This window comes from Heterodontus francisci, chromosome 28 (assembly GCF_036365525.1).
Source record: "Heterodontus francisci isolate sHetFra1 chromosome 28, sHetFra1.hap1, whole genome shotgun sequence".
Taxonomy (NCBI): domain Eukaryota; kingdom Metazoa; phylum Chordata; class Chondrichthyes; order Heterodontiformes; family Heterodontidae; genus Heterodontus; species Heterodontus francisci.
Genome location: NC_090398.1, coordinates 13385494 through 13457582, shown reverse-complemented (window position 1 = coordinate 13457582; position 72089 = coordinate 13385494). Strand labels below are relative to the sequence as shown.

The 72089-nt window shown below is 47.9% G+C and overlaps 2 protein-coding genes across 2 annotated transcripts; one reads left to right on the top strand and one right to left on the bottom strand.

The window, feature by feature from the left end:
* The first annotated feature begins 31081 nt into the window (after positions 1–31081).
* On the top strand, positions 31082–44319 carry LOC137385217 (probable G-protein coupled receptor 139). The gene is made up of 4 exons (XM_068060207.1): positions 31082–31148; positions 36526–37370; positions 40762–40768; positions 43991–44319. The coding sequence occupies exons 1-4, from the start codon at positions 31082–31084 to the stop codon at positions 44317–44319; spliced, it is 1248 nt and encodes a 415-aa protein (XP_067916308.1).
* Positions 44320–53038: 8719 nt separating this feature from the next.
* Positions 53039–54771, bottom strand: LOC137345285 (probable G-protein coupled receptor 139). The gene is made up of 2 exons (XM_068008764.1): positions 54724–54771; positions 53039–54571 (listed from the first exon to the last, which is right to left on the bottom strand). The coding sequence occupies exon 2, from the start codon at positions 54492–54494 to the stop codon at positions 53661–53663; it is 834 nt and encodes a 277-aa protein (XP_067864865.1). The 5' UTR covers positions 54495–54571; positions 54724–54771; the 3' UTR covers positions 53039–53660.
* Positions 54772–72089: the final 17318 nt, after the last annotated feature.

Sequence of the window (72089 nt, the reverse complement as noted above, 5' to 3'; positions counted from 1 at the left end):
TTTTTTTATTATTATTATTTGTTCCTGGGATGTGGGGGTTGATGGCCAGGGCAGCATTTATTTCCCATCCGTAATTGGCCTTGAGAATGTGGTGGTGAACAGCCTTCTTGAACAGCTCGAGTTCTTGGTGTGTAATTATATCTCACAGTACTGTGAGGAAGGGAGTTCCCAGAATCTGACCCAGCGACAGTGAAGGAATGGTGATACAGTTCCAAGTCAGGATGGTCTGTGGCTTGGAGGGGAACTTGCAGGTCGTGGTGTTGCCATGTATCTGTTGCCCTTGTCCTTCTAGATGGTAGACATTGCGGGTTTGGAAGGTGCTTTCTTAGGAGCCTTGGTGAGTTGCTGCAGTGCATTTTGAAGACCGTACACACTGCTGCCACTGTACGTCAGTGATGGAGGGAGTGAATGTTAGTGGACAGGGTGCCAATCAAGCGGGTTTCATTGTCCTGGATGGTGTCGAGCTTCTTGAGTGTTGTTGGAGCTGCACCCATCCAGGCAAGTGGAGAATATTCCATCACACTCCTGACTTGTGCCTTGTAGATGCTGGACAGGCAATTGGGAGACAGGAGGTGAGTTACTCACTGCAGAATTCCTAGCCTCTGACCTACTCTTGTGGCCACAGCATTTATGTGGCTGGTCCAGTTCAGTTTCTGGTCAATGGTGACCCCCAGTATGTTGATAATGGGGAATTCAGTGATGATAATGCCATTGAAAGTCAAGGGGAGATGCTTAGATTCTCTCTTGTTTGAGATCGTCACTCGTGCGGCGCGAATGTTACTTGCCACTTATCAGCCCAAGCCTGGATATTGTCCGGGTCTTGCTGTGTATGGACATGGGCTGCTTCAGTATCTGAGGAGTAATGAATGGTGCTGAACATTGTGAAAACATCCTCACTTCTGATCTTATGATGGAGTGAAGGTCATTAAACCAATTTTTAAAATCAAATTGGACACTGACCCTCCTATTCCATGAGCCTCAATTTGATTAATCAGCAGTTTATGTTGAACCTCATCAGATGCTTTCTTAAAATGCATATAAGCAAAATCCACCTCATGCCCTTCATCGACTTTCTCTGTTACTTCATCAAATAATTCACATAGATTAGACGAGCGTGATCTTCCCCGAATGTCCTGAGAAATCACTTTTCAGTGTGACGAGCTTGTGGAGAATATGTTCATATTCTTCATAATGTGGAGAAAGTTGTAGAGGTTAAACAACAAGAATCCAGGAGCCAGGACAGAGAGAGAGCCCACCACATTTTCCTGAGCACTGCAGAGTATGGATTCACCAGAAAGAACCTTTACAACACAGCACAGCCCGCCATGCAACTCAAAGATTAAGCAAGAAAGAGAAATGTGGCAAGTTCCTGCACGAATGCTACAAGGACAGATAACTTGGGAAGAAGAAAGTCCAAAATAATTGTCAGGTACACAGACAAAATCAAACTGAACCACTAATTGTCACCCAATTCCCAACTAGACCGTGGAAATGGTTGGCAATGGATTTATTCTTTGTTGGAAGATCGTATCTAATTATAGTTGATGACCTCTCAAGGTGGATCGAGGTTTAGTGGATGTACACAACAACAACTGAAACAGTCATCAGAATTTTACAAGAAGTTTTTGCAACACATGTTATACCTGATCAGATAGTACCTGATAATGGACCAATAATTTGCAAACGATTGCTTCACACACAGTACGGAACAATGTGGATTTGTTCACTGAACAAGTTCTCCTAAATTTCCACAATTAAACAGAGAAGCTGAGCGAGCAGTCAGAACCATTAAAGCTATGGAGAAGAAAAAACAAGATTTCCAATTAGCACTTCTGATATACAGAACTACTACATTATTATGTGGATTAGTGCCGTCAGAATTCAAAATGGGAAGAAAACATAGAACGCAACTTCCAATTCAACCCGATAAATTACTGCCAGGATTATGAAGAAAGGATTATCAGAAAGTAAAGGCAAAGAAAATCAAAACAAACTGACCCATAATTTGAGCAGAAGATACCGTACAAGAAATCTAACGAAGTTGTCAGAAGGTCAAAAGGTATGGGTGTGAGACCAAAATAGAGAAGGAGTAATTCTCCAGAAAGATGAGAATCAACAACGATCTTATCCAGCATGAACTCAAGAAGGTTCTATCCGGAGAAACAGAAGGAATTTTATTCCTTTCCATCAAAGATGTCAATCGGTAAAACAATTAGATGACTCAGATGACAGTTATTATGAAATAAATATTAAAGTATAAACACTGCAGCCTAAGAACCTCTCCAGCTAGATTTTATACAGTGGAAGCATATAGAACCAAACACATAACAGTGGTTACTGTAAGCCTCAACTTCGGTAGCTCTGGACTCTGATAACGATAGTGATCTTGTTAACTCCAGTAACTCTGAAAACTTTCTGTCTTTCTCGTGTGCTTTTTGGTGTAGTTGACTGGAGAGGCTGCCTTCGAATATTTGTGTTTTTACTTCCCATTCGTGATGTTCAGCATCACTGACGTCACATTTGGTTGCTAGTTGCCTCCATCACGTGCATTATTGGTCAATTTTCTCGTTTGCTTCTTGCTTATTGCTTCGGAAGACAACGGTTTCATATATGGTATTTGTCTAGGGTGTCAAGTCGATGGTTATTGTGTTGTTTGCTGTGTTGTAGTCAATCTGCTCAGGCGTAAGCGTCTGTAAGATATCTTCTTATTATGGGCCTCTATAGTGTAGAAGTAAGGCCCTTTTCCTATGTTATCTGTGATCATAAAATGTGCTGCTGTACCTTCGAAGCATCGTAACCATATTGTGGAGGCCGCTGGGCTGAAAATGTGGGACAAACCCAAGCTTGGGCCTTTCACACCCCTCCGGGCGTGATCCCCTGTCGTTCTGAAGGCGAAGTTTCTGGCACCAGGATGCCCATCACATTAAAGATGGGAATCCTGCTCCAGGAGCTGCCAGCCAATCAAAGGGCTGGAAGCTCAACAGTATTAGCATCACCACCAGGAGCGGTGGCCACTACCAGTACTGCAGAGGTCTCAGACCCAGGACCAACGCTGGAACTCTGGACCTCAGGTAAGTGAGGCAGGGCTTCCTGGGGCAGTCCAGAAGGTGCTGGGAGAGGACCGTGTGGGGGTGGGCCTGAAGGCCAGGGGAAGGGGGTGTCTATGGAGGTGGAAAATTTGCGTGTGGGGGTCCCTGTGCGCCACAGAGTGCCCGCAGAGGAGCAACCCACCTGCCAGGCCGCTGGGACGAGGCTTCATTTTACAAGGCATCCTCCCTGCGTGGTGGAGGCAGCACCACCACTGGTTAGATCTCAATTGCAGCGGGAAGAGGCCCTTATGTTACCTAGAATAAACCAATTTAGGGCCTCAGTTGGCCTCTGGGTGTTGTTGGCCTTTCCCACCCTCAGTAAAATCACTTTCCGATGGGGAAACGATGGGCACTTCTTGCACCTACCCCCCACCCCCTCCACCACCCCGCTACCTATCGTGATCCTATGGGCCCCCTCACCTCTGATACGATCTCAGTGGCAACACTTAACATCCAGCCCAATACCTCAAAGTCCTCAACAGTGACTCTGGACCCCATGAAGTCTCATGGCATCAGGTCAAACATGGGCAAGGTAACATCCTACTGATTACCACCTACCGCCCTCCCTCAGCTAATGAGTTAGTACTCCTCCATGTAGAACACCACTTGGAGGAAGCACTGAGGGTGGCAAGGGCACAAAACGTACTCTGGGTGGGGACTTCAATGTACATCACCAAGAGTGGCTCAGTAGCACCACAACTGACCGAGTTGGCCGAGTACTAAAGGACATAGCTGTTAGACTGGGTCTGCGGCAGGTGGTGCGGGAACCAACACGAGGGAAAAACATACTTGACCTCATCCTCATCAATCTGCCTGCCGCAGATGCTTCTGTCCATGACTGCATTGGTAGGAGTGACCACCGCACAGTCCTTGTGGAGACGAAGTCCCGCCTTCACATTGAGGATACCGTCCATCATGTTGTGTGGCACTATCACTGTGCTAAATGGGATCGATTACGAACAGATCTAGCAATGCAGAACTGGGCATCCATGAGGCGCTGTGGGCCATCAGCAGCAGCAGAATTGTACTCAACCACAATCTGTAACCTCATGGCCCGGCATATCCCCCACTCTACCATGACCATCAAGCCAGGAGACCAACCCTGGTTCAATAAAGAGGGCAGGAGGGCATGCAAGGAGCAGCACCAGGCATACCTCAACATGAGGTGTCAACCTGGTGAAGCTGCAACCCAGGACTACTTGCATGCCAAACTGCGTAAGCAGCATGCGATAGACAGAGCTAAGCGATCCCATAACCAGCGGATCAGATCTAAGCTCTGCTGTCCTGCCACATCCAATCGTGAATTGTGGTTGATAATTAAACAACTAACAGGAGGAGGTGGCTCCACAAATATCCCAATCTTCAATGATGTGGGAGCCCAGCACATCAGTGTGAAAGATAAGGCTGAAGCATTTGCAACAATCTTCAGCCAGAAGTGCCGAGTTGATGATCCATCTCGACCTCCTCCTGAAGTCCCCAGCATCACAGATGCCAGACTTCAGCCAATTCGATTCACTCCGTGTGATATCAAGAAATGACTGACGGCACTGGATACTGCAAAGGCTATGGGTGCTGACAATATTCCAGCAATAGTACTGAAGACATGTGCTCCAGAACTTGCCGCACCCCGAGCCAAGATGTTCCAGTACAGCTACAACACTGGCATCTACCCAGCAATGTGGAAAATTGCCCAGGTATGTCTTGACCACAAAAAGCAGGACAGGTCCAACCCGGCAAGTTACCGTCCCATCAGTCTACCCTCAATCATCAGTAAATTGAAGGAAGGTGTCATCAACAGTGCCATCAAGCAGCACTTGCTGAGCGATAACCTGCTCAGTGATGCTCAGTTTGGGTTCTGCCAGGACCACTCAGCTCCTGACCTCATTACAGCCTTGGTTCAAACATGGACAAAAGAGTTGAACTCAAGAGGTGAGGTGAGAGTGACAGCCCTTGACATCATGGCAGCATTTGACCGAGGTATGGCATCAAGGAGCCCTAGTAAAACTGGAGTCAATGGGAATCAGGGGGAAAACAGTCCGTTGGTTGGAGTCATACCTAGCACAAAGGAAGATGGCTGTGGTTGTTGGAGGTCAATCATCTTAGCTCCAGGACATCACTGCAGGGGCTCCTCAGGGTAGTGTCCTGGGGCCAACCATCTTCAGCTGCTTCATCAATGTCCTTCCTTCAATCATAAGGTCAGAAGTGGGGATGTTCGCTGATGATTGCACAATGTTCAGCACCATTCGTGACTCCTCAGATACTGAAGCAGTTCATGCAGAAATGCAGCAAAACCTGGACAATATCCACGCTTGGGCTGATAAGTGGCAAGTAACATTTGCGCCTAACAAGTGCCAAGCGATGAACATCTCCAACAAGAGAGAATCTAACCATCTCCCCTTGACATTCAATGGCATTACCATCGCTGAATCCCCCACTATCAACATCCTAGGGGCTACCATTGACCAGAAACTGAACTGGAGTAGCCATATAAATACCGTGGCTACAAGAACAGGTCAGAGGATCCGAATCCTGCAGCGAGTAACTCACCTCCCGACTCCCCAAAGCCTGTCAACCATCGACAAGGCACAAGTCAGGAGTGTGATGGAATACTCTCCACTTGCCTGGATGGGTGCAGCTCCAACAACACTCAAGAAGCTCAACACCATCCAGAACAAAGCAGCCCGCTTGATTGGCACACCGTCCACAAACTTTCACTCCCTCCACCACCGACGCACATTGGCAGCAGTGTGTACCATTTACAAGATGCACTGCAGCAACACACCAAGGCTCCTTAGACAGCACCTTCCAAACCCTCAACCTCTACCAGCTCGAAGGGCAGGAGCATCAGCTGCATAGGAACACCACCAACTGCAAGTTCCCGTCCAAGTCACACAACGTCCTGACTTGGAACTATATCACCGATCCTTCACTGTTGCTGGGTCAAAATCCTGGAACTCCCTTCCTAACAACACTGTGGGTATACCTACCCCACATGGACTGCAGCGGTTCAAGAAGGCAGCTCACCACCACCTTCTCAAGGGCAATTAGGGATGGGCAATAAATGCTGGCATAACCAGTGACGCCAATATCCCATGAATGAATTTTTTTTAAAAACAGCGCCGAGAGTGACAGACTGTTTCACAGGCGCTTGGAAATTTGTTGTCGGGGCTGTTACACCGTTGGCTCTCTTCTTGCGCTTCTGTCTTTTCTCCTGCCAACTGCTCAGTCTCCTCGATTCGCCACTCTTTATCCCCACCTTTATGGCTGTTCACCAGCTCTGGCGATCACTCGCAACTGACTCCCACGACTTGTGGTCAATGTCACAGTACTCCATGTTGCGTTTGCCGATGTCTTTAAAGCGGAGACATGGACGGCTGGTGGGTCTGATACCAGTGATGAGCTCGCTGTACAATGTGTCCTTGGGGATCCTGCCATCTTCCATGTGGCTCACATGGCCAAGCCATCTCAAGCGCCGCTGGCTTCGTCGGGTGTATATGTTGGGGATGTTGGCCGCCTTGAGGACTTCTGTGTTGGAGATACTTTGGAGATACGTTGGACTCACCGTCCTGTAATTACCTGGTTTATCCCTGCTTCCCTTCTTGAATAATGGTACCACATTCTCTGTCCTCCAATCCTCTGGTACCTCTCCTGTGGCCAGAGGAAATTTGGAAATTTGTATCAGAGCCCCTGCTATCTCCTTCCTTGCCTCACATAACAGCCTGGGATACATCTCATCTGCACCTGGGGATTTATCCACTTTTAAGCCTGCTGAAACAGATAATACTTCCTCCATTTCAATGGTAATATATCACAATCCCCCTCCCTGATCTCTACACCTGCATCATCCTTCTGCATAGTGAACACAAATGAAATCATTTAAAACCTCACATATGTCCTCTGGCTCCACACACAGATTGCCACGTTGGTCCCTCATGGGCCCTACTCTTTTACTGGTTATCCTCTTACCCTTAAGATACTTATAAAACACCTTAGGATTTTCCTTTATATTGCCCGCCAGTGTTTTTTCCTGTCCCTTCTTCGCTCTCCTAATTACTTTTTAAGTACCCCCCCTATACTTTCTACACTCCTCTAATGTCTCCACAGTTTTGAGCACTCTGAATCTGCCATAAGCTTCCTTTTCTCCCCCGATCCAATCCTCTATATCCATTGATATCCTGGGTTCCGTGGACTTGTTGGTCCTGCCCTTCACCTTAACGGGTACATGTTGGCTCTGAACTCTCACTATTTCCTCTTTGAATGACTCCCACTGGTCTGATGTAGACTTTCCTACAAGTAGCTTCTCCCAGTCCACTTTGGCCAGATCCTGTTTTATCATATTGAAATCGGCCTTCCCCCAATTCAGTACCTTTAATTCCGGTCCACCTCTGTTCTTTTTAATACCTTAAATCTGATAGAGTTATGGTCACTATCCCCGAAATGCACCCCCTCCTCTTCGTTCTACGTGCTGTAGGGTATGGCACTTCAATTGCGTATCCACTCGTTTTCTTTTTCATGTGATAAGTGTTTCTGCCTCTCCAACCTTTTCAGGCAGTGAGTTCCAGACCTCCACCACTCTCTCTGAAAACATTTCTCCTTTATTACACTCTAAACCTTTCACCAATTACTTTAAGTCTATGCCCCCTCATCATTCACCTCATTCAAAAAGGAAATAGGTCCTTCCGATCCACTCTCGAGTGCCCTCATAATTCTAGGCTCCTCAATTAAAACTCCCCTCATCCTCCTCTGTTCCAAACAGAACACTCCCAGTCTATCCAATCTTTCCTCACGGTTAAAATTCTCCAGTCCCGGAAATATCCTCTGTCTGGCTGCTCTGTAACCTGTCAAGTGTGATAGCATTTTTCTGGTAATGTAGTGACCAGAACTGTACACAGTTCTCTTGCTGTGGTCTCGAGAGTTCAGCACAGAGTGATCAGAAGTGGAGTACATCACAAACAGAGTGTAAAAGTTGGGAATTTGCGGCACGGAAATTTGGAGCAGAGGCAAAAGCTGCTTTATTTGCCTTCTGCATTTCAGTGGTTCGTGCTGCAGGTAACTACTTAACTTAATCTACTAATAATTTAAATGAGATTAAATAATTAGTCAAAAATCTTTTTCTATAATTTTCTGATTTTCTTGAGATTGTGTGTTGGCCGTGAGGCAGTAATTGTGAGATAAAACAAACAAGAAACACTTGCATTCCTATAGCGCCTTTCAAAATATAGTCACTGTTGTAATCTAGGAAATGCAGCAGCCAATTAGTGCACAGCAAGCTCCCACAATCAACAATGTGGTAATGACTGATAGTGCTTGAGGAGTTTACAGAGATAGGGCGGGCTGCAGGGGCTGGAGGAGGCTACAGAGATAGGGAGGTTTGTAGGGGCTGGAGGAGGTTACAGAGATAGGGAGGGTTGTAGGGGCTGGAGGAGGTTACTGAGATAGGGAGGTTTGTAGGGGCTGGAGGAGGTTACAGAGATAGGGAGGGTTGTAGGGGCTGGAGGAGGTTACTGAGATAGGGAGGGTTGTAGGGGCGGGAGGAGGTTACAGAGATAGGGAGGTTTGTACGGGCTGGAGGAGGTTAAATAGATAGAGAGGGTTGTAGGGGCTGGAGGAGGTTACTGAGATAGGGCGGGCTGCAGGGGCTGGAGGAGGCTACAGAGATAGAGAGGGTTGTAGGGGCTGGAGGAGGTTACTGAGATAGGGAGGTTTGTAGGGGCTGGAGGAGGTTACAGAGATAGGGAGGGTTGTAGGGGCTGGAGGAAATTACAGAGATAGGGAGGTTTGTACGGGTGGGAGGAGGTTACAGAGATAGGGAGGGTTGTATGGGCTGGAGGAGGTTTTAGAAACCGGGATGGATAAGGCCATGGAAGTATTTGAAGAGAAGGAACAATGTTTAACATTGAGGTGCTATATTAACCCTAGATTTTTTTCCCATTACTGAACCATCAAATGAAGGTCAGCAATAACTGTTGCAACAAACTCTGTTTAACACTTTTGTTCATCTCATTCTCTTGAGAGACATTTTGCATTACCCAATAGGAGAAGTGGTAAGATTGCTATCCAATCACCACTGTTCTCTAGAGATGATGGGAAGAGTTAATGCTCCCTGTTCAATGCTGGAACATTCACTCCTGAAGGTGAGTTTCTCCATTTCCTCCATTGTTGGCTTTGTAACTGTTAGGAGCGGGTGCAGGCCATTCGGCCCCTCGACCCTGCTTCGTCATTCATTAAGATCATGGTTGATCGTTAGAACAGGATTGCCCAACCTTTTCGCATGAGGGGCCACATTACAATTTTTGTCTTACATGTGGGGCTGGTGAGACAATTTCTGAAAGATAAAGGCATTAAAATGTTGTAATACTATTCATCACAACAACAGCAGGTGTGCATTTTGGTTGAGAAGCTTGAAATAAGAAGAATAATTTATTAACTTACTTTCTCATCATTATGTTGGACACTGATTTAGTCAGTTACCTGTCATATTTTTGCTTGAACAAGTAATCAATATTTCCCTTCACACCTGTAGCGATGCAACATATTCCAGATAGATGTCCATCTGTCAGGAGTGATCTTAATCAGACTCTCGATCCCTCTCTCTCTATCCCTCTCTCTCTCTCTATCTGACTCTTTCTCTTTCCAAGTGTTTCCCCTTCCCTGTGACCCCGTGTTCTAGACTCTCCAGCCACGGGGAAACAGTGTCTACCCTGTCGACCCCTCTCACAATTTTATATGTTTCAATGAGGTCACCTCTCATTCCTCTAAACTCCAGACAGTATCGGCCCATTCTACTCAATAAGAATTTAAGGAAGGCTCCACGTTAGTTGTGTGGTGACTTTATTCACATGGGTTTAGTAAATTAAATCCATGAACAATAGAACAGAAGAATAATCAGAAACGGTACCAGCCGCTCCTCTGGGTAGAATCTAAACTGCCTGCTTCTTCCTCGACTTCGATTCTCTACCAGGAGTTCTATCCTTCACCCAGTTTCTATCCTGTCTCTGTTCCCGCCATTTCGTCTGTTCACCATGGGGGATTCCGTGATCAGTGACCCCTCGATCACATCTTTCCTGTAATGTTTAGCTGACACTGCATGTTAAACTCACTTGGATTAATCTGGAAGCTGACCTTTAGGACGTTTGAAGATCACGATCTGTCCCCACTTCCCTTCATCAATAGAGCCCACACTCTGATCGATGATCCACAGTTCAAAATCATCAAAGGTTTTGATGGAGTAAATAAGGAGAAACTGTTTCCAGTGACAGGAGGGTCGGTAACCAGAGGGACACAGATTTAAGACAATCGACAGAGGAACCAGAGGGGGAGATGAGGAGAAATGTTTTTACACAGTGAGTTGTTGTGATCTGGAATGTGCTGCCTGAAAGGACGGTGGAAGCAGATTCAATAGGAACTTTCAAAAGGGGAATTGGAGAAATACCAGGAGGGAGTATTTGCAGGGCTGTGGGGTAATAGCAGGGGAAGTGGGACTAATTGGATAGCTCCAACAAAGAGCCAGCAGAGGCACAATGGGCCTAATGGCCTCTTTCTGTGCTGTATCATACAACGAGCCTTTGAAACGCTTCTCTTATTAAAACATCACAAATCAGTTTAAAGTTGTAGTTTCTCCCTCAGGTAACTCACCCCATCTCAGCTCCAAACATTCTTTATAAAGTGAAGTTGTACCATTCAACTGGCTTGTTTCGAGGCTGCGGTCGGCCAACTCCCCCTCCACTGTATCCCCACTTCTGCCACAGTATTCCCCACCTCCACCTCTGTGTCCCCCACCACCACCTCTGTGTCCCCACCTCCACCTCTGCCTCCCCACCTCCTCCACTCTCTCCTCACCTCCTCCACTGTTTCCTCACCTCTAACTCTGTGTCTCACATACCCACACAACCAAATATCCAGGATCACGTAGACTCAATGTTCCATTCCACTCGAAAGGCTCTTTTTCGTCCAGGGGATGTGGGCGTCGCTGGCCAGGCCAGCATTTATTGCCCATCCCTAAATGCCATTGAGAAAGTGGTGGTGAGCTGCCTTCTTGAGCCACTGCAGTCCATGTGGGGTAGGTACACCCACAGTGCTGTTAGGAAGGGAGTTCCAGGATTTTGACCCAGCGACAGAGAAGGAGCAGAGATATAGTTCCAAGTCAGGATGGTGTGTGGCTTTGAGGGGAACTTGCAGGGTGTGGTGTTCCCATGCATCTGCTGTCCTTGTCCTTCAAGGTGGTAGAGGTTGCGTGTTTGGAAGATGCTGTCGAAGGAGCCATGGTGCCTAGCTACAAGGCATCTTGTAGATGTTAGACATGGATACGGGGGGAGCATGCTTAAAAATCTCCATTTAATGACATTTTCCCCGGTCTATTTTGAAGTGACATTTAAACTATTTCTAAAATATTATTGGACTGCGAACTTGTCCTCTTGTGGAGGCTGAGCATTTATTTTGCGTGTCGGTGGTAGAGGGAGTGAATGTTAGTGGATGGGATGACAATCAAGCGGGTTGCTTTGTCCTGCATACTGTCGAACCTCTTGAGTGTTATTGGAGCTGCACTCATCCAGGCAAGTAGAAGGTATTATATCACACTCCTGACTTGTGCCTTGTAGATGATGGAAGGGCTTTGGGAAGTCAGGAGTCCGTTATTCACTGCAGAATTCTAGCCTCTGACCTGCTCTTGTAGCCACAGCATTTATATGACTACTCCAACGCAGTTTCTTGTCAATGGTAACCCCCAGGATGTTGATCGTGGGGTATTCATCGATTGTAATGTCATTGAATGTGAAGGGGAGATGGTTAGATTCTCTCCTGGTCATTGCCTGGTACTTGTGTGGCGCGAATGTTACTTGCCGCTCATTAGCCCAAGCCTGGATATTGTCCAAGTCTTGTTGCATTTCTGAACGGACTGATTCACTATCTGAGGAGTTTCAAATGGTGCTGAACATTATACATTCATCAGCGAACATTCACACTTCTGACCTTATGATTGAAGGAAGGTCATTGATGAAGCAGCTGAAGATGGTTGAGCCGAGGACACTACCCTGAGGAACTCCTGCAGTGATGTCCTGGAGCTCAGATGATTGACCTCCAACAAGCACAACCATCTTCCTTTGCGCTAGCTGTGACTCCAACCAGCGGAGAGTTTTTCCCTTGATTCCCATTGACTCCAGTTTTTCTAAGGCTCCTTGTTTTCATACTCAGTCAAATGCTACCTTGGCATCAAGGGCAGTCACTCTCACCTCATCTCTGAAGTTCTGCTCTTTTGTCCATGTATGAACCAAGGTCAGGAGCTGAGTGGCCCTGATGGAACCCAAACTGAGCCTTACACCAGCTGATGATCCCATTACAAATAGGAGCCGGAATAGATCATCCGACCCCTTGAGCCTGCTCTGCCTTTCAGTATGATCATGGCTGATCCTCAGCCTCAACTCTGCTTGCAATGTCGACTTTTGCCACAGTTCTAAATTGTGTGCAGGAACAAAGGGACATTTGAAGGTGGCAGGACGTATTGAGAGAGTGGTTGGTCGAACATAAGGAACCTTGGGCTTCATAAATAGAGGCATTGAGTACAAAACCAGGAAAGCTATGTGAAACCGTTATAAAGCTATGATTAGGTCCCAACTGGAGCATTGTGTCCAGTTCTGGTCACCACTCTTTGGGAAGGATGTGAGGGTCTTTGAGAGGCTGCAGAGGAGATTTACCAGAAAGCTTCCAGGGATGTGGGGAGTTTAGTTACAAAGTTAAGTTGGAGAAACTGGGAATGTTCTCCTTTAAGCAAATGAGATAGAATGGAGATTTAATAGAAGTGTACAAGATTTTGAAGGCTTAGATATATTAGACAAGAGTTACGACCGAAGTGGGTGGAGCGCACTGTTAATTCAGTCCCACTTCTCCATAGGTCACAACATAGCAAACAATTTTCCCACTTACCATAACAGCGAATTAGATACTCTATGGATCCCCAGAATAAAGCACACCAACCAGTTGTCTTTAATAAACAACAAAATTATCCATTTATTATCAACCAAATATTAACCAATAATGAAGGAAATATATACGCGAATTGAGATTTAAAAGCCCATATTTTTATCCTAGCCCTCATGAACACACATTCAAAAACCAGTTCACTGGGAGAAAAGAGGTTTTTGTTTACTGCTGTTACCAAAGAAAAGATGGAATTAAAAAAAATACATACTTAATATGGAAGTTCTTTGTTTTGGCGAGCTGTCCCAAAGCCGAATAGGGCTGCCACGAGGAATCTTCCAAGGCGATGCTGTTGAAACAGACTGCTTCAGTAAGCATTCAACGAAATTCAACGACAGAAGGCTTCACATAGGTCTTCCATCAGATGTGCAGCAACAGAGGTTTCAGTCCTCACACATTCGATGCAAAGTCCTTTTTTAAAGTTGAAAGGTTTCTGCAACCATTCAGGATGTCTTTCCAGTCCAGGAGGCAACAATACAACTTCATACACACATTTGCTTTTCAACAGCAGAGATTCTTCAAAGAGAGGTAACAGGGGTCTGTTTTTCTTTCTGATCCCCTGGAAAGTCCGTATCAAATTCCATCTTCCTCCTTTATTCCAAACCCACTGGCTTTTAACAATTCAAAATGAAACTAAACTTTATTTTCCAAGCAAGTCCCATGAAAATAATAAACTCTGTCTTGTCACAACATAGAACAGCTCTTTGGGCAGACCCCCTGTGGTTTTTACTTGATATCATATGTTTTCCAGTACTTATTAACTGGTTAACCCCTTTCTTCATCTTCCTTTAAAAAAACACCATAAGTTTAGCAAACTCCAGATCATTCAATGTCCATGAAATCCTTTTATAGTTTTTTCTAAACATAGATTCCCAAGTTTTAAGACAAAAATAGAAACTCTGATAATGGTAACACAAGGAAATGCTGTTGCAAATAACAAATGGTAAAAGGACTAGGCGACACAGATTGAAGATTGTGGGCAAGAGATGGGGAATGTGCAGAAGAACTTTTTTACACAGTGCGTGATAATGACCTGGAACTCGCTGCCCACGATGGTGGTGGAAGCAGAGATGATCAATGAATTTAAAAGGCATTTGAAGGAAATAGACCTACAGGACTATGGTGATCAAGTGGTCGAGTGGGACTGACTGGATTACTGCACGGAGAGCCGACATGGTTTAGATAGCTGACAGGTCCTTGTCAGGCTTCTTGCAGTCAAAAGATGGGATGGCAATTCGGATGGGACAACAGGCTGAAGTCCACAAACAAAACACAGCCACTCTGCGGCCTGAAGAGAGGCCTTGAATCAGAAAAAAATCCTATGAGTGATTTTGAAGCTATGATACCCAGGATGGAAAAGCTATCTCCTGATAAAAAGGGACAAAGAGGTGAGAGGGTGCAAGGCATGGTGGAACAGTGCCAACATTATGGAGCCAGAAAGACCCACTGATGTGATCAGTGCCCTGCTAATAAAGCAGAATACATGAATTGCACAAAAACAGGCCACTTCGGAAATATGTTGAAGAGCAAGACCTGGCCTCTCAAATTTACAAAACAAACAGCCTTCACACACAGAGCAGTGAATGAGGTGGAACAACATCCAGTGGAAGATAAACTGTAGTATAAGGTTTTAAAGGGTTGACGTGGAGAGAGTGAGAGCAATCCCTCCCACTGTAACAGTGATGATGCAACTATGACATGGTAATGGGCTTTGGGGAAGCAGAGGTAGCTGCACAAAGGATGATAGTTAGGAGGCTTGTGGAGAGTGTGTATTGTAAATGTAACTAATAGAGTCATTAGTTGACCTTATCCAGAGTCAGAGACTTTCTCTAGAATTCCCTGTCAATGCTACAAACTAAAACACACAATATGGTGGAACCAGCAAGTTTTGAAGATGATCCTATCCCATGAAGTAACCCCAGGAGAACAGCAGATCTAGTCAGGGGACTGTGACAAACTAAAGAGCTACTCTGTAGCCAATAACAATGCGGTCAGTCAGTGAAACAGCCCTGCAGCCTCTCAGAGCCCGCAGGAAAGAGTGGTGAGTCTGCAACAGGACATCCAGGTCCAGTGATTGGGTCCCAGTCTCAGAGCTGGGCAATGTTCTAGGATTGGGTGAGAGAATTTTGAGGGGGGCCATTACTGGTTAATGGCGCACTGGATCGAAACTTCAAAGAGAGAAGTCGATCTCAGGCACAAAAGCAACTCAGGAGTCAGGTGTATTCCGCAGCATTGCCAAGCCAGACTGCCAAGAGAAAGCGCGGGAAAGGACAGAAAGCACGGGAAATCCCCCAAAAGACCACAAACACTTCCATTAAAGCCTGAAATATTTCAAAAGAAAGGGCAACACACTATTAAGCCTAACAAAGCCAAAGAAAGCAGAATGGATTAGAAATTCAGAACGCCGGAGAGCTTCCACGATCAGGAAAGAACCAGTCAGGGTACAAAACTGGTCCTTATGTAGGAAAAGATTCCTATGATTTCTGATTGCTTCCCAACTCCATACTAAGTCAGAAGCAGAACAAGTAAATACCCTCTTATATTCAACAGGTGGTTGGGGCATTTTCAGCCTGAATGGCATCACCCAGCATCGGAAAAGGCCATCTGGTGTGACAGAGGGCGATATTTCTTTAGCTCGGAGTGTTGAAGAACCTGCCAGTATCCCTTTTACAAATCTATTTTGTAAGAAATGTGGCAGTGTACACTCTGTCAATACTGTCTTCCAAGTGAGGTATTGGTAGGAGTCTGTCTTTCTTACTGCATTCAATTTTCTGTAGTCTATGCAGAAGCTACTTGAACAGTCAGGTTTAGCCGCTAACACGACAGGGAACTCCAGCTGCTTTGACTGGGTTCAATTAGCTGGTTTTCCAACATGTATTGGACTTCTACTTTTACCTGGGCCTGTTTCTCTGGACATAAGCGACAAGGATGCTGTTTTATGGGAAAGGATTCCTCTACATCCACATCATGTGTGGCTAAGGTTACACATCCTGGTTTCTTCCAACAGACTCTTTGAAATGCCATGAGTAGCTTTGTTTGGTCTTCTCGTTGTTCTGCACCTAAAGGCGGGGCTAAAGTGTGGCGAGTCGAAGAGACTTAGCAGTCGGCAGGAAAAAAAACAGAAGCGCAAGGGGAGAGCCAACTGTGAAACAGCCCCGACAAACAAATTTTTCTGCAGCACCTGTGGAAGAGCCTGTCACTCCAGAATTGGCCTTTATAGCCACTCCAGGCGCTGCTCCACAAACCACTGACCACCTCCAGGCGCTTACCCATTGTCTCCCGAGACAAGGAGGCCAAAGAAGAAGAAGAAAACAAAAAGAAGAGGAAGAAGAAGGAGCACCTAAATATGAAAACGTAGTGTCCAGTCTCCTTAACAATTCAGTATTAGCTAACTGGATAGTAGGAGGTTCAATTTGAGAATATACTCACTATCATGGATATGAGTACTCGGTTCCCAGAGGCCATTCCCCTGTGAACAATTTCTACTAAGGTAGTGGTGGAGAAGTTAAACCAGTTCTTCACTAGATATAGATTACCGATTTGAGATTCAGTTAGATCAAGGTTCCAATTTGCCTCCTTTTGCCTCATCCTCACTATCCCTTTCTTCCTTCACTGTCTCTATTACCTGACATAGCTGTACTTGCTTATCCTCCTCCCGGTGATGATATTGTTTCAGATTTTGATATGATACAGCCAATTCTTTTGCCGGCGATCTGGGGTGACAATGAAATAACTTACCTTCTCAATTCTCTTGACTAGTTTATATGGACCAGTGATCTGTCCATTCAGCGGTTCACCCTGTAAAGACATTCTGCCCCTTTATCCCAATCATGAAGATATTCATGACAGGATGCTCTGATCTTCATTTTGAGGGTTTGATGGTACTTTTCTAAAGCTCCCTGTGTCTGTGGGTGGTAAGGTGAAGACTTTAACTGTGTTATACCTAAATTATTCATAACATCCTGGAAAATCTAGACATAAAATTAGAATATGGCACGGACAGCACGTTTAACAAAACTACACCCCGCCCTTTGAAAGACCTGGCCAGTAAAAATGTTGACCTGCATGCGATTGGGTCTTCAGGATCCCAACATGTCCCACTTTTGGAATTTCATGTGCCATCCTTAATATTTCCAGGTGATACCACTATCTGGTGAAAAACTCTTCATTCTTCATCCCTGGGACGTCTGTGAGGGGGTCTCCACTGCCTCATCAGAATCCCATTTTTAATATAATAAGCTTCCAGAACTCCCTACCCTTCAGCTTCAGTGAGAGCCGATTGTGCCACTTTATTTAATTCTGGATCGGCTTGCTGAGCCTTGATTAGAGAAAACATATTGAACATTTCCGTCAGATTGTCCAAATCCCCAAAGAATATTTCAGATATTCGACTATCTGTCTGTGGTGCCAATTTTACCTCCAACAATGGAACTTGTTTAGCCATTGCTCGGGTTACTACACATGAAGGGAAAGTTCCTGGAAACGTTTACTGCAACTGTTCTTTCTCTTTAACTTCACTTGCTCTTTTCGTGACTACTGGAAAAGCTACTACCTTCATTCTGTTAAACCATTCTCCAGTACTAGGTCAACGCTGTCTACCAGAAAACTAGGGACAACTCATACAGTTACCATTCCAGACATTAGGTCACACTCTAGGGGCACCCAATACAAGGGTACGAGTATGTACTCCCCACTGATACCATTCACTAAACCCTTGGCATTCAGTGTGGTCTCTGGTGGAAAAGTTCCATCTTTTCCCAGCAAAAGAGTTTGGGTGGCTCCTATCTCCCTAAGGAGAACTATAGGTTTACCTGCCTCACTTGAGGAATAAGGAGTTACTTTTCCTTATGACAAGAATTCCCTGTAACTCTCAGGTATCCTGTTCACGTCCCCTGCACTCACAGAGGTATTATTACTTGGTCTTATAACTGCAGTCGGAGCTACAGCCTGATCTGCTGTACTCCCAGTCAGGGCCCCTTTCTCTGCATTGGCCTTGTGGACCTGAATAAGTCCCACCGGTTTACCCTGCAATTTCCAGCATTCTGCACGAAGGTATCCCACCTTGTGGCAATGATAACACTTACGCTTTCAGACAACACTTCCACCCTCAGCATCTTCCTTTCTGGCCTGAAGAGGAGGTCCCAGGTCATTCCCAGCTGTCCCTTCTTGTCCCCGGCTACTTGCCATCCTTTCACCCTCCCACCTTCTACTCTTCTCGGGTTTGTGGGGGTGACAGACAAGGGGTTTGGGCTGATAAACAAGCTCGTAATCACCAGTTATTTCAAGAGCCTGTCTGACTTTTGAAATCTTCTGATTCTCTACATGGGTTCTGATTAACAGACGGAGTAAGCTTTGAATAATATGTCTTTCAGGAGTATTATTTCCCGAAGGTTCTCATATGTGGCCTCTACCTTTAGTGCCCACATCCAACGATCAAAATTAATTTGCATTACCCTCTCAAATTCTATATAAGTCAGACCAGGCTGTGTCTGGATGCTCCAAAATTTCTGTCTGTGCGCTTCAGGGACCGACTCATATGCAGTGAGAATCGCCCTCAGAAAGCATGACATAAACTCCATGAGCTCGGCCCATTAACCTGCAGTGCATAAGCAGTATCCAGCTTTCTTTTGACCACTTCATCTGTCTAGCTATCGTTTGAATTGAAAAATGCCTCTACATCACTTTTCTCTAACTTCTGGAGGGCCTGTACAAATTTAAATAGCTCTCCACTGGGTCCTGGAATGGGGTCAGATCATCCCCCACTAGAATTTACACTGGAGGCAAGATTACTCCTTACAAATTTTCCACCGTTTTTGTTTTTTTCAATTGGTGTCCCTTCCTTCTCATTCTCTTTCTCTTTGAAATTCTAGTTCCAATTTTGTCATTGTCAATTCTCTTTCATGTTCAAGCTTAAGTTTTTCTTTTTCTTTGTCAAGTTCAAGCTGCCTAATCTGCAACTGAATTTGTACTAATTCAACTGTACTACATGTCTGGTTTGCCTTTTTCTTCTTCCAATTTCAAATGATGTACTCTTACCTCAATTATGCCTTCTTTCTTAACTCCTGGTTTTAACTCTAACACTAACTTCCTTGAACCTAACCTTGGTTAAGTTTCTCAAATCACTCAGCCATACTTCCTCCCTCCCCAGAAAGGTCATAACAACTGACAAAGACATTCTGGTAGCATATACTTTACTCTAATGCACAGGAAACCTGTATTCTCTACTTTTCCTCTTTTCAATTATTATTAACACACTTAAAATTTTACATCGTCTTTTCTCGTCCCACTTCTCCACAGGTCACAATATATATTTTTAAAATGTTTACCCAGTTACCGATTCGGTCAATCATATGCTCTACTCTTTATCCCAGAATAAATACACCATCCAAGTTTCTTTCATAAACAACAAAATTATCAGTTTATTATCAAACAAGATTTATCCAGAAATGAAGCAAAACATTAACACACAGATTGAAGTATGAAATGTCCATTTTCCCCCGACACACACTCACGCACATACTGAAGAAGATACACAGAAATCCTGTCCGCAAAGGTCTGTTAAAAGAAGAAAACATTGGCCACATATTTGCTAATTCTTGAAGGAAGAAGAGTAGGTCTGGAAGGAAGTCAGATATCACTTTTGGTCTGGTGGCTGGGGATATGATGACGGGTCACTGGGATCTTATCAGAAGCAATTCGTTCTGGAGATGTCAAGAAATGGTCTGGCAGGATTTCCAGGAGACATATGGAATCAGGGTTTTCAGTCAACACACATTTAAACCTCAGGTTTCTAAAGCTTCTCAGGAGAGATGCAGCACCAGGGATTTTAGCTGTCCCACACTAGATCTTTGCAGGGTTTCTTCAAAGAGGTAGAGGAAGAGGTGAGGTGGGTGGTTACTTTTTCCTTGGCAGGCAAAGCCAACTGTCTTCAAAACAGTTCATACCCTGACTGCCTTGAAAACAACATCCAAATCCCCAAAACAGAATGTCAACCTCTTGACCTCCATAAACCTTGGCATGAGGCTTCTCTGTAAACATCTTCCTCAGGGCACCAAGGTTTCTGTTGTTTACTCGGCTTAAAGCACATGACTTCCAGTAAGGTTGTTTTAAAATAGCAACTCAGTATCCTTTTAATGAACTGTCAACACGAAAGTAAAATCTAGTTTCCGTGAAATCTTCAGCCTTCCAATGAATCCATCTCCACAATTTAAATATAGTCCTCAAAAACATTTTAATAAAATAGCAGCACTCTTGTAACCATATGGTGAATTAAACGTGGAACAAATAAGGGACCAAATAGTTGTCGGCAGCACGAAGGGACACATCACTTCACACAGAAAATAATTGAAACATTCAAAAGTATCAGAAAAATATATTACAAGCTATTGCTGTCCTTGGTGTTCCTGGTAAGTGACTGTAACCAATGTAAATCTGTGTGTGAGCTGCTCTCTGGTTTTACTGTGTGACTGATAATGTTACATGCTGTTCCAGTGTCACTGTTATACAGACACCCAATCAGTGATATAATTTTCTTATGTCAAATATCCTGAAATATCTCCGCCATTTTATTCTATTTCCTCAACTGATAATAAACCCCAGTTTGTAAGTAACAGGCTCTCTGAATGATCAAGTTATTGTATTGAGTGGAATATCATTTAATGTTCAATTAGACCTCAGTGAAAGCAACTCCCTGAACAAAAGTGTAAGTGGAAGTATCAGTTAGAACATAGAACATAGAACAGTACAGCACAGTGCAGGCCCTTCGGCCCACGATGTTGTGCTGAACGTTTAACCGACTCTAATATCAAACTAACTACCTACCCTTCATTCTACTATCATCCATGTACCTATCCAAAAGTCGCTTAAATGTCCCTAATGTATCTGCTTCTACTACCACCGCTGGCAGTGCATGCCACGCACCCACCACTCTCTGTGTAAAGAACCTACCTCTGACATCTCCCCGAAACCTCCCTCCAATCACCTTAAAATTATGCCCCCTGGTGATAGCCCTTTCCACCCTGGGAAAAAGTCTCTGACTATCCACTCTATCTATGCCTCTCATCATCTTGTACCCCTCTATCAAGTCGCCTCTCATCCTTCTTCGCTCCAATTAGAAAAGCCCTAGCTCCCTCAATCTTTCTTCGTAAGACATGCCCTCCAGTCCAGGCAGCATCCTGGTAAATCTCCTCTGCACCCTCTCTAAAGCTTCCACATCCTTCCTATAATGAGGCGACCAGAACTGAATACAATATTCCAAGTGTGGTCTAACCAGGGCTTTATAGAGCTGCAGCATAACCTCGTGGCTCTTAAACTCAATCCCACTGTTAATGAAAGCCAACACACCATACGCCTTCTTAACAACACTATCAACTTGGGTGGCAACTTTGAGCGATCTATGGACATGAACCCCAAGATCCCTCTGTTCCTCCACACTACCAAGAATCCTGTCTTTAAGCCTGTATTCTGCATTCAAATTCAAACTTCCAAAATGAATCACTTCACACTTTTCCAGGTTGAACTCCATTTGCCACTTCTCAGCCCAGCTCTGCATCCTGTCAATGTCCCGTTGCAACCTACAACAGCCGTCCACACTATCCACAACTCCAGCAACCTTCGTGTCATCGGCAAACTTGCTAACCCAGCCTTCCACTTCCTCATCCAAGTCATTTATAAAAATCACCAAGAGCAGAGGTCCCAGAACAGATCCCTGCGGAACACCACTGGTCACCGAGCTCCATGCTGAATACTTTCCATCTACTACCTCCCTCTGTCTTCTATGGGCCAGCCAATTTTGTATCCAGACAGCCAACTTTCCCTGTATCCCATGCCTCCTCACATTCTGAATGAGCCTACCATGGGGAACCTTATCAAACGCCTTGCTATAATCCATATACACCACATCCACTGCTCTTCCTTCATCAATGTGTTTTGTCACATCTTCAAAGAATTTAATAAGGCTTGTGAGGCATGACCTGCCCCTCACAAAGCCATGTTGACTGTCTCTAATAAAACCATGCTTTTCCAAATAATCATAAATCCTGTCTTTCAGAATCCTCTCCAATAATTTGCCCACTACCGACGTAAGACTGACTGGTCTATAATTCCCAGGGTTATCCCTATTCCCTTTCTTGATAAAGTGAACAACATTTGCCACCCTCCAATCATCCGGTACTACTCCAGTGGACAGTGAGGACGCAAAGAACATCGCCAAAGGCGCAGCAATCTCTTCCCTCGCTTCCCGTAATATCCTTGGGTATATCCCATCCAGCCCCGGGGACTGAGCTGTCCTCATATCATTCAAAATGTCCAGCACATCCACCCTCTTAACATCAACCTGTTCGAGCATATCAGCCTGTTTCACGTTTTACTCACAAACGACCATGTCCCTCTCACTAGTGAATACTGAAGCAAAGTATTCATTTAGGACCTCCCCTACCTCCTCCGACTCCAGGCACAAGTTCCCTCCACTATCCCTGATCGGCCCTACCCTCACTCTGGCCATCCTCTTGTTCCTCACATAAGTGTAGAACGCCTTGGGATTTTCCTTAATCCTACCCGCCAAGACATTTTCTTGTCCCCTTCTAGCTCTCCTAAGTCATTTCTTCAGTTCCTTCCTGGCTGCCTTGTAACCCTCTAGAGCCCTGTCTGATCCTTGCTTCCCCAACCTTAAGTGAGCTTCCTTCTTCCTCTTTACCAGCTGTTCCACATCTCTTGTCATCCAAGGTTCCTTCACCCTACCATCCCTTCCCTGCCTCATCGGGACAAACCTATCCAGCAGTCGCAGCAAGCGCTCCCTAAACAACCTCCACATTTCTGTCGTGCAATTCCCTGAGAACATCTGTTTCCAATTTATGCTCCCCAGTTCCTGCCTAATAGCATTGTAATTCCCCCTCCCCCAATTAAATATTTTCCCATCCCGTCTGCTCCTGTCCCTCTCCATGACTATAGTAAAGGTCAGGGAGTTGTGATCACTATCACCGAAATGCTCTCCCACCGAGAGATCTGCCACCTGGACTGGTTCGTTGCCAAGCACCAAGTCCAACATAGCCTCCCCTCTAGTCGGCCTATCTACATATTGAGTCAGGAAACCTTCCTGGACACACCTGACAAAAACTGCTCCATCCAAACGATTTGCACTAAGGAGGTTCCAATCAATATTAGGGAAGTTGAAGTCACCCATGACAACAAGCCTGTTACTTCTTCACCTTTTCCTTTTCCAAGAACAGCCTGATGGTAGACGAAGACCAATCTACTGAGCGTCAAGAGCTTTGTCCGAGACAGAGAACAGATATGTGGTAATTGAAAAAGAAGCACTTGCAGTCACGTGGGCTTGCGAATAGTTATCTGGGATTTTGGAATTGAAAGTGGTCATTGAGAGAGTCCACAAACTGTTAGCTTCCTTACTGGACGAGAAGGAGTTCGCAAAAATAAGTCCAATAATACAGAGTTTCAGGTTATGATTGCTGTGGTGGACATACGGAGCTGTATACGTTCAGGGAAAGATGCAAACTTCTCTGTCTTATGAAGGCACCCCAAGAGTGAGGCACGTTGGTTTTGCTTGATGGACATTGAAATTTCAAATTGTTGCTGAGAGAAGAGAAGGTCTGTCACAAGGACTACCAGGCCTTGGCTGAGAAGAAAGACGCTTTCATGTTGGCAGACAGTGCTTGGAAAAGTCAAAGGGGCTGTTCCCTGCTCCAATTTAACCCACAGTGGTCATTTGATCATCAGTTATTGTGTGTAGAGGAGACATTCCAAGGTCTGCTAGGACAAGACAATCCACAAGGGCCAAGACTGGTTAGGCCAGTTGGTCGCATGACTAACTGGCTGTTGCAGGTTTTTCTGACCTTGCCACAGAGAATTTGAACTAAGAAAGCAGATGCTCCTGGACTGAAGAAGACCTCTCCTGGCCGACTTGCCACAGCCTCTCAAACATGGCTCTACATCTCTTTCTCATGGAACTCCTAAACCCACTAAAGGCACATAATCACCAAGAGAGGAAAGTCTCCTACAGCGAACGAGGTTTAAGAAGAATACTGGGCCCCAACGAAAAGCAAAATCCATCTACAATCAAGGACGCTACAGTGAGCTCGAAGATCCAAATCAAACCTCCTCAGATATTGCGTCAAACTTTTCCACTTTAATTCTTATGTTTTCTTTCTGTCTCTATCTGCATATGTGTATTGTGTATGCATGCTGACATCTGCGTGTCATGTAACTGTCAGCGTTAACCGAATTAGACTTCAAGTTGAAGTTTAATATGTTTCAGTCTTTCTTCTTTCAGCCTAAGAAAGCCTATTTGTGCTGGTTTCTTTGCCTTATAATTGGAAAGCAGTGAACAAGGATTCACCAAGGGGGAGCAAAAAACACATTGTGTTTCAAATTAAACTCTGTTTCAGCAAAACCAGGTGAAGGCTGGGCAGGAACCCGAGACCTCTTTATCACCTGATTATGATAGAAATCTGGGTGCTAGCGAATGGAATTGACCCACGGACAAATGAAAGAAATTGGAAGTGGGAAGCCAAATTGTTCCCCATCAAAAAAAAGAGCAAGATTTCAATACAAGTTTCCTTGTGGTTGTGTGTGACTGAACAGTAACATGTCTGCAACTGAGCGAGTAGTTCCCAAAGCCATGGTGAAGTAACTTGGGATAAGTTAAAAGCACTGTCTATGGAGGAGGTGAGGAACATGGGTGAGTGGGATCACTGTACGTGACAAGGCTAGGAAGACTGAACTCCGAAGGCCAGCTATTTTTCCCCTGAATCTGAAGAAGCTGAAGCAATGTTAGAAGCAGACCCAGACAGGGTATTGTTAGCAAGGATACAATTGGAACAAAGGAAACTTGAATTAGAAGACAGGGAAAGAGCTAGAGAAAGAGAAAGAGAAAGAGAGAAATAGGAGAGGGAGAAACAAAGAGCCTTCTGGATGGAACGTGAAGGAAAAGAAAGACAGGAGAAGGAACGACAGAGAGAGCAGAAAGAGAGAGAAAAAATATTCTGGGAGGTATGCGAAGAGAGAAAGAGCTGAAGCAGCTTGCGTTAACTGAGGGACGACAGAGTAACCCCAGTGAAAGCATGGCCAATATGGAGGACCATAATTCAGGGCTGGGTACAAAATTGTTAAAACCATCTCAACTAATCTCTTGGTGATGGAACACTCTCCACTTGCCTGGATGGGTGCAGCTCCAACAACACTCAAGAAACTTGACACCATCCAGGACACAGCAGCCCGCTTGATTGGCACCACATCTACAAACATTCACTCCCTCCACCACCGACGCACAGTGGCAGCAGTGTGTACCATCTACAAGATGCACTGCAGCAATGCACCAAGGCTCCTTCGATAGCACCTTCCAAACCCACAACCTCTACCAACTAGAAGGACAAGGGCAGCAAATACATGGGGACACCGCCACCTGCAAGTTCCCCTCCAAGTGACACACCATCCTGACTTGGAACTATATCGCCGTTCCTTCACTGTCGCTGGATCAAACTCCTGGAACTCCCTTCCTAACAGCATTGTGGGTTTACCTACCCCAAATATACTGCAGCGGTTCAAGAAGGCAGCTCACCACCACCTTCTCAAGGGCAATTACGGATGGGCAATAAATGCTGGCCTTGCCAGTGATGCCCACATCCTATGAATGAATTAAAAATAAAATTCAAAAATTCAATGAGGAAGATGTGGAGGCATTGTTTATGTCGTTTGAGAAACTGGCAAGGCAACTACAATGGGCAGCTGAGACCTGGCCTCTTTTATTGCAAAGCAAAGTAACCGGAAAAGCCCATGAGCCTTATACCCTGTTGCCAGATGAGAGTTCATCAAATTATGAACTGACCAAAAGTGCTACCCTCAGGGCATATGAATTAGCATCTGAAGCCTAGTGCCAAAAGTTTAGAACTCTCAAGAAGCAAGCTAATCAAACTTATCTGGAGTTTGAGAAAAGTAAGGATCTGGCTTTTGACCAGTGGCTGAGGGCTCTTAAAGTACAGCTCAGCTATGAGACTCAAAGAGAAGTAATTCTGTTGGAGGAATTTAAACACTCTCTCCCACTCTCAATAAAGACCTATGAAGAGGAACAGCGGGTTCAGGGAGCCCGGCAAACGGCCGGTATGGACGATGAGTTTGCCATAATTGATCAGTTGGTTTCCCAGGGGACAACCTTTCCTAATCAGCCCCACAAATCCGAATAGGACAAAGGGTGGGAAGGTGATCTCCACCCAGGCCGTCCTGGGAGAGAAAGGAAAGCTGGAGACACAGGGGGCCCTCCTCCAGCCAAAAAGGAAGGTCCTGTAAGGAAGAATGATACACGGATACCCGTGTGCTTCCATTGTAATAAATGGGGCATTTAAAAGTTGACTGCTGGAAACTGATGGGAAACCTGTAGGGTTAATCAGGGCATACCTGCTGAGTGAAGAAGTAAATCTGATGGAAAACACAGCAGAACAAGCTGTGGCTTTAACTGCAGAAGACTGCAACACGGGAAGCTTACTACAGTGAGGGCAGGGAAATTCAATACGTTTCCTGAAGGTTATCGGGGTTTTCTGTTTGAAGGGAAAGTAACGCCATACCATTTGAATGGGACAAGCAAGCCCATAATAATTCTTGGGGACACAGGGGCCACTCGATCCCTGTTACTGGGAAAAGGCCTGACCTTTCCCCCAGAGAGTTCAATGAACACCAGAATGGTGGTGAATGGTATTGGAGGGCAGTGTATGCCTGTACCTGTACACTGGGTGCACCTGGAATGCGACCTACTTTCGGGACCGGTGACCGTCGGGATTGTCCCTAGCTTACCTGTGGATGGGGTTGACCTGCTCCTAGGTAATGATCTAGCGAGGGTGAAGGTGGTACCCCCCACCCCCCCCCACCCTCCCCCAGTAGTGAAAGAAAGACCGCAGGAGGTCAAAGAGACAAGGCAGTTGTCAGAGACAGACCCCTGCAGTTTCCCTGAATCTCTAGTGGGTCAGGCCATGATCAAACCAGCTCTCCCAGAGGAGGCTGAATTGACACTGCAAGCACATCTGTCTGTTTGAGACTTTCTTTGGAAAGTTAGGGAACCTGGGAATTAATTAAATGGATTTTCCCTTGCTGAGGCTCAGCGAGCCAGCCCAGTTTTGCGAGGGTTAGCACAGGCTGCCCAGTCTGTAAGTGAAGTAGAGGGAGTCCCTGATTGCTACCATTTAAAGAATGGGATACGGATGAGGAAATGGAGTTCTCCTCACAGACCTAAGAGCAAGGAGTGGACAGTGGTTCACCAATTAGTGGTGCCACAGAGGTACCGGAGAGAAATATTAAGAAAGGCCCATAAGACTACATGGCTGTACATGCCAGTCTCCAAAAGACCAAAGCCCGCATAAGACAGAAGCTTGACTGGCCAAACCTCCACAAAGATGTCATGGAGTACTGCAGGAGTTGCCACGTGTGCCAGGTTGAGGGGAAACCCCAACCTGCAGTGAAACCTGCAGCCCTAAGTCCTGTCCCGGTGTTAGGAGGACTGGTGAGGTGTAAGGGACCCTAGCTGAGAACAAAAGGGGACAGGCAGGCACACGGCAAAAGCTTTTACCGGGAAGGGGCAAAGGCGACCAAGGGGGCAGGTTAATGGAGGTCCAGAAGGAATCCCGGATAAAAAGCCCTAGTGTCTGGTCAGCCAACCCTGAACAAAGTGAAAAGTTATCCCCCACATCCTCCTATGCAAATGCAGACTCTAGAAGCACCCCACCACAGTTGCTCACAGAATTTCCAGGAACCTGCAGAAACAAAGAAGGACCTCTATGGGCAGAAAAACTATGACGGTGATGCCTTACCTTGTCAAAGTGCCACAGGGGAGTTCAGTTTAGTCTGCACAACCTACTGCATGCAGGGGTGTCCCAGAGAACAAAGGGGAAATTAGCAAAGAATCCTCCCCCACAGTTAAAAGCCTTTGCATGACTCAGCACTGATGGAGAGTTCAGGATAGACTCACCCACTACTGGTTCCCCTGGGGGAAAAAAATCCAACTCAGGGCTAGTTAAACCTGACCATCTCAGAGACCCAAGGCAATCATGAAAATGGGTCAACTGAAGAAAAGCTTCCTGTAAAGATCCACATGTTTTACTGGGATGCCAAATAGGGGGCAATTAAAGCAGCATTGGCAGAAGATAAGAAAGGCAATTTTAATAAGCTTTAGGATTTATGAATGAATGGAAATGAGTGCGAGAAATGCATGTTTTTTATCTTATAATTTCTTTCTACCTTTTAATGAAATGCACTTCTCAAATTGCATTTGATTCCACTGTGTGTGGGGGTGTCATGTAGCCCCCTCTCCCCGCCCCCTCCCCCACCTGCCAAGAGGAGGCATGTCGGTTTCACCGCGAGGGCATTGAATTTTAGATCGTTGCTGGGAAGAAGAGAAGTCCTGTTACAAGGACTGCCAGGCCTTGGCTGAAAAAAAAGGCCTTTTCATGTTGGCAGACAGTGCTTGGAAAGGCCAAAGGGGCTATTCCCTGCTCCAATTTAAACCACAGTGTACCTTTGATCACTAGTTATTGTGTGCAGAGGAGACATTCCAAGGTATGCTAGGACAAGACAATCCACAAGGGCCAGGACTGGTTAGGCCAGCTGGTCACATGACTAACTGGCTGCTGCAGGTTTTTTTTGACCTTGCCACAGAGAATTTGAACTCAGAAAGCAGATGCTCCTGGACTGAAGAAGACCTCTCCTGGCTGGTTTGCCACAGCCTCTCCTGTCTGGCTCTACATCTCTTTCCCATGGATCGCCAAAGCTGAAGGAGAACCCTAGACCTCTTTCTCACCTGGTCGTAACACCTGAATAGCAACGGTGAACCACCCGACTCAACAGGAAATGAACTGTGTGGACGAGGTAGAGTCATATTCACAATGTACTGCACAACAGTGGCTGGCAAGTTGACAGAAACTGGAAGAAATTCATCACACAAAAGCAGAATGAAGAACATACTCATATATGACAATACTGTACACAGAAGGTGCTAATGGTAAGATCATGAAAACTTTCTATGAATTCAGAAAACAGTTCACAATCATTGATGATTTGCTGGTGTACAATGACAGACTGGTTATAATGAGTTCACTCAGATCGTTTAACTGGGAACATTGACATCAAGGCCATATGAGCATCATAAAGTGTCGAGTACAGTCTCAGTCATTGGTGTGGTGGCCATGAAAATCCAAAGACATAGAAAACCTGGACCTGAACTGCCAAGTATGGGCAATATATAGACCGGAGCAGAGAAAACCTCTGATTACAACAATATTTCCAACCAGACGGTGGGAATGGCTCGGGATGGATCTAGTAATGTACAATGGATAAACTCATTTAATCATGATCAATTCTTCCTCATGATGGATCAAAGGTTGTACTCAACATCAGAATCTGTTATTCGGCTTTGCAGGAGATCTTTGTGACACACAGTATTCCCAATGAGGTTGTGTCAGACAATGGTCCACTGTTTGTAAATGAACACTTCTCACAATTTGCAAGAAAATGGGGATTTGAACATCTCAGGAATTCACCACGAAATCCTCAGTTATTCGGCAAAACCGAAAGAGGAGTAAGAACCATAAAGGGGTTGTTGAGATGAATGAAGATCTTCCAACTGCATTGATTAACTATCGATCTCCTTCCATTGTTGTGTGGACTATCACCTTCTTAGCTGTTGATGGGGAGGGATATAAAAACACAACTTCCCATTTTGCCTCGAAAACAACTTCCGGGGCCAGACGTCATAAGACTACCAAAAAGTCCAAGATAGAGAGAAGTACGACATGAACAAACAAGGTCACAATTACAAGAAAGATTTTGTAACAGAAACTTACCTCAGTGAAAGGAAGTTGAGAAGGTATGACTACGAGACCAAGGACGGGAAGGTGTTGTCATCCAGAAAGATGAACATTTTCAAAGATTACATCAACTACACATGACAGAGAATACTAAACGGTGAAATAGGTGACAACAAGCAATCATTCAGCTGGACGAACCAGATGATAGACAAGAAACCCAGAGACAACAGGAAACTGCAAACATTGGTCAACACCATGCAAGTCGTTCAACAAGACTTGCAAGCGAGAATATCGATCAACTCCGATAAGAACATGATCAGGGAGAGTCATGAAGCCTCCTGATAGGTTGAATCTGTGAGGGACAGAGACTTGGGGTAGCATGTAAAGTCAAAATGAATGAATGTGTATACATATCAAAAATAGATAGGGACAAAGACGTGGGGGAAAATGTAGAATAAATGTCTGAAAGTTTTGAGGCTTGAAACAGTGAGAGAAAGCCCCTCCCACTGTCTTGACAATGATGTTATAGTCACTTGGATATGAGGCACGCAATAAGCTAGAAGCAGCAGGGGGTGAGCTAGCTATATAGGCTTGTGGAGAGTGTAAGAATTTATATGTATACAACAAATGAGTTATTCTTTATCCATACAAAGTCACCTGACATTCTGTCGACAACACTCGACCTATACTGCAATCAATACACAACAGGTCACATCCCAGAGTGCAGTAAAACAGCCCTGAGGGAGACACAATCACATTTGGAATTTAGTTACTGAACGGCCACAATTAAAGAGGACAGTCACATCCCAGAGCGCAGGAGAGCAACGCACTCACATTTCAAATGGTCACAGTGGACTGAAGGACATCACTGAAACAACAAGAGATGGAGATATGGAACTCATGGTGTTTGAAAGAAAACCACGTTGCTGGGAGAATACAGCTTCGAATTTTCGATGGTTAATGAATATGATCAGAATTGTCCAGTCTTTGAAGTTTTCCAATTTAATCTCAGAAATGAATATATTCTTTCACAATGCGGACTGAACTTATTATCATAATCTGTTTGTTCAATTAAAAAAAAGTTTGAACAGTGCGGTAATGTCAATATCCCCGGGGAGTTTTCACAGGGTATAAATTATAGCCTCAGGGAGTGTATTGCCTCACAGTTCAATACAGAGCGATTGCCTGCAGCACGAAGGGACACACCACTTCACACAGAAAATGAATGAAACACAGATCAGTATCCACAAAATATATTTCACAACCCTCGCAGTCCTTGGTGTTCCTGGTAAGCGACTATAACCATTGAACTTGTGTAAATCTGTGTGTGAGCTGCTCTCTGGTTTGACTCTGTGACTAATAATGTTACACGGTGATCGAGTGGTCACCGATATACAGACACCTGATCAGTGATATCTTTTTCTTATGTCAAATATCCTGAAATATCTCTGTGGTTTTACTCTTTTTCATCAACAAATAATAAACTTCTGTTGAACTGCAAAGCTCTCTGAATTATCAAGTAATTGCATAGAATGGAATATTGCTGAATGTTCAGTCAGACATCAGTGAAATTAACTCTCTGAATGAAAGAATCAGTGGGACAGTCGTTCAGTGCAAAATCAAACTCAGTGTTTGTCACTAACTGGAGTGGAACACCTGACCCCAGTAGCCATGTATTACTGGGAGTACCTGGAACAGTAGAATTGTACTGAGTGTGGGTCACTAACTGGAGTGGAACACCTGACCCCAGTAGCCATGTATTACTGGGAGTATCTGTCATATTCAGAAGAAAGAATTTTGCTCCACGCAAGATCAGGGGGCAGGTTGTTCAACCTTGCCTGCCTAAGAGCGAAGACCAAAGTACGGAAAGTCCTCATCAGGGAACTCCTCTTTTCTGACGATGCTACATAAACATCTCACACTGAAGAGTGTCTGCAGAATCTCATCGACAAGTTTGCGGCTGCCTGCAACGAATTTGGCCTAACCATCAGCCTCAAGAAAACGAACATCATGGGACAGGATGTCAGAAATGCTCCATCCATCAATATCAGCGACCACGCTCTGGAAGTGGTTCAAGAGTTCACCTACCTCGGCTCAACTATCACCAGTAACCTGTCTCTCGATGCAGAAATCAACAAGCGCATGGGAAAGGCTTCCACTGCTATGTCCAGACTGGCCAAGAGAGTGTGGGAAAATGGCGTACTGATACGGAACACCAAAGTCCGCGTGTATCAAGCCTGTGTCCTCAGTACCTTGCTCTATGGAAGCGAGGCCTGGACAACGTATGTCAGCCAAGAGCGACGTCTCAATTCATTCCAGAGCTGGCGGGCAGCCATAAAGGCGGGGCCTAAGTATGGCGAATCGAAGAGACTTAGCAGTTGGCAGGATAAAAGACAGAAGCGCAAGGGGAGAGCCAACTGCGAAACAGCCCTGACAACCAATTTTATCTGCAGCACCTGTGGAAGAGTCTGTCACTCTAGTATTGGCCTTTATAGCCACTCCAGACGCTGCTCCACAAACCACTGACCACCTCCAGGTGCTTACCCATTGTCTCCCGAGACAAGGAGGCCAAAGAAGAAGAAGAAGAAGATCTGTCATATTGAATTGTCCTGAGTGAGGGTCACTAACCGGAGAGGAACACCTGACCCCAGTGGCCGTGTATTACTGGGAGTATCTGTCACTGTAGAATTGTACTGAGTGTGGGTCAGTAACCGGAGTGGAACAGCTGATCCCAGTGACCATGTGTTACTGGGAGTATCTGTCACTGTAGAATCATACGGAATTTGGGTGACGAACTGGAGTGGAACACCTGACTCCAGTGGCCGTGTATTACTGGGAGTATCTGTCGCTGTAGAATCATACGGAATTTGGGTCACTATCTGGAGTGGAACACCTGACTCCAGTGGCCGTGTATTACTGGGAGTATCTGTCGCTGTAGAAGTGTACTGAGTGTGGGTTACTATCTGGAGTGGAACACCTGACTCCATTGGCCGTGTATTACTGGGAGTATCTGTCGCTGTAGAAGTGTACTGAGTGTGGGTCACTATCTGGAGTGGAACACCTGATCCCAGTGACCATGTATTATTGGGTGTATTTGTCAATGGGGAATTTTAGTGAACACAATTGTCGAATCACGTTCTATTTTGACATCATTGTTTCAGATGACCTATCCCTCTATTCCATTAAGCTCCCTCTGTGTTTTACGAAAACAATTGATTGTAAAGGGGAAAATCGTTGCTGATGTTTGGTAATAACTAAAAGTTGAAACATATTGGTAGTGCTCTGTGTCCCATTAAACTGCTCCAACAGAAACAGATATTTAGTTTATGTTTAGTTTAGATTAGAGATACAGCACTGAAACAGGCCCTTCGGCCCACCAAGTCTGTGCCGACCATCAACCACCCATTTATACTAATCCTACACTAATCCCATATTCCTACCACATCCCCACCTGTCCCTATATTTCCCTACCACCTACCTACACTCGGGGCAATTGATAATGGCCAATTTACCTACCAACCTGCAAGTCTTTTGGCTTGTTGGAGGAAACCGGAGCACCCGGAGAAAACCCACACAGACACAGGGAGAACTTGCAAACTCCACACAGGCAGTACCCAGAATTGAACCCGGGTCCCTGGAGCTGTGAGGCTGCGGTGCTAACCACTGCGCCACTGTGCCGCCCTATTTACTATTTGTTAACAGTTAAACAGAAGGTTAACACTGTTACAGCATTCTAATCTTCTGTATAATGGTATATTGTTACTATGATTATAGTTACTGGAAACGCTTTATTTGTTTTAGTGCTGATTAATCCCCTTTCCCCAGCATGGTCCTGAGAATCTGTGGGTTATGAGTGCTGAATTTCATTATCTTGCCATTAGATGGAAGGAATATTGGGCTTTGGTGAAAGAATCATCCACTTTTGCAACTAATTAAGGTTTGACAGAGCAGCTTTTATCTGATTCACAGTCTTTGCAAGTGTAACTGTACAAATATCTGGTCTTACCTCAGTGAGAAGTGTCCCTGTGAGGAGAGACACCTATAACCGAGGAACAGACAGATTGGGTTTTCATAATATAGACCAGTCCGGGCAGTAAATAACCAGATTAGCAAACTGTTAATGATAAAATAAATAGTACACTTCTCTCAGCGTTGTTATCATCCTGGTTAAAATTTTTACACATTCCCCAGTGCATCAGTATCCTTTTTGTCATAAGGAGACCAGAACTGCACAAAGTACACAAAGCGCTGTGCACCCAATGTTCCACATTCGTCTATTATCAATCTCTTTGCTTTTTCAATGCCATTTCTCTAGAAATGAACTCCAGTGTTTTGTTTATATTGTTATGACCCTGTTAACTGGTGTTGTTACTTTAAATGAGTTGTGAATCTCTAATCCTGAATTAACAGTTTTGTCCCTCCACACCACTCAGGTGTTTATTTTCCAAGGAGTATTTGGGAAACATGTTCCTCCAACCAAAACACAACACCTCACACATAGCTCTCTCGAAATTAATTTGTCATTTAAATCCCTTTGTGCAAGTTTATTAATTATACTTAGCAATGTATTCATGTATTTTCTTGCATTTTCCCTCTGTATTAACTGTACTCTCCATTTAGAATTGTCTGTAAATTTTGAAATCGTGTTTCTGCTTCCTGATTCCATATGGTTTATGTAAATGGTGAACGACGGTGTTCCCACCGCTGATCCTTGTGGAACACCATTTCCCACCTCCCGCCCGCCAATCAGAGTAAATATCTTTAACCCCTACTCCCTGTTTTCTGTTTCTGTATCCAGCTCACTGTCCATTCTGCTGTTTGTCTCCTCACTCCACTTGCTCTGAGATTAATCATGAGTCTGCTGAGTGGTACCTTACTGAAGGCCTTTGGAAAATCAATGTTTATTAAATCAACAGTATTACTCTTATCTAGTCTTTCTCATACTACACAAAGAATTTAATAAGTTTGTTGACGTATGACCTTCCTTCTGGAACATGTGCTGACTACTCGATTATATGATGTGTTTCTAGATGTTTATCTATTACATCTTTGGATGGGGATTCCATTAACTCTCCTTGCATTGATGTTATGCGAACAGACCTGTTTTTCTTTCGTCTTGTTTAATCTTCTGTTTTAAATACAAGAATCACATCAGCTGTCGGTCAAACCTCTGGCTTATTCCCTATTTTGATGATCATTAATGAACAGATAATCGTGCCTTTGTTATCTCTTCCCTGTCTTTTATTTTAGAATGTGTTGTTGCAAACCATCCGTTCCAGAGAGTTCACCCTCTCTTTGATCACTTTATCCAATTTTTCACACTTTCTACCTGTAACGTATTGATGATTTTAGTTGAATTTATTCACTATTATTGACAGTTCAGTTCCTCTCCTCAGAGATCTCTCTCCCTTTTTCAGACTCTGAATCCTCATCCACTGGTTCATTCTGACCGACTGTTCCACAACGCATGAGATTTCCTTCACTCGTTACATTTCTCTCCATGTCGATCTGTCCCTCTCTGCTCCAAATTCCAGTAAACACGAGCTCTCCTTAAACTCACAGCGGATGGGATCTTACCTGACAGACTCCATGAGGCTGTTTCCCGGCCAGTTTCCCTCCACCATCTCCTGCTGGGACATTCCGAGGGTCCCATTTGGAATTGATTCATTTTGATTCCTACTCTCATCATTCCCAATGGAAATCCTTTCTTCCTCACCGGCTCTGGTCTGGGATTGAAAACCTTCACAGGTTCCTGGTCCTGACCCCTGTGCAGTGACCCTGGTGTAAAGTATAGGTGTGTGGATCTCGGCTGTAAACTTTGGGATATTCCACACTTAAATGGCGTCGCTATGGGAGCTGTTTGGGTCCATCCTCCCTTTTGTCATTGAATCATTGCTGCCCTACACCAAATCAGAGACCTTCCCCTTTGTTCTTTCCTCCCCCTTTACCTCACTTTTCACTGGCTCTAGCATTGCTTTAAAACTGTTAATCTCTACTGTATTCCAGTTCTGATATAAACCTATCAGACTGAAACATTAACTCTGTTTCTCTCTCCACAGATGCTGCCTGACCTGCTGAGTGTTTTCTCAGATTTACAGCAGTTTCAGTATTTTCTTTTTACTCCAGTGCTTAGGCCTGGATATTATCACGGGTGAGTGACATAGGGGGGGATCGGAGTTTCAGAGTTTTAACTCCACAGATTGTCTCTTTTATTATTAACTCGTTTCCCAAACTGCAGTCAGCCTGATTGACAGGCTTGGCTTTCAGTCAGGCAGGAAGGCCGATGGAGCAGGCCTCAGGACCAAGACGGTCCAAGTGTTGACCTCGGGGTATGGGGGGAGCTGCAGGACATAAATCACCAATTCCAAAGAGGGAGAGATGACATCTCCAATTACTGGGCTGTCGATCACCAACCCCGGGGAGACGTCACACATCCTCCAGCATGGTCCAAGTATGGATATGGAAAGGGGGAGGGGGAGTGTCTAATCTCCAGCCCCAGGGAGGAGTCTCCTACCTTGGAGTGTGGGACAATCCCGGTGAGAGCGAGGAGTTTCCTATCCCGGAATCTGCTTTTGGTGCTAAAATCCTGCCCTTACTGTCTGGGTCAGACACGGAGAATGTTTGATCAGTAATTTCCAGTCTCTTTTCCCTTCTCTCTCTTACAGTTAATTTACTGGCGATTGTGATCCTGTCCCGGGGAAAGTGCGGACTCTCCACCTGTACCACTCGCTACCTGGTGGCCATGGCAACTGCGGATCTACTGTTTATTATCACTGAGGTCATTTTGAGGCGGCTGAATTATTATTATTTCCGGGGATCTTTCCTGAACATCACCTCTGTGTGTAGTGTTATCAATGTACTTCTCTGTGCAGCCACAGACTGTTCTGTCTGGTTCACCGTCACTTTCACCTTTGATCGATTTGTGGCCATTTGTTGCCAGAAGCTGAAAACAAAATATTGCACCGAGAAAACTGCGGCTGTGGTTTTAGCAACAACCTGTATTCTGCTCTGTTTAGTAAACATCCCCGTCTACTTTGTATATGAACCTGTAAAGATAATCGACCATGTACCCTGGGAATGTGCTGTCAAGCCAAGCTATTTTACTGAGCCCGCATGGGTGGGATTTGACTGGTTTGGTCCGATTTTAACACCATTGCTCCCATTCGCTTTAATTCTGTTGCTCAACGCTCTGACAGTCAGACACATTTTAGTGGCCAGTCGAGTCCGTAAGGGACTGAGGGGTCAGAGCAAGGGAGAGAATCACAGTGACCCAGAGATGGAGAGCAGAAGGAAGTCTGTGATTTTACTCTTCACCATATCCGGCAGCTTCATATTTCTGTGGCTGGTGCGTGTTGTAGATTTCTTGTATTATAAAATTACAGGAAAACTTCCTGATAGTTTTACCGATTCTGAATATATATTTAGAGAAGTTGGATTTATGCTGCGGGCTTTAAGTTGCTGCACAAACACATTTATTTATGTGGTGACTCAGTCCATGTTCAGAGAGCAGGTCAAGAGCGCGGTGAAATATCCAGTTACATCAATTATTCAATTAATGAATAAACAATACAACTGAGAGCAGCCCAGAGGCCGGTCCCAGTGTTTCCAGTCCATGAATGTAATATTTATTCCCAACAGGCTGGATGATCCACTGGCGGGATGTGGGGGCGGGGAGCGGGGTGGGGTGGGGGGTGGGTGGGGGCGGGATGGTGTCACACATGCCAAAGAGCAGCGCGGTGGCTGGCAAGAATTGACCTTTGGAGGACTGAATGAAAATGGGGCAGGAGAAGAGCCAGAGTTCACCCTGGAGGACAGGAGGGTAAAGAGCAGCCAGATTCTCTCGACCACTTCCACCGGTTTGATTTTCAGCTTCTCTCATCTGCCCACAAAGTAATAAACTTGCTCTTAGAAAAGCCACAACTGTGCAGTTGCTGGAAATATTCTCCTGGCAGTTGATTATTATTATTTTTGGAGACACTGTATTGAGTCCATCTGGATTGAATTCCCCAACACGGTCACTGCCATTCCTCTCCCTCTCCCCCCCAGGAAACAGATGGTGTTGTTGGTGGATGCTGTTGGGGGATTCTCAAGTTGTTAAAATTAGAGGAGCTCAGAGATCTCAGAGGGTTGTAGCGGCTGGAGGAGGTTCCAGAGATAGGGAGGGTTGTAGGGGCTGGAGGAGGTTCCAGAGATAGGGAGGGTTGTAGGGGCTGGAAGAGGTTCCAGAGATAGGGAGGGTTGTAGGGGCTGGAGGAGGGTACAGAGATAGGGAGGGTTGTAGGGGCTGGCGGAGGTTACAGCGATAGGGAGGGTTGGAGGGGCTGGAGGAGGTTACAGAGATGGGGAGGGTTGGAGGGGCTGGAGGAGGTTACAGAGATAGGGAGGGTTGGAGGGGCTGGAGGAGGTTCCAGAGATAGGGAGGGTTGTAGGGGCTGGAAGAGGTTCCAGAGATAGGGAGGGTTGTAGGGGCTGGAGGAGGGTACAGAGATAGGGAGGGTTGTAGGGGCTGGCGGAGGTTACAGCGATAGGGAGGGTTGGAGGGGCTGGAGGAGGTTACAGAGATGGGGAGGGTTGGAGGGGCTGGAGGAGGTTACAGAGATAGGGAGGGTTGGAGGGGCTGGAGGAGGTTACAGAGATAAGGAGGGTTGCAGGGGATGGAGGAGGTTACAGAGATAGAGAGGGTTGGAGGGGCTGGAGGAGGTTACAGAGATAGGGAGGGTTGGAGGGGCTGGAGGAGGTTACAGAGATAGGGAGGGTTGGAGGGGCTGTAGGAGTTTACAGGGATAGGGAGGGTTGGAGGGGCTGGAGGAGGTTGCAGAGATAGGGAGGGTTGGAGGGGCTGGAGGAGGTTACAGAGATAGGGAGGGTTGGAGGGGCTGGAGGAGGTTACATAGATAAGGAGGGTTGCAGGGGATGGAGGAGGTTACAGAGATAGAGAGGGTTGGAGGGGCTGGAGGAGGTTACAGAGATAGGGAGGGTTGGAGGGGCTGGAGGAGGTTACAGAGATAGGGAGGGTTGGAGGGGCTGGAGGAGTTTACAGGGATAGGGAGGGTTGGAGGGGCTGGAGGAGGTTGCAGAGATAGGGAGGGTTGGAGGGGCTGGAGGAGGTTACAGAGATAGGGAGGGTTGGAGGGGCTGGAGGACGTTACAGAGATAGGGAGGGTTGGAGTGGCTGGAGGAGGTTACAGAATAGGGAGAGTTGGAGGGGCTGGAGGAGGTTACAGAGATAGGGAGGGTTGCAGGGGATGGAGGAGGTTACAGAGATAGGGAGGATTGTAGGGGCTGGAATAAGTTACAGAGTTCGGGAGCGTTGCAGGGGATGGAGAATGTTACAGAGATAGGGAGGGGTGCAGGGGCTGGAGGAGGTTACAGAGATAGGGAGGATTGTAGGGGCTGGAGGAGGTTACAGAGTTCGGGAGCGTTGCAGGGGATGGAGGATGTTACAGAGATAGGGAGGGGTGTAGGGGCTGGAGGAGGTTACAGAGTTCGGGAGCGTTGCAGGAGATGGAGGAGGTTACAGCGATAGAGAGGGGTGTAGGGGCTGGAGGAGGTTACAGAGATAGGGAGGATTGTAGGGGCTGAAGGAGGTTACAGAGTTCGGGAGTGTTGCAGGAGATGGAGGAGGTTACAGACATAGGGAGGCTTGTAGGATCTGAGTGAGTTTGCAGAAGTAGGTAAGGTTAGAGGGGCAGGATGCTCCTCTGGTTTATTTGGACTTTCAGAAGGATTTCGATAAAGTCCCACCTCAGAGATTAGCACGTAAAATTAAGGCGCATGGGATTGGGGGTAGTGTATTGCGATGGTTAGAAAATTGGTTGGCGGACAGGAAACAAAGAGTAGGGATAAATGGGCCTTTTTCCGAATGGCAGGCAGTGACTGGTGGGGTACCGCAGGGATCAGTGCTAGGACCCCAGCTAGTCTCAATATACATTAATGATTTAGATGAGGGAAACTAAATGTAATATCTCCAAATTTGCAGATGACGCAAGACTGGGTGGGAGGGTGAGTTGTGAGGAGGATGCAGGGTGATTTGAACAAGTTGAGTGAGTGGGCTAATGCATGGCAGATGCAGTATAATGTGGATAAATGTGAGGTTATCCACTTTGGTAGCAAAAATAGGAAGGTAGATTATTATCTGAACGGCTATAAATTGAGAGAGGGGAATATGCAGCGAGACCTGGGTGTTCTCGTACACCAGTCGCTGAAGGTAAGCATGCAGGTGCAACAGGTGGTAAAAAAGGTAAATGGTATGTTGGTCTTCATAGCGAGACGATTCGAGTACAGGAGCAGGGATGTCTTGCTGCAATTATACAGGGCCTTGGTGAGGCCACACCTGGAATATTGTGTCCAATCTTGATCTCCTTATCTGAGGAAGGATGTTCTTGCTATAGAGGGAGTGCAGTGAAGGTTTACCAGACTGATTCCTGGGATGGCAGGACTGATGTATGAGGAGAGATTGAGTCAGTTAGGATTATATTCACTGGAGTTCAGAAGAGTGAGGGGGGGATCTCATAGAAACCTATATAATTCTAACAGGACTTGAAAGGTTCGACGCAGGAAGGATGTTCCCGATGGTGGGGGAGTCCAGAACCAGGGGTCATAGTCTAAGGATATGGTGGTAAACCTTTCAGGACTGAGATGAGGAGAAATGTCTTCACCCAGAGAGTGGTGAGCCTGTGGAATTCGCTACCACAGAAAGCAGTTGAGGCCAAAACATTGTATGTTTTACAAAAGGAGTTAGATATAGCTCTTGGGTTTAAAGGGATCAAAGGGTATGTGACGAAAGCGGGAACAGGCTACTGAGTTGGATGATCAACCATGATCATAATGAATGGCAGAGCAGGCTCGAAGGGCCGAATGGCCTTCTCCTGCTCCTATTTTCTATGTTTCTATGTTTCTAGGAAGTGGGTACAGAGATAGGAACGTCATATGTGCGGGAAGAGGTTAGAGAGATTGTGAAGGTTGTTGGGACTGAAAGAAGTTACAGAGATAAGGGAGGGTTGTAGGGGCTGGAGGAGGTTGCAGAGATAAGGAATGTTGTAGGGGCTGGATTAGGTTCGAGAGACAGGGAGTGTTGTTGGGGTTGGAGCAGGTTACAGAGCTACGGAAGATTGTTGGGACAGGTTACAGAGATTACAGAGATAAAGGAGAGTTGCAGGGGCTGGAGAAGGTTACAGAGATAGGGAGGGTTGCGGGGTTGGAGGAGATTAAATATTTAGGGCACATTCTCGGTCATGAGGAGGGTACAGAGATGTGGGCTGAGGCCATAGAAGAATTTGAACACAGGGATGAGTATTTTAAAATTGATATGTTGTTAGTCCAGGAGTGAATGTCGGACAGTGAACATGGGGGAGATGGGTGAACGGGACCTGCTGTGAATTCAGACACGGGGCAGCAGAGAGTTGGATGAAATTAAATTATGGAGAGTGAGAAGTGGGAGGTCAGTCAGGAGAGCGTTAGATTCGTCAAGCTTGGAGATAACAAATGCTTGGATGAGGGTTTCAGCAGCTTTTCAAAGGTCCTGAATAAATATTTGTCATTTCTTCCAACATTACCTCCCTGTATAGATTGATTGGAGGGATGTTGGCACTGCTAGAAATGCCTGTAATTATTGCCCATCCTTAATTTCCCCTTGAGAAAGTGGTGTTGGGCCTTCTCTCTTTAACCAGCTCCTGTCTCTTCTGGTGATGGAGCTCCCACAGCTGCTGCTATTGAGGGAGTTCCAGGATCTGGCCCAGTTGTGCAGTCTCCCATGGACGAATAGACTATCAACTCTTCCTGCCTGTTTTCAGAGATGAAGACTGTGCCACTTGAAAGAGGAAAGCTAAGGAATACATTACCAGAAGGAAAAGCAATATATTTTCTTTCATAGAATAATGCACGACACAGAAGGAGGCCTTTCGGCCCATCGGAGTTCATGTCAGCTCTGCACAGAACGCTGCAGTCAGTTCCACTCCCTGGCATGTTCCCCGCAGTCCTGCAAGTCCATTTCTCTCGAGTGGTCGTCCAACTTCCTCTTGAGGTCATTGCTTGTCTCCGCTCCCTCCAGGCTTATGGGCAGTGAGTTCCAGGTCATTACTACCTGCTGTATTAAAACAAAACCGCTTCATCATATTCCTCTGCCATCTTTTGCCCTAAATAGCGACTCTGTGTCCCGTAGTTCTTGTACTGTTTGCTAATAGGAACACCTTTTCCTTGTCTACCTTCTCAACGCCCGTCATAATCTGATACATTTCTATTCAATGTCCTGTGCATCTCCTTTGCTTTGTGGAGAACAACCTCAGCATGTCCTAACCTTGTAGCTAAAATCTTCCATCCCTGGAACAATTCTGGTAAATCTCCTCTGCAGCCTCTCAAAGACCCTTACATTCTTCCTGAAGTGTGGGACAAGAACTGGATGCAAAACTACAATTAGGGCCTAACCAGTACTTTTTAATGGTTCAACATAACTTCCTTGCTTTTGTATTCAATGCCTCTGTTTATGAAGCCCAAGATCCGACATGGTTTACTAACCACTCTCTCAATGTGTCCATCCACCTTCAAATATCTGTACACACGCACCCCTGGATCCTTCTGTTCCTGTGCATTATGTATATATTATCTCTCCCTATTCCTTTTGCCATAATGTATCACTTCACACTTGTCAGTATTAAATTGTATCTGCCACCTCTCTGCCCATTCTGCTCGCCGATCAATGTCCTATTGCAGGTTGTTCATATCATCCTCATTGTTTGTTGCACCTCCATGTTTCGTGTCATCAGCAAATTTTGAGATTCTACTCTGAATTCCAAGATCCAATTCTATATATATGATCGAAGACGCAGTGTTCCCAGCACTGACACTTGGGGAACACCACTGTCAAATATCCTCCAGTTTGAAAAGCAATTATTTATTATGATACACTATTTTTTGTTTATTATTATTATTATCCATGGGATGTGGGCGTTGTTGGCTCGGGCAGCATTGATTTCCCATCTATAATTATCCTTGAGAAGGTGGTGATCAGCTGCCTTCTTGAACCACTGCACTCCTTGGGGTGTAAATACATCCACATTGCTATTAGGAAGTGAGTTTCATCATTTTGACCCAGCGACAGTGAAGGAATGGTGATACAGTTCGAAGTCAGGATGGTGTGTGACTTGGAGGAGAACTTGCAGGTCGTGGTGTCCCCTCGCATCTGCCACTCTTGTCCTTCCAGCTGGTAGAGGTCACAGGTTTGGAAGTTGCTGTCGAAGGAACCTTGGTGCATTGCTGCAGTGTATCTTGTAGATACTGCTGCCACTTTACGTCGGTGGTGGAGGGAGTGAATGTTTGTAGACGGAGTGCCAATCAAGCGGTCTGCTTTGTCCTGGATGGTGTCGAGCTTCTTGAGTGTTGTTGGAGCTGCACCCATCCAGACAAGTGGAGAGTATTCCATCACACTCCTGACTTGTGCCTTGTAGATGGTGGGCAGGCTTTGGGGAGTCAGGAGGTGAGTTATTTACTGCAGGATTCCTAGCCTCTGACCTACTCTTGTAGCCACAGCTGGTGGCTATGTGGCTGGTCCAGTTCAGTTTCTGGTCAATGGTAACACCCAGGATGTTGGTGGTGTGGAATTCAGCAAAAGTATTGCCCATTGAAAGTCAAGGGGAGATGGTTAAATTCCCTCTTGCTTGAAATGGTCATTTCCTGTCACTTGTATGACACAAATGTTACCTATCAGCCCAAGCCTGGATGTTGTCCAGGTCTGGCTGCATATGGACATGGGCTGCTTCAGTAACTGAGTAGTCACGAATGGGGCTTAACATTGTTCAAGCATCCCCACTTCTGACCGTATGACCGAGGGAAGGCCATTTAGCCAAATTTTCTATCCAACTGGATACAGACCCCCCCGCCACCGCTCCCCCCCCGCCCCGCCGCCTAGTTCATGAGCCTCAATTTCATTAATCAGTAATTTATGTAGTACCTCATCAGATGCTTTCTTAAAATCCATATGAACAAAATCCACCTCATGCCCTTCACGGACCATTTCTGCTACTTCAGCAAATAATTCAACGAGATTACTCAACATGACCTGCCCCTGTATGTCCTCAGAAATCAGGAGTTCTCACTTTACTGTGTGACGAGCTTGTATTGACCTTCATATCATAGAGAAAGTTGTAGAGGTTAAACAACAAGAATCCAGGAGGCAGGACAGAGGGAGAGTCTCCCATCCTTACCTGAGCACTGCACGGTATATATTCACCAGAGATAACCCGCACAAAACAGCACAGGCCGCCATGCAACTCAAAGATTACCAGAGCAAGAAAGAGAAATACAGCAAGTTCCGACACAAGTGCTACAAGGACAGAGAACTTGGGAAGAAGCAAGTCCAACAAATTTGTCAGCTGGCACAGAAAAGATCAAAGAGAACCCCTACTTCCGATCCAATTCCCAAATTGACCATGGGAATGGTTGGCAATGGATTTATTCTTCTTTGATGGAAGATTCTATCCAATTATAGTTGATTACTTCTCAAGGAGGATCGAGTGAAGCGGATGTACACAACAATCACAGAATCACAGAATAATACAGTGCAGAAGAGGCCCTTCGGCCCATCGAGTCTGCACTGATGCATTAAAGACACCTGATCTGTCTACCTAATCCCATTTGCCAGCACTTGGCCCATAGCCTTGAATGTTATGACGTGCCAAGTGCTCATCCAGGCACTTTTTAAAGGATGTGAGACAACCTGCCTCTCCCACCCTCCCAGACAGTGCGTTCCTGACAGTCACCACACTCTGGGTAAAAAGGTTCTTCCTCAAATCCTCCTTAAACCTCCTGCCCCTCACCTTAAACTTGTGTCCCCTAGCAACTGACCCTTCAATTAAGGGAAACACTAAGGGTGCTCCCTATCCACCCTGCCCATGCCCCTCATAATCTTCTACACCTCGATCAGGTCACCCCTCAGCCTTCTCTGCTGAGGCGAAAACAACCCAAGTCTATCCAACCTTTCTTCATAGCTTAAATGATTCATCCCAGGCACCATCCTGGTGAATCACCTCTGCACCCCCTCCAGTGCAATCACATCCTTCCTATAATGTGGCGACCAGAATTGCACACAGTACTCCAGCTGTGGCCTTAACAAAGTTCTGTACAACTCCAACATGACCTCCCTGCTTTTGTAATCTATGCCTCGATTGATAAAGGCAAGTGTCCAATATGCCTTTTTCACCACCCTATTAACCTGCCCTTCTGCCTTCAGAGGTCTATGGACAGACACGCCAAGGTCCCTTTGTTCCTCAGAACGTCCCAGTGTCAGGTCATTCATTGAATACTTCCGTCATCATTACTCCTTCCAAAGTGTATCACCTCACACTTTTCAGGGTTAAATTCCATCTGCCACTTTTCTGCCCATTTGACCATCCTGTCTATATCTTCCTGTAACCCAAGACACTCATCCTCACTGTTAACCACTCGGCCAATCTTTGTGTCATCCGCGAACTTACTGATCCTACCCCCACATAGTCATCTCTGTCGCTTATATAAATGACAAACAATAGGGGACCCAGCACAGATCCCTGTGGTACACCACTGGACATTGGCTTCCAGTCACTAAAACAGCCATCTGTCATCACTCTGTCTCCGACAGCTAAGCCAATTTTGAATCCACTTTATCAAGTTACCCTGTGTCCTATGTGCATTTGCTTTCTTGATAAGTCTCCCATGTGGGACCTTGTTAAAGGCTTTGCTGGAATCCATATAAACTACATCAACTGCACTCCCCTCATCTACACACCTGGTCACATGCTCAAAAAATTCAATCAAATTTGTTAGGCATGACCTCCCTCTGACAAAGCCATGCTGACTATTCCTAATCAAATTTTGCCTCTCCAAGTGGCGAGAGATTCTCCCCTTCAGAATTCTTTCCAATAGTTTCCCCACCACAGACGTGAGACTCACTGGTCTGTCGTTCCCTGGCTTATATCTACAACCTTTCTGAAATAGTGGGACCACATTAGCTGTTCTCCAGTCCTCTGGCACCTCCCCCGTGGCCAGAGAGGAATTAAAGATTTGGGTCAGAGCCCCTGCAATCTCCACCCTCGCCTCCCACAGCATCCTGGGACACAAATCATCCGGACCTGGAGATTTGTCCACTTTTAAGCCTGCCAAAACCTCCAATACCTTGTCACTCCCTGTGACAATTTGCTCAAGAACCTCACAGTCTCTCTCTCTAAGTTCCATCTCTACTTCCGCATTCTCTTGGGTGAAGACAGATGTGAAGTATTCGTTCAACACCCTACCAATGTCCTCTGGCTCCACCCACAGATTTCCTCCTTGGTCCCTAATGGGTCCTACTCTTTCTCTGGTAATCCTCTTCCCATTGATATACTTAGAGAATATCTTGGGATTTTCCCTACTTTTACCAGTCAGAGCTTTCTCATGGTCCCTCTTTGCTCTCCTAATAACTTTCTTAACCTCCATCCTACACTTTTTGTACTCCACTAATGCTTCCGTTGATTTGCTCTCCTTGTATTTGCTAAAACCCTCTCTTTTCCTTCTCGTTGTACCCTGAATGTTTCTGGTCATCTATGGTTCTCTGGGCTTCTTGCTCCTACCTATTACCCTAGAGGGAACATGTTGGGCCTGTACCCTCCCCATTTCCTTTTTGAATGCCCCCCACTGCTCTTCTGTAGACTTCTGACAAGTAACTCTTTCCAGTCTATCTTGGCCAGATCCTGCCTTATTTTACTAAAATTCGCTATCCCCCAATCCAAAACCTTTTTTTGCAACTTGTCTATTTCTTTCTCCATAGCCACCTTAAATTGTACCATGTTGTGGTCGCTATCACCAAAATGTTCCCCCACCAGCACATCAACCACCTGTCCGGCTTCATTCCCCAGAATTAGGTCCAGCACTGCACCCTCCTTGTTGGATCCTCTACATATTGAGCTAAAAGGTACTCCTGAATACATTTTAAGAACTCCACCCCATCTAAGCCCTTAACACGATGACTATCCCAATTAATGTTCAGAAAGTTGAAATCACCTAATATAATTACCCTATTATTATTTTTACACACCTCTGCGAATTGCACACATATTTGCTCCTCAATTTCCCACTGACTATCTGGGGGTCTATAATAAACACCTAGCAATGTGGCTGCCCCTTTTTTATTCTTAAACTCTACCCATACAGCTTCATTTGATGCCCCCTCAAAGATATCATCTCTCCTTACTGTAGTCACTGACTCCTTAACTAATATTGCAATGCCCCATCCTCTTTTACCCCCTCCTCTGCCTCGCCTGAAGATTCTATATCCCAGGATATTGAGCTGCCAATCCTGCCCCTCCCTCAACCACGTCTCCATGATGGTTATTATATCACAATTCCACGTGTCAATCCTTGCCCTTAACTCATGTGTTTTACCTGCAATACTCCTGGCATTAAAGGAGAGACCGTCCATCATGGTCTTACTCCCTTGAAACTTACTTCCATTGTATTCCCTCTGACTTGTTTGCTTTCCTGTGTTTAGCTGTGTCCCTATTCTGCTAGGAGTCTGCGTCCCCTCCCCCTGCCAAATTAGTTTAATCTCCTCCCAACAGCACTTGCAAACCCACCAGCAAGGATGTTAGTCCCCCTCTGGTTCAGATGTAGACCGACCCACTTGTACAGGTCCCACGTTCCCCAGAAACAGTCCCAGTGGTCCCGGAATCTAAACCTTCCCTCCTACACCAACTCTGAAGCCATGCATTCATCTGTACTATTCTCCTATTTCTATACTCGCTAGCATGTGGCACTGGGAGTAATCAAGAGATTACAACCCGAGAGGTCCTGGTTTTTAGTCCACTGCCTAACTCCCTATATTCTTGATGCAGGACCTCATCCCTCTTTCTACCTATGTCATTGGTACCAACATGTACCATGACATCTGCTTTATCACCCTCCCCCTTCAGGATGCCCTCTAGCCGTTCAGTGACATCCCGGACCTTGGCACCAGGGAGGCAACACACCATCCTGGAGTCACGTTGACGGCCGCAGTAGCACCTATCTGTTCCCCTGACTATAAAATCCCCTATTCCTATTGCTCTTCCTCTCTTTCCCCCTTCTTGTGCAGACAGGCTGCTTGTGGTGCCAGACGCTTGGCTCTGTCCACACTCCCTGGAGGAACCAGTCCCAACAGCTTCCAAAATGGAATACCGATTAGCAAGCGGGATCCCAGGGGAATCCTGAACTACCTGCCTGATTCTCTTGGACTGCCTGGTGGTCACCCATTCCCTTCCTTCCTCAAGTCCCTTCAGCTGCGGTGTGACCACCTCTCTATACGTGCTATCCACGATGCTCTCACACTTGCGGATGCTCCACAGTGTTTCCAGCCGCCAGTCTAGCTCTGAAACCAGAGCTTCCAGGAGCTGCAGCTGGACACACTTCCTGCACACATACTGGTCCCGGGGACTGCAAATGTTCCTGGATTCTCCCATGCAGCAAGAGGAGCAAACCACAGCTTTAAGCTATCCTGCCATGACTAAACCCTTTAAATTTAAAACTTTAGAAGACTATTATAATAAAAAAAATCAACTGAGTCTTGCTAAAACAATGACTTACAATTCAATCCAGCATGAAAAACACCCACCAGGACTTACTCACCAGTCAGCTGTGCTCTGTGGAAACTCTTTGCCCCCCTCACACTCTTGGAGGACAGGTAGGAAATGAAAGGAGCTCCTCACTCCCTCCTCACCGAACTCCCTCTGTCACAAAACTCACACTTTAGCACTCTAATGCAACCCAAGTCAGCACTCCAATGCAAACAGAGTCAGCACTGCAAGATGGCCCACTTTTATACTGTCTGAATCTAGCCCCTGAAAATAATTTAATAATTTAAGCCAATTCTCTAATTAACAAGGTGCAGCTGCAAGCAGAGCCTGAGTGAACTCTGTTTAAAGCTGGTCTAAAACTTACCTTCCCCAACCCAAACAGCAACTGTTAAGTTAATTTGCGACATAAAAGAAAGAATAGACTTTATATACAACTAACCCTTAATTACCCTCAGTCACAAAACTCACACTTCAGCACTCTAATGCAACCCAAGTCAGCACTCCTTTATGGAAGAATGTGGATTTGTTCACTGAACAAGTTCTCCTAAATATCCACAATTAAAAAGAGAAGCTGAGCAAGCAGTCAGAACCATTAAAGCTATGGAGAAGAAAAAACAAGATTTCCAATTAGCACTTCTGATATACAGAACTGCTACATTATTATGTGGATTAGCCTTATCAGAACTCTGAATGGGAAGAAAACTGATAACGTAACTTCCAATTCTACCCGAGAGATTACTTTCGGGACTATGAAACAAGGATGATCAGAAAGTCAAGACAAAGAAAAGTTGTATCGTGACAAACAGACCCGTATTTATAACGGATGATACAGTACAAGAAACCTACCAAAGTTGTCAGAAGGGCAAAAGTTATGGGTATGAGACCAAAATAGAGAAGGGATAATTCTCCAGAAAGATGAAACTCAACAGCGATCCTATCTCCTATGAACTCAAGGAGGTTCTACAGGGAGAAGTTGAAGGAATCTTATTCCTTTACTTCAAAGATGTCAATCGGTCAAACGTTTAGACAACCCAGATGATGAACTGAAAATTCAAAAAGCACCAAATACTACAGACCTCAATGAAGACTGTCCAAGTCAAGGCACAAGGGATCAGAGAAAGACTACCAATCTCCCAAATCTGACCACAGCAAGATCATCGAGAATTGTGAAGCCTCCTGATAGGTTGAATCTATGAAGTAAGAGACTTGGGGGGAGATGGGGTACCATGTAACTAAAAAAGTGAATGTATGTAAATATATATTGGGATAAAAACTTGGGAGGAGATGTAGCATAAGGGTGTCAAAGAGTTAATCTTGACAACATGTAAAGAATATTGCCCGGCATGATGAGACTAGAGTTCACGTGGGAGAGACTCGAGAACAGTTACAGCATAGCTTTTGAAGGAGACACACAGGTTAGTGTGGAGTGTTTATAGCTAATATGATATAAATATTAAAATATAAACACTGCAGCCTAAAAACCTCTCTGGCTAGACTCTATACAGTGGCAGCATACAGAACCAAACAGATAACAGTAGTTGCAGTAAGCCTCAACATCAGTAGCTCTGGACTCTGAAAACAACAGTGACCTTCCTAACTCCAACAGCTCTGACAGATTTCAGTCTTTCCTGTGTGCTTTTCAGTGTCGTTGACTGGAGAGAGTGTCTCCGATTTTTTGTGTTTTTATTTCCCATTCGAGATGTTCAGCATCATTGAATTTATATTTGGTTGCTGGTTGCCTCAGTCACGTGCATTACTGGTCAATTGTCTCATTTGCTTCTTGCTTAGTGGATCAGTAGACAATGGTTTCGTGCATGTGGTTATTTCTTGGGCATGAAGTGGATCATTTTGCATTTTTTGCTGAGTTGTAGTCAATCTGCTCTGGTATAAGTGTCTGAAGTTATCTTCCAATTCTTCACCTCCATAGTATAGACGTAAGGCCCCGTTCCTTATGTCGTCTGTCATTATGAAAACTGCCGTTGTATTTTCAAAGCATTGTAACCACTTTTGCCAATGTGAGAATAAGGATGCTGGCTCTGAGTGCAGTTTAGAACATGGCAGATTGGATATAAACAACACCATACTGACTGGTAATGTAGAGATAAAGGATCCGGGATCACGTTCCTTACAGAGGAAATTTCTCTTCAATGATCCAAGATTATATATTTTGAAATGGATTGGATGGTTGTTTTGGAGAGATCAGTATGTGAGGCGAAATTGTACAAACTACCTCTGTGTCATTCTAACAGTCTCTAAGCTAATGTGCTGTGTGTAAAAGTAGAGAAAAACTTCCAAAACGTTCAGACCTGAAAGCAGTGTTTCAGTTTTGTCATCCTTTTTCTGTTTATTATGTCGCCATCGTGATGTCCTCGGGACTTGGGTGAGGATTAGACGAGTTTGATAAAGGATATGAGGCAAAGTCAGAGAGACAAAGACTGCAGCAGCTGAACATAAAGGCTTCATTTTATTCTGTCTTAGTTACACTTTCTCTTTGCTGGCAAGTGTGTTCGACAGCAGCCTCCAGAGTGCACAATGGACAATGTACAAAACACTGCAGCAGGGAGCAAGAGAACGAGGCCAGAATTTTATGCTCCCTTCCACCACACCCGCTCCCCCCACCCCACCCGCCCACACAGGAGCGTCTGGTAGCAGGGTGGGGGAGGGGGCGTGAAATTGAGTGGGAGGTGGGGTGCTATTCCCGACAACTTCCTGTCCCCCCACTGCAATTTTATGTGGGAAAGCAGCGGCAAGAAAAGGCCTGCCCACCCCAGGGCAATCAAGGCCATTAAGTGACCAATTAACTGCCAATTAAGGGCCTCCTCCCACTGCCGCTTGTATTTTCCCAGCAACGGGCAGGCAGCAGAGGCCCCCAGAAAGCAGTCAGGAAAAACCAGGCGTCATCATTTCGGGATGTGGGCGGGGGCCCTCCAGATTGTGCACTTTGTGCCCCAGGGAGGGCACCCCCATAAACCCCAACTTCCCCCACTGTAATAAAGTCCCCTACCCACTTCCAACCAAACCCTTTGCCTCACTGGGGCCCAGCTGATTGACCCTGCAGAGGGCCGCGCCCCTCTTCCTGCTGTGGCTGTGTTGCAGTCCCAGAAGTGGCCACTGCTCCCGGTGGCGCTGCTGGGACAGTGACCTGCCAGCCCACTGATTGGCTGGCTGCTCCATTAGGTGGGGCTTCCTGCCTCAGAGAGGTGAAACACCCGCCCATGCCCAATTAAGGGCCTGGGGAGCATTAGATCTCGGTGTGGCTCCCCATAGCCGACAGAGGTGGGCTCTTGCACGACTTTATTCCAGGGACGTGGCCTACCGCCAACGTAAAATGCAAGCCAATGAGAGGGCTGCGAGAGAGAGAAAGTGAAAGGGCAGGGAGAGAGAGAAAGTGAGAGGGCAGAGAGAATAAATGAAAGGGGCCGGGAGAGAGAGAAAGTGTGGGGGAAAATCATTCTTGACTACCCTGAATTGAATTTGTTAATGAAGTAGCAGAGAAGAGAATGAGGTGGAGTTTGTTTATTTGGATGTTAAGAATCATTTGATCAGGTACCACATAAATGGCAGATTAATAAAAATGAGGTGCATGGACTAGGAGGGTCAGTGTCCACTTAGATAAAAAATTCTTAAGGACAGAAAACTGTGAGTCATAGTAAATACTTGTTTTTCAGACTGGAGGACGGTCGACAGTGGTGTTCCCCAAGGGTCATTGCTGGGACCACTGCTTGTTTTACTATATATAAATGACTTGGGTCTAGGAATATAGAGTAGAATCTCACACTTTGCTGGTGACACCAAACTTTGAGGTGCTGCAAACAATAAGGATGAGATGAACCACCTGCAAGAGGACATTGATAATCTAGCAGAATGGGCAGAGAGGTGTCCCCTGTCTGAACTCACAGCAGGTCCTGTTCACCAATTTCCCCGTATTGACATCTCTGTGTTTTCCTCATGCTCTACAACACATCCTATTTCAACTCATCCAGTCCCTCCAACCCACCATATCTCTGTAAACTCCTCCAGTCCCAGCAGTCTTTCATACCTCTGTAAACTCCCACAGGACCAAAAAAAGCTCTGTACCCTCCTCCAACGGCAACAACTCTCCTTTATATCAGTAACCTCCCCTCTTACCTGCAACCCGTCAGACCTCTGCACCCTCCCCCAGTACCGACTAAACACCCCATTTCTGTAACTTACACCAGCTTCCAGCAGCTTTTCCAACCCTTCCTATCTCTGTAACTTCCTCCAGGACCTATAATCCTCCCTATCTCATTAACCTCCTCCAGCCTATATAACCCTCCCAATCACTGTAACCTCCTCTAGCCCCTACAGTCCTCCCTATTTTTGTAACCTCCTCCAGCCCCGACAACCCTCCCTATCTCTGTAACCTCCTCCAGCCCCTACAACACTCCCTACCTCTGTAACCTCCTCCAGCCCCTCTAACCCTCCCTATCTCTGTAACCTCATCCAACCCTTATAACCCTCCCTATCTCTGTAACCTCATCCAACCCTTATAACCCTCCCTATCTCTGTTACCTCCTCCACCCCCACAACCCTTCCTATCTCTGTTACCTCCTCCAGCCCCTACAACCCTCCCTATCTCTGTAATCTCTTCCAGCCCCGACAACCCTCACTATCTCTGTTATCTCCTCCAGCCCTTACAACCCTCCCTAGCTCTGTAACCTCTTCCACCCCCGACAACCCTTACTATCTATGTTACCTCCTCCAGCCCCAGAGCCCTCCTTATCTATGTAACCTCCACCAGCCCCACAACCTTCCCTGTACCTGGATCCTCCTCCAGCTGCTACCACCCTCTGAGCTCTCCAAACACCTCTAATTCTAGCAACTTGAGAATTCCCCAACAACACCCACCAACGCCACCATCTGATTCGTGGAGAGAGAGATAGAGACAGCAGTGACTGTGTTGGGGAATGCAATCGAGATGGACTCAATAAAGTTTTTCCAGAAACAAAACAGATAATAATCATCAACTGGAAGGAGAAGCATCTGCAGCATTTTGGCTTTTCTGAGAACAAGTTTATTTCTGTCTAACCAGATGTGAGGAGCTGAGAATCAAACCGGTGGAAGTGGAGGAGAGACGGCAGATTCTGTTTCTCTTCCTGTCCCACAGGGGGGGCTCTGACTTTCCCCCTGAACCCATTTCCATCCGGTCCTCCAAAGGTCACCTCTTGCCTGCTGGGGATGATGAATATTATTTGGAAACTCTGGGACCCGCCTCTGAGCTGCTCTCAGTTGTTTTGTTTATTCATTAATTGAATAATTGATGTAACTGGATATTTCACCGCACTCTTGACCTGCTCTCTGAACTTGGACTGAGTCATCCCATAAATAAATGTGTTTGTGCAGCAACTTAAAGCCCTCAGCATAAATCCGACTTCTCTAAATATGAATTCAGAATCATTCAAACTATCGGGAACTTTTCCTGCAATCTTATAATAGATGAAATCTATAACACGCACCAACCACAGAAGTATGAAGCTGCCGGATATGGTGAACAGTAAAATCACAGACTTCCTTCTGCTCTCCATCTCTGGGTCACTGTGATTCTCTCCCTTACTCTGACCCCTCAGTCCCTTACGGACTTGACTGGTCAATAAAATGTGTCTGACTGTCAAGGCATTCAGCAACAGAATTAAAGTGAATGGGAGCAATAGGGTTAAAAACTTAACAAACCAGCTAAATCCCACCCATCCGGGCTCAGTAAAATAACTTGGCTTTAAATAACATTCCCACAGTACATTGCTGATGATCAATACAGGTTGATATACAAAGTAGAAGGGGATATTTTTTAAACAGAGCAGAATGCAGGTTGTTGCGAGAACCACAGCTGCAGTTTTCTCGGTGCAATATTTTATTTTCAGCTTCTGGCAACAAATGGCCACGAATCGATCAAAGGTGAAAGTGACGGTGAACCAGACAGAACAGTCGATGGCTGCACGAACCAGGACAGTGATAACACTACACACAGAGTTGATGCCCAGGAAAGATCCCCGGAAATAATAATAATTCATCCGCTTCAGTATGATCCCAGCAATAACGATCAGTAGATCCGCAGTTGCCATGGCCACCAGGTAGCGAGTGGTACAGGTGGAGAGTCCGCACTTTCCCCGGGACAGGATCACAATCGCCAGTAAATTAACTGGAAGAGAGAGAAGGGAAAAGAGACTGGAAATTACTGATCAAACATTCTCCGTGTCTGACCCAGACAGTAAGTTTAGCACCAAAAACATGTGAGTTAGATCAGGTCAAAGGTGAACATTTTAAAAAATCTCAAACCCGTCAACAACCCACCTCCGACCTGCCCACATCCAGGTTGAACTGAGTCGGGACAGGGGACTGACTGACAACCACTCCAAGGAAGTGAGTTGGCAATTTAAATATTTTAATGAGTCAGGAAGTCTCTGATTCAACCTGTTTTACAGGTTTAATTGTGGCCACGCCACGCCCTCCGGGATCAGACCCCACGCCCTCCGGGATCAGACCCCACGCCCTCCGGGATCAGACCACACCACCATCCAGGATCAGAACACCCAACCTGTGGGATCAGACCCCACGCCCTCCGGGATCAGAACACCCACCCTCTGGGATCATAACACCCACCCTCTGGGATCAGACCACACACCCTCTGGGATCAGAACACACACCCTCTGGGGTCAGAACTCACACCCTCTGGGATCAGAACACACACCCTCCGGGATCAGAACACACACCCTCTGGGATCAGAACACACACCCTCCGGGATCAGAACACACACCCTCTGGGATCAGAACACACACCCTCCAGGATCAGAACACACACCCTCTGGGATCAGAACACACACCCTCCAGGATCAGAACACACACCCTCTGGGATCAGAACACACACCCTCCAGGATCAGAACACACACCCTCTGGGATCAGAACACACACCCTCCAGGATCAGAACACACACCCTCTGGGATCAGAACACACACCCTCCAGGATCAGAACACACACCCTCTGGGATCAGAACACACACCCTCCGGGATCAGAACACACACCCACTGGGATCAGAACACACACCCTCCGGGATCAGAACACACACCCTCTGGGATCAGAACACACACCCTCTGGGATCAGAACACACACCCTCCAGGATCAGAACACACACCCTCCAGGATCAGAACAGACACCCTCTGGGATCAGAACACACACCCTCCAGGATCAGAACACACACCCTCCGGGATCAGAACACACACCCTCCAGGATCAGAACACACACCCTCTGGGATCAGAACACACACCCTCTGGGATCAGAACACACACCCTCCAGGATCAGAACACACACCCTCTGGGATCAGAACACACACCCTCTTGGATCAGAACACACACCCTCCAGGATCAGAACACACACCCTCTGGGATCAGAACACACACCCTCCAGGATCAGAACACACACCCTCCAGGATCAGAACAGACACCCTCTGGGATCAGAACACACACCCTCCAGGATCAGAACACACACCCTCTGGGATCAGAACACACACCCTCCAGGATCAGAACACACACCCTCCAGGATCAGAACACACACCCTCTGGGATCAGAACACACACCCTCCAGGATCAGAACACACACCCTCCAGGATCAGAACACACACCCTCTGGGATCAGAACACACACCCTCCAGGATCAGAACACACACCCTCCGGGATCAGAACACACACCCTCTGGGATCAGAACACACACCCTCCAGGATCAGAACACACACCCTCTGGGATCAGAACACACACCCTCTGGGATCAGAACACACACCCTCCAGGATCAGAACACACACCCTCCAGGATCAGAACACACACCCTCTGGGATCAGAACACACACCCTCCAGGATCAGAACACACACCCTCTGGGATCAGAACACACACCCTCCAGGATCAGAACACACACCCTCTGGGATCAGAACACACACCCTCCAGGATCAGAACACACACCCTCCAGGATCAGAACACACACCCTCTGGGATCAGAACACACACCCTCTGGGATCAGAACACACACCCTCCAGGATCAGAACACACACCCTCTGGGATCAGAACACACACCCTCCAGGATCAGAACACACACCCTCTGGGATCAGAACACACACCCTCCAGGATCAGAACACACACCCTCTGGGATCAGAACACACACCCTCTGGGATCAGAACACACACCCTCCAGGATCAGAACACACACCCTCTGGGATCAGAACACACACCCTCTGGGATCAGAACACACAGCCTCCAGGATCAGAACACACACCCTCTGGGATCAGAACACACACCCTCCAGGATCAGAACACACACCCTCCAGGATCAGAACACACACCCTCTGGGATCAGAACACACACCCTCCAGGATCAGAACACACACCCTCCAGGATCAGAACACACACCCTCTGGGATCAGAACACACACCCTCCAGGATCAGAACACACACCCTCTGGGATCAGAACACACACCCTCCAGGATCAGAACACACACCCTCTGGGATCAGAACACACACCCTCCAGGATCAGAACACACACCCTCTGGGATCAGAACACACACCCTCCAGGATCAGAACACACACCCCCCAGGATCAGAACACACACCCTCTGGGATCAGAACACACACCCTCCGGGATCAGAACACACACCCTCTGGGATCAGAACACACACCCTCTGGGATCAGAACACACACCCTCCAGGATCAGAACACACACCCTCCGGGATCAGAACAGACACCCTCTGGGATCAGAACACACACCCTCTGGGATCAGAACACACACCCTCCGGGATCAGAACACACACCCTCTGGGATCAGAACACACACCCTCCAGGATCAGAACACACACCCTCCGGGATCAGAACACACACTCTCCAGGATCAGAACACACACCCTCTGGGATCAGAACACACACCCTCCGGGATCAGAACACACACCCTCCAGGATCAGAACACACACCCTCCAGGATCAGAACACACACCCTCTGGGATCAGAACACACACCCTCTGGGATCAGAACACACACCCTCCAGGATCAGAACACACACCCTCTGGGATCAGAACACACACCCTCTGGGATCAGAACACACACCCTCCAGGATCAGAACACACACCCTCTGGGATCAGAACACACACCCTCCAGGATCAGAACACACACCCTCCAGGATCAGAACACACACCCTCTGGGATCAGAACACACACCCTCCAGGATCAGAACACACACCCTCCAGGATCAGAACACACACCCTCCAGGATCAGAACACACATCCTCTGGGATCAGAACACACACCCTCTGGGATCAGAACACACACCCTCCAGGATCAGAACACACACCCTCTGGGATCAGAACACACACCCTCCAGGATCAGAACACACACCCTCTGGGATCAGAACACACACCCTCCAGGATCAGAACACACACCCTCCGGGATCAGAACACACACCCTCTGGGATCAGAACACACACCCTCCACGATCAGAACACACACCCTCCAGGATCAGAACACACACCCTCTGGGATCAGAACACACACCCTCCGGGATCAGAACACACACCCTCCAGGATCAGAACACACACCCTCCAGGATCAGAACACACACCCTCTGGGATCAGAACACACACCCTCCAGGATCAGAACACACACCCTCTGGGATCAGAACACACACCCTCCAGGATCAGAACACACACCCTCCAGGATCAGAACACACACCCTCTGGGATCAGAACACACACCCTCCAGGATCAGAACACACACCCTCTGGGATCAGAACACACACCCTCCAGGATCAGAACACACACCCTCTGGGATCAGAACACACACCCTCTGGGATCAGAACACACACCCTCCAGGATCACAACACACACCCTCTGGGATCAGAACACACACCCTCCAGGATCAGAACACACACCCTCTGGGATCAGAACACACACCCTCCAGGATCAGAACACACACCCTCTGGGATCAGAACACACACCCTCCAGGATCAGAACACACACCCTCTGGGATCAGAACACACACCCTCCAGGATCAGAACACACACCCTCTGGGATCAGAACACACACCCTCCAGGATCAGAACACACACCCTCTGGGATCAGAACACACACCCTCTGGGATCAGAACACACACCCTCCAGGATCAGAACACACACCCTCTGGGATCAGAACACACACCCTCCAGGATCAGAACACACACCCTCCAGGATCAGAACACACACCCTCTGGGATCAGAACACACACCCTCCAGGATCAGAACACACACCCTCTGGGATCAGAACACACACCCTCCGGGATCAGAACACACACCCTCTGGGATCAGAACACACACCCTCCAGGATCAGAACACACACCCTCCAGGATCAGAACACACACCCTCTGGGATCAGAACACACACCCTCCAGGATCAGAACACACACCCTCCGGGATCAGAACACACACCCTCTGGGATCAGAACACACACCCTCCAGGATCAGAACACACACCCTCTGGGATCAGAACACACACCCTCCAGGATCAGAACACACACCCTCCAGGATCAGAACACACACCCTCTGGGATCAGAACACACACCCTCCAGGATCAGAACACACACCCTCTGGGATCAGAACACACACCCTCCGGGATCAGAACACACACCCTCTGGGATCAGAACACACACCCTCTGGGATCAGAACACACACCCTCCAGGATCAGAACACACACCCTCTGGGATCAGAACACACACCCTCCAGGATCAGAACACACACCCTCCGGGATCAGAACACACACCCTCTGGGATCAGAACACACACCCTCCAGGATCAGAACACACACCCTCTGGGATCAGAACACACACCCTCCAGGATCAGAACACACACCCTCCAGGATCAGAACACACACCCTCTGGGATCAGAACACACACCCTCCGGGATCAGAACACACACCCTCTGGGATCAGAACACACACCCTCCAGGATCAGAACACACACCCTCTGGGATCAGAACACACACCCTCCAGGATCAGAACACACACCCTCCAGGATCAGAACACACACCCTCTGGGATCAGAACACACACCCTCCAGGATCAGAACACACACCCTCCAGGATCAGAACACACACCCTCTGGGATCAGAACACACACCCTCCAGGATCAGAACACACACCCTCCAGGATCAGAACACACACCCTCCGGGATCAGAACACACACCCTCCAGGATCAGAACACACACCCTCTGGAATCAGAACACACACCCTCTGGATCAGAACACACACCCTCCAGGATCAGAACACACACCCTCCAGGATCAGAACACACACCCTCTGGATCAGAACACACACCCTCTGGGATCAGAACACACACCCTCCAGGATCAGAACACACACCCTCTGGGATCAGAACACACACCCTCCAGGATCAGAACACACACCCTCTGGGATCAGAACACACACCCTCTGGATCAGAACACACACCCTCCAGGATCAGAACACACACCCTCTGGATCAGAACACACACCCTCCAGGATCAGAACACACACCCTCTGGATCAGAACACACACCCTCCAGGATCAGAACACACACCCTCTGGGATCAGAACACACACCCTCCAGGATCAGAACACACACCCTCCAGGATCAGAACACACACCCTCTGGGATCAGAACACACACCCTCCAGGATCAGAACACACACCCTCCGGGATCAGAACACACACCCTCTGGGATCAGAACACACACCCTCTGGGATCAGAACACACACCCTCCAGGATCAGAACACACACCCTCTGGGATCAGAACACACACCCTCCAGGATCAGAACACACACCCTCTGGGATCAGAACACACACCCTCCAGGATCAGAACACACACCCTCTGGGATCAGAACACACACCCTCTGGGATCAGAACACACACCCTCCAGGATCAGAACACACACCCTCTGGGATCAGAACACACACCCTCCAGGATCAGAACACACACCCTCTGGGATCAGAACACACACCCTCCAGGATCAGAACACACACCCTCTGGGATCAGAACACACACCCTCCAGGATCAGAACACACACCCTCTGGGATCAGAACACACACCCTCCAGGATCAGAACACACACCCTCCAGGATCAGAACACACACCCTCCGGGATCAGAACACACACCCTCTGGGATCAGAACACACACCCTCCGGGATCAGAACACACACCCTCTGGGATCAGAACACACACCCTCTGGATCAGAACACACACCCTCCAGGATCAGAACACACACCCTCTGGGATCAGAACACACACCCTCCAGGATCAGAACACACACCCTCCAGGATCAGAACACACACCCTCCGGGATCAGAACACACACCCTCTGGGATCAGAACACACACCCTCCAGGATCAGAACACACACCCTCTGGGATCAGAACACACACCCTCCAGGATCAGAACACACACCCTCCAGGATCAGAACACACACCCTCCAGGATCAGAACACACACCCTCCGGGATCAGAACACACACCCTCTGGATCAGAACACACACCCTCGGGATCAGAACACACACCCTCCAGGATCAGAACACACACCCTCTGGGATCAGAACACACACCCTCCGGGATCAGAACACACACCCTCTGGGATCAGAACACACACCCTCTGGATCAGAACACACACCCTCCGGGATCAGAACACACACCCTCCAGGATCAGAACACACACCCTCCGGGATCAGAACACACACCCTCCGGATCAGAACACACACCCTCTGGGATCAGAACACACAACCCTCCAGGATCAGAACACACACCCTCCGGGATCAGAACACACACCCTCCGGGATTAGAACACACACCCTCTGGGATCAGAACACAAACCCTCTTGGATCAGAACACACACCCTCCGGGATCAGAACACACACCCTCTGGGATCAGAACACACACCCTCCAGGATCAGAACACACAACCCTCCTGGATCAGAACACACACCCTCTGGGATCAGAACACACACCCTCGGGATCAGAACACACACCCTCCAGGATCAGAACACACACCCTCTGGGATCAGAACACACACCCTCCGGGATCAGAACACACACCCTCTGGGATCAGAACACACACCCTCCAGGATCAGAACACACACCCTCCGGGATCAGAACAGACACCCTCTGGGATCAGAACACACACCCTCTGGGATCAGAACACACACCCTCCTGGGATCAGAACACACACCCTCCAGGATCAGAACACACACCCTCTGGGATCAGAACACACACCCTCCAGGATCAGAACACACACCCTCTGGGATCAGAACACACACCCTCTGGGATCAGAACACACACCCTCCAGGATCAGAACACACACCCTCGGATCTGAACACACACCCTCCAGGATCAGAACACACACCCTCCAGGATCAGAACACACACCCTCTGGATCAGAACACACACCCTCTGGGATCAGAACACACACCCTCCTGGGATCAGAACACACACCCTCCAGGATCAGAACACACACCCTCTGGGATCAGAACACACACCCTCTGGGATCAGAACACACACCCTCTGGGATCAGAACACACACCCTCCAGGATCAGAACACACACCCTCCGGATCAGAACACACACCCTCTGGGATCAGAACACACACCCTCTGGATCAGAACACACACCCTCCAGGATCAGAACACACACCTCTGGATCAGAACACACACCCTCGGGATCAGAACACACACCCTCCAGGATCAGAACACACACCCTCTGGGATCAGAACACACACCCTCCAGATCAGAACACACACCCTCTGGGATCAGAACACACACCCTCTGGGATCAGAACACACACCCTCCAGGATCAGAACACACACCCTCTGGATCAGAACACACACCCTCCGGGATCAGAACACACACCCTCTGGGATCAGAACACACACCCCTGGATCAGACACCCCCCACACCCCCCCAGGATCAGAACACACACCCTCTGGGATCAGAACACACACCCTCTGGATCAGAACACACACCCTCCAGGATCAGAACACACACCCTCTGGATCAGAACACACACCCTCTGGGATCAGAACACACACCCTCCGGATCAGAACACACACCCTCCAGGATCAGAACACACACCCTCTGGATCAGAACACACACCCTCTGGGATCAGAACACACACCCTCTGGGATCAGAACACACACCCTCCAGGATCAGAACACACACCCTCGGGATCAGAACACACACCCTCCAGGGATCAGAACACACACCCTCCAGGATCAGAACACACACCCTCTGGGATCAGAACACACACCCTCTGGGATCAGAACACACACCCTCCAGGATCAGAACACACACCCTCCTGGGATCAGAACACACACCCTCTGGGATCAGAACACACACCCTCTGGGATCAGAACACACACCCTCAGGATCAGAACACACACCCTCTGGGATCAGAACACACACCCTCCGGGATCAGAACACACACCCTCTGGATCAGAACACACACCCTCTGGGATCAGAACACACACCCTCCTGGGATCAGAACACACACCCTCCAGGGATCAGAACACACACCCTCTGGGATCAGAACACACACCCTCTGGATCAGAACACACACCCTCCTGGATCAGAACACACACCCTCAGGATCAGAACACACACCCTCCTGGGATCAGAACACACACCCTCTGGATCAGAACACACACCCTCTGGGATCAGAACACACACCCTCTGGATCAGAACACACACCCTCTGGGATCAGAACACACACCCTCTGGGATCAGAACACACACCCTCCAGGATCAGAACACACACCCTCTGGGATCAGAACACACACCCTCTGGGATCAGAACACACACCCTCTGGGATCAGAACACACACCTCTCTGGATCAGAACACACACCCTCTGGGATCAGAACACACACCCTCCAGGATCAGAACACACACCCTCTGGGATCAGAACACACACCATCTCTGGGATCAGAACACACACCCTCTGGATCAGAACACACACAATCTCTGGATCAGAACACACACCCTCTGGGATCAGAACACACCCTCCAGGATCAGAACACACCCTCTGGGATCAGAACACACAATCTCTGGGATCAGAACACACACCCTCTGGATCAGAACACACACCCTCCAGGATCAGAACACACCCTCTGGGATCAGAACACACACCCTCTGGATCAGAACACACACCCTCTGGGATCAGAACACACACCCTCTGGATCAGAACACACACCCTCCAGGATCAGAACACACACCCTCTGGGATCAGAACACACACCCTCTGGGATCAGAACACACACAATCTCTGGGATCAGAACACACACCCTCTGGGATCAGAACACACACCCTCTGGATCAGAACACACACAATCTCTGGGATAACACACACCCTCTGGGATCAGAACACACACCCTCTGGGATCAGAACACACACAATCTCTGGGATCAGAACACACACCCTCTGGGATCAGAACACACACCCTCCAGGATCAGAACACACACCCTCCGGGATCAGAACACACACCCTCTGGGATCAGAACACACACAATCTCTGGGATCAGAACACACACCCTCTGGGATCAGAACACACACCCTCTGGGATCAGAACACACACCCTCCGGGATCAGAACACACACCCTCTGGGATCAGAACACACACCCTCCAGGATCAGAACACACACCCTCCAGGATCAGAACACACACCCTCTGGGATCAGAACACACACCCTCCAGGATCAGAACACACACCCTCTGGGATCAGAACACACACCCTCCAGGATCAGAACACACACCCTCCGGGATCAGAACACACACCCTCCAGGATCAGAACACACACCCTCCAGGATCAGAACACACACCCTCTGGGATCAGAACACACACCCTCCGGGATCAGAACACACCCTCCAGGATCAGAACACACACCCTCCAGGATCAGAACACACACCCTCCGGGATCAGAACACACACCCTCTGGATCAGAACACACACCCTCTGGGATCAGAACACACACCCTCCGGGATCAGAACACACACCCTCTGGGATCAGAACACACACCCTCTGGGATCAGAACGCACACCCTCCGGGATCAGAACACACCCTCCAGGATCAGAACACACACCCTCTGGGATCAGAACACACACCCTCCGGGATCAGAAAACACACCCTCCAGGATCAGAACACACACCCTCCGGGATCAGAACACACACCCTCTGGGATCAGAACACACACCCTCCAGGATCAGAACACACCCTCCGGGATCAGAACACACACCCTCTGGGATCAGAACACACACCCTCTGGGATCAGAACACACACCCTCCAGGATCAGAACACACACCCTCTGGGATCAGAACACACACCCTCCAGGATCAGAACACACACCCTCTGGGATCAGAACACACACCCTCCGGGATCAGAACACACACCCTCCAGGATCAGAACACACATCCTCCAGGATCAGAACACACACCCTCTGGGATCAGAACACACACCCTCCAGGATCAGAACACACACCCTCTGGGATCAGAACACACACCCTCCAGGATCAGAACACACACCCTCTGGGATCAGAACACACACCCTCCAGGATCAGAACACACACCCTCCAGGATCAGAACACACACCCTCCGGGATCAGAACACACACCCTCTGGGATCAGAACACACACCCTCTGGGATCAGAACACACACCCTCCGGGATCAGAACACACACCCTCCAGGATCAGAACACACACCCTCCGGGATCAGAACACACACCCTCCGGGATCAGAACACACACCCTCCGGGATCAGAACACACACCCTCCAGGATCAGAACACACACCCTCCAGGATCAGAACACACACCCTCTGGAATCAGAACACACACCCTCTGGGATCAGAACACACACCCTCTGGGATCAGAACACACACCCTCCAGGATCAGAACACACACCCTCTGGGATCAGAACACACACCCTCTGGAATCAGAACACACACCCTCCAGGATCAGAACACACCCTCCAGGATCAGAACACACACCCTCTGGGATCAGAACACACAACCTCCAGGATCAGAACACACACCCTCTGGGATCAGAACACAGACCCTCCAGGATCAGAACACACACCCTCTGGGATCAGAACACACACCCTCCAGGATCAGAACACACACCCTCCAGGATCAGAACACACACCCTCTGGGATCAGAACACACACCCTCCAGGATCAGAACACACACCCTGCAGGATCAGAACACACCCTCCAGGATCAGAACACACACCCTCCAGGATCAGAACACACACCCTCCAGGATCAGAACACACACCCTCCGGGATCAGAACACACACCCTCTGGGATCAGAACACACACCCTCCAGGATCAGAACACACACCCTCCGGGATCAGAACACACACCCTCCAGATCAGAACACACACCCTCCGGGATCAGAACACACACCCTCTGGGATCAGAACACACACCCTCCAGGATCAGAACACACACCCTCTGGGATCAGAACACACACCCTCTGGGATCAGAAACACACACCCTCCAGGATCAGAACACACACCCTCTGGGATCAGAACACACACCCTCCAGGATCAGAACCCACACCCTCTGGGATCAGAACACACACCCTCCGGGATCAGAACACACACCCTCCAGGATCAGAACACACACCATCTTGGATCAGAACACACACCCTCTGGGATCAGAACACACACCCTCTGGGATCAGAACACACACCCTCCAGGATCAGAACACACACCCTCCGGGATCAGAACACACACACTCTGGATCAGTACACACACCCTCTGGGATCAGAACACACACCCTCCGGGATCAGAACACACACCCTCCGGGATCAGAACACACACCCTCTGGGATCAGAACACACACCCTCTGGGATCAGAACACACACCCTCCAGGATCAGAACACACACCCTCCAGGATCAGAACACACACCCTCCTGGATCAGAACACACACCCTCTGGGATCAGAACACACACCCTCCAGGATCAGAACACACACCCTCCGGGATCAGAACACACACCCTCCGGGATCAGAACACACACCCTCTGGGATCAGAACACACACCCTCCAGGATCAGAACACACACCCTCCAGGATCAGAACACACACCCTCTGGGATCAGAACACACACCCTCCAGGATCGGAACACACACCCTCCAGGATCAGAACACACACCCTCTGGGATCAGAACACACACCCTCCGGGATCAGAACACACACCCTCTGGGATCAGAACACACACCCTCTGGGATCAGAACACACACCCTCCAGGATCAGAACACACACTCTCCGGGATCAGAACACACACCCTCCAGGATCAGAACACACACCCTCAGGATCAGAACACACACCCTCCGGATCAGAACACACACCTCCGGGATCAGAACACACACCCTCTGGGATCAGAACACACACCCTCCAGGATCAGAACACACACCCTCTGGGATCAGAACACACACCCTCCAGGATCAGAACACACACCCTCCAGGATCAGAACACACACCCTCTGGGATCAGAACACACACCCTCCGGGATCAGAACACACACCCTCTGGGATCAGAACACACACCCTCCAGGATCAGAACACACACCCTCCAGGATCAGAACACACACCCTCTGGGATCAGAACACACACCCTCCAGGATCAGAACACACACCCTCTGGGATCAGAACACACACCCTCCGGGTTCAGAACACACACCCTCTGGGATCAGAACACACACCCTCTGGATCAGAACACACACCCTCTGGGATCAGAACAGACACCCTCCAGGATCAGAACACACACCCTCTGGGATCAGAACACACACCCTCTGGGATCAGAACACACACCCTCCAGGATCAGAACACACACCCTCCAGGATCAGAACACACACCCTCTGGGATCAGAACACACACCCTCCAGGATCAGAACACACACCCTGCAGGATCAGAACACACCCTCCAGGATCAGAACACACACCCTCCAGGATCAGAACACACACCCTCCAGGATCAGAACACACACCCTCCGGGATCAGAACACACACCCTCTGGGATCAGAACACACACCCTCCAGGATCAGAACACACACCCTCCGGATCAGAACACACACCTCTCCAGGATCAGAACACACACCCTCGGGATCAGAACACACACCCTCTGGATCAGAACACACACCCTCCAGGATCAGAACACACACCCTCTGGGATCAGAACACACACCCTCTGGGATCAGAACACACACCCTCCAGGATCAGAACACACACCCTCTGGGATCAGAACACACACCCTCCAGGATCAGAACCCACACCCTCTGGGATCAGAACACACACCCTCCGGGATCAGAACACACACCCTCCAGGATCAGAACACACACCATCTGGATCAGAACACACACCCTCTGGGATCAGAACACACACCCTCTGGATCAGAACACACACCCTCCAGGATCAGAACACACACCCTCCGGGATCAGAACACACACACTCTGGATCAGTACACACACCCTCTGGGATCAGAACACACACCCTCCGGGATCAGAACACACACCCTCCGGGATCAGAACACACACCCTCTGGGATCAGAACACACACCCTCTGGGATCAGAACACACACCCTCCAGGATCAGAACACACACCCTCCAGGATCAGAACACACACCCTCCTGGATCAGAACACACACCCTCTGGGATCAGAACACACACCCTCCAGGATCAGAACACACACCCTCGGGATCAGAACACACACCCTCCGGGATCAGAACACACACCCTCTGGGATCAGAACACACACCCTCCAGGATCAGAACACACACCCTCCAGGATCAGAACACACACCCTCTGGGATCAGAACACACACCCTCCAGGATCGGAACACACACCCTCCAGGATCAGAACACACACCCTCTGGGATCAGAACACACACCCTCCGGGATCAGAACACACACCCTCTGGGATCAGAACACACACCCTCTGGGATCAGAACACACACCCTCCAGGATCAGAACACACACTCTCCGGGATCAGAACACACACCCTCCAGGATCAGAACACACACCCTCCAGGATCAGAACACACACCCTCCGGGATCAGAACACACACCCTCCGGATCAGAACACACACCCTCTGGGATCAGAACACACACCCTCCAGGATCAGAACACACACCCTCTGGGATCAGAACACACACCCTCCAGGATCAGAACACACACCCTCCAGGATCAGAACACACACCCTCTGGGATCAGAACACACACCCTCCGGGATCAGAACACACACCCTCTGGGATCAGAACACACACCCTCCAGGATCAGACACACACCCTCCAGGATCAGAACACACACCCTCTGGGATCAGAACACACACCCTCCAGGATCAGAACACACACCCTCTGGGATCAGAACACACACCCTCCGGGTTCAGAACACACACCCTCTGGGATCAGAACACACACCCTCTGGGATCAGAACACACACCCTCTGGGATCAGAACAGACACCCTCCAGGATCAGAACACACACCCTCTGGGATCAGAACACACACCCTCTGGGATCAGAACACACACCCTCCAGGATCAGAACACACACCCTCTGGGATCAGAACACACACCCTCCAGGATCAGAACACACACCCTCTGGGATCAGAACACACACCCTCCAGGATCAGAACACACACCCTCCAGGATCAGAACCCACACCCTCTGGGATCAGAACACACACCCTCTGGGATCAGAACACACACCCTCCAGGATCAGAACACACACCCTCTGGGATCAGAACACACACCCTCCAGGATCAGAACACACACCCTCCAGGATCAGAACACACACCCTCCAGGATCAGAACCCACACCCTCTGGGATCAGAACACACACCCTCTGGGATCAGAACACACACCCTCCAGGATCAGAACACACACCCTCTGGGATCAGAACACACACCCTCCAGGATCAGAACACACACCCTCCAGGATCAGAACCCACACCCTCTGGGATCAGAACACACACCCTCCAGGATCAGAACACACACCCTCCAGGATCAGAACACACACCCTCCGGGATCAGAACACACACCCTCCAGGATCAGAACACACACCCTCCGGGATCAGAACACACACCCTCCGGGATCAGAACACACACCCTCTGGGATCAGAACACACACCCTCCAGGATCAGAACACACACCCTCCAGGATCAGAACACCCACCCTCTGGGATCAGAACACACACCCTCTGGGATCAGAACACACACCCTCTGGGATCAGAACACACACCCTCCAGGATCAGAACACACACCCTCCAGGATCAGAACACACACCCTCCGGGATCAGAACACACACCCTCCGGGATCAGAACACACACCCTCTGGATCAGAACACACACCCTCTGGGATCAGAACACACACCCTCCAGGATCAGAACACACACCCTCCGGGATCAGAACACACACCCTCTGGGATCAGAACACACACCCTCTGGGATCAGAACACACACCCTCCAGGATCAGAACACAGACCCTCCAGGATCAGAACACACACCCTCTGGGATCAGAACACACACCCTCCGGGATCAGAACACACACCCTCTGGGATCAGAAACACACACCCTCTGGGATCAGAACACACACCCTCCAGGATCAGAACACACACCCTCCAGGATCAGAACACACACCCTCTGGGATCAGAACACACACCCTCCGGGATCAGAACACACACCCTCCGGGATCAGAACACACACCCTCCGGATCAGAACACACACCCTCTGGGATCAGAACACACACCCTCCAGGATCAGAACACACACCCTCTGGGATCAGAACACACACCCTCCAGGATCAGAACACACACCCTCCAGGATCAGAACACACACCCTCTGGGATCAGAACTCACACCCTCCGGGATCAGAACACACACCCTCTGGGATCAGAACACACACCCTCCAGGATCAGAACACACACCCTCTGGGATCAGAACACACACCCTCCAGGATCAGAACACACACCCTCTGGGATCAGAACACACACCCTCCGGGATCAGAACACACACCCTCTGGGATCAGAACACACACCCTCTGGGATCAGAACACACACCCTCTGGGATCAGAACAGACACCCTCCAGGATCAGAACACACACCCTCCGGGATCAGAACACACACCCTCTGGGATCAGAACACACACCCTCCAGGATCAGAACACACACCCTCCAGGATCAGAACCCACACCCTCTGGGATCAGAACACACACCCTCCGGGATCAGAACACACACCCTCCAGGATCAGAACACACACCATCTTGGATCAGAACACACACCCTCTGGGATCAGAACACACACCCTCTGGGATCAGAACACACACCCTCCAGGATCAGAACACACACCCTCCAGGATCAGAACACACACCCTCCGGGATCAGAACACACACCCTCTGGGATCAGAACACACACCCTCCAGGATCAGAACACACACCCTCCAGGATCAGAACACCCACCCTCTGGGATCAGAACACACACCCTCTGGGATCAGAACACACACCCTCTGGGATCAGAACACACACCCTCCAGGATCAGAACACACACCCTCCAGGATCAGAACACACACCCTCCGGGATCAGAACACACACCCTCTGGGATCAGAACACACACCCTCCAGGATCAGAAAACACACCCTCTGGGATCAGAACACACACCCTCCAGGATCAGAACACACACCCTCTGGGATCAGAACACACACCCTCTGGGATCAGAACACACACCCTCCAGGATCAGAACACACACCCTCCGGGATCAGAACACACACCCTCTGGGATCAGAACACACACCCTCTGGATCAGAACACACACCCTCCGGGATCAGAACACACACCCTCTGGGATCAGAACACACACCCTCTGGGATCAGAACACACACCCTCTGGATCAGAACACACACCCTCCAGGATCAGAACACACACCCTCCGGGATCAGAACACACACCCTCTGGGATCAGAACACACACCCTCCGGGATCAGAACACACACCCTCTGGGATCAGAACACACCCTCCAGGATCAGAACACACACCCTCTGGGATCAGAACACACACCCTCCAGGATCAGAACACACACCCTCCGGATCAGAACACACACCCTCTGGATCAGAACACACACCCTCCGGGATCAGAACACACACCCTCCAGGATCAGAACACACACCCTCTGGGATCAGAACACACACCCTCCGGGATCAGAACACACACCCTCTGGGATCAGAACACACCCTCCAGGATCAGAACACACACCCTCCAGGATCAGAACACACACCCTCCAGGATCAGAACACCCACCCTCTTGGATCAGAACACACACCCTCCAGGATCAGAACACACACCCTCCAGGATCAGAACACACACCCTCTGGGATCAGAACACACACCCTCTGGGATCAGAACACACACCCTCCAGGATCAGAACACACACCCTCCAGGATCAGAACACCCACCCTCTTGGATCAGAACACACACCCTCCAGGATCAGAACACACACCCTCCAGGATCAGAACACACACCCTCTGGGATCAGAACACACACCCTCCGGGATCAGAACACACACCCTCCAGGATCAGAACACCCACCCTCTTGGATCAGAACACACACCCTCCAGGATCAGAACACACACCCTCCAGGATCAGAACACACACCCTCCGGGATCAGAACACACACCCTCTGGGATCAGAACACACACCCTCCAGGATCAGAACACACACCCTCTGGGATCAGAACACACACCCTCCAGGATCAACACACCCT

What these genes read in the sequence shown, in the direction of transcription:
- LOC137345285 (XM_068008764.1), bottom strand. Translation starts at nt 54,494, where the DNA reads ATGGCAACTGCGGATCTACTGATCGTTATTGCTGGGATCATACTGAAG.
- LOC137385217 (XM_068060207.1), top strand. Translation starts at nt 31,082, where the DNA reads ATGAATGAAACACAGATCAGTATCCACAAAATATATTTCACAACCCTC. An exon ending in CGCAGTCCTTGGTGTTCCTG is followed by an intron (nt 31,149 to 36,525) that starts GTAAGCGACTAT and finishes TCTCTCTTACAG; the next exon opens with TTAATTTACTGGCGATTGTG.